Source organism: Salmo trutta, chromosome 12, assembly GCF_901001165.1.
Source record: "Salmo trutta chromosome 12, fSalTru1.1, whole genome shotgun sequence".
NCBI classification, from domain to species: Eukaryota; Metazoa; Chordata; class Actinopteri; order Salmoniformes; family Salmonidae; genus Salmo; species Salmo trutta.
The window spans coordinates 62,020,842-62,086,517 of NC_042968.1; the positions used below are offsets into that span (position 1 = coordinate 62,020,842).

At 42.1% G+C, this 65,676-nt stretch overlaps 5 protein-coding genes, 1 long non-coding RNA gene and 1 pseudogene across 8 annotated transcripts; 3 read left to right on the forward strand and 4 right to left on the reverse strand.

Annotated features, from left to right (window-relative positions):
• Positions 1-6,040: 6,040 nt before the first annotated feature.
• LOC115202588 (protein S100-A1-like) lies at positions 6,041-11,291 on the reverse strand (annotated as a pseudogene).
• A 1,166-nt stretch (positions 11,292-12,457) lies between these two features.
• On the forward strand, positions 12,458-15,074 carry LOC115203942 (cholesterol 25-hydroxylase-like protein 2). 2 transcript variants are annotated; one of them, XR_003880284.1, is made up of 2 exons: positions 12,458-13,811; positions 14,378-15,074. XR_003880284.1 is itself a non-coding variant. In XM_029769044.1 (2 exons), the coding sequence occupies exons 1-2, from the start codon at positions 12,557-12,559 to the stop codon at positions 14,471-14,473; spliced, it is 987 nt and encodes a 328-aa protein (XP_029624904.1). In that variant the 5' UTR covers positions 12,458-12,556; the 3' UTR covers positions 14,474-15,074. The 2 variants fall into 2 exon arrangements, 1 of the variants encoding a protein (XP_029624904.1); XM_029769044.1 differs by having other exon boundaries at positions 12,458-13,447.
• A 1,016-nt stretch (positions 15,075-16,090) lies between these two features.
• On the forward strand, positions 16,091-26,776 carry LOC115203944 (uncharacterized). Its single transcript, XR_003880285.1, has 4 exons — positions 16,091-16,392; positions 16,758-16,985; positions 25,619-25,705; positions 26,383-26,776. It is a non-coding gene; the product is annotated as an uncharacterized LOC115203944 (long non-coding RNA).
• LOC115203943 (proteinase-activated receptor 2) lies at positions 22,891-25,668 on the reverse strand. Its single transcript, XM_029769045.1, has 2 exons — positions 25,416-25,668; positions 22,891-24,955 (listed from the first exon to the last, which is right to left on the reverse strand). The coding sequence occupies exons 1-2, from the start codon at positions 25,483-25,485 to the stop codon at positions 23,865-23,867; spliced, it is 1,161 nt and encodes a 386-aa protein (XP_029624905.1). The 5' UTR covers positions 25,486-25,668; the 3' UTR covers positions 22,891-23,864.
• Positions 26,777-28,736: 1,960 nt separating the features above from the next.
• LOC115203945 (proteinase-activated receptor 2) lies at positions 28,737-32,093 on the reverse strand. The gene is made up of 2 exons (XM_029769047.1): positions 31,856-32,093; positions 28,737-30,462 (listed from the first exon to the last, which is right to left on the reverse strand). The coding sequence occupies exons 1-2, from the start codon at positions 31,929-31,931 to the stop codon at positions 29,384-29,386; spliced, it is 1,155 nt and encodes a 384-aa protein (XP_029624907.1). The 5' UTR covers positions 31,932-32,093; the 3' UTR covers positions 28,737-29,383.
• Positions 32,094-35,779: 3,686 nt separating this feature from the next.
• On the reverse strand, positions 35,780-38,579 carry LOC115203946 (proteinase-activated receptor 1). Of its 2 annotated transcripts, none has more exons than XM_029769049.1 (3): positions 38,330-38,579; positions 36,695-37,588; positions 35,780-36,363 (listed from the first exon to the last, which is right to left on the reverse strand). In XM_029769049.1, the coding sequence occupies exons 1-3, from the start codon at positions 38,418-38,420 to the stop codon at positions 36,137-36,139; spliced, it is 1,212 nt and encodes a 403-aa protein (XP_029624909.1). In that variant the 5' UTR covers positions 38,421-38,579; the 3' UTR covers positions 35,780-36,136. The 2 variants fall into 2 exon arrangements, with proteins under 2 accessions (XP_029624909.1, XP_029624908.1); XM_029769048.1 differs by having other exon boundaries at positions 35,780-36,473; positions 38,330-38,578.
• A 22,667-nt stretch (positions 38,580-61,246) lies between these two features.
• On the forward strand, positions 61,247-64,427 carry LOC115203947 (proteinase-activated receptor 3). Its single transcript, XM_029769050.1, has 2 exons — positions 61,247-61,650; positions 62,372-64,427. Exons 1-2 carry the CDS (start codon positions 61,584-61,586, stop codon positions 63,466-63,468), a joined length of 1,164 nt encoding a protein of 387 aa, XP_029624910.1. The 5' UTR covers positions 61,247-61,583; the 3' UTR covers positions 63,469-64,427.
• Positions 64,428-65,676: the final 1,249 nt, after the last annotated feature.

Here is a 65,676-nt window from a genome sequence, read left to right on the forward strand (position 1 = left end):
CATCAATGACAATATGATTACATTTGACATTTTCATTTAGTACAGACTTTTCAATATGACCCCGCCTGGGTTTTGAACTCATAACCAGCGCCATTTTAGTTATCAGTTAATCATTGATTCTATTCACTTATTTCAGCAGTTTGGAGGTTTTCTGAGACATCCTAATGACTCATGTAAAAATGTGAATGCACATGTGAAACTTTATGTGAAATATCATCACATGGGAAGTGTTCCAAAACCACATGATTTCACCTTGGAAAGGTTATGTGATCACTTGTAAAGGTCCATGTGAAATGTGTGAAGATTTCACATGTGAAATCATGGCAATTTTTTCTGTAAGGGTTAGGGGTTAAAAATCACATTTGTAAATAAAACATTTTATTCTTCTGCCCTTTCTAGCATGGGCGTACTTTGTGAATCGCAAGGAGAAACCGCCACTGATTGCTGCTGAAGGAGGGATGTCATGTGTCACTTTGATTGACAGGTGGTGGAGGGGCCAGCTGGTTAATGTGGATCGTCATCATCATGCATCATCGAATGCATCACCAGGCGCGTTATATAGAGACCTCCCAAAAGCACAGCGCAACCTCTCCTTGAGAAATGTTCTGAACCCTCCAAGAGGAGTGATGGGGAAGGACACACAGGACAGGCACACACAGACGCTGTAGAAAAAATATGTTGATTCAACGTACAATTGCAAGGTAACCAGCTGCAATTGGATTGTGAGTTGCTCAACATTTGGGCATATAGCTGAACCCAGTGGTGTAAAGTAATTACGTATAAATACTTGGAAGTACTACTTAAGTAGTTTTTTGGGGTACCTGTACTTTACTATTTATATTTTTTACAACTTTTACTTCAATACTTTCCTAAAGAAAATTCTGTTATTTTATACCATACATTTTCCCTGACACCCAAAAGTACTCGTTACATTTTGAATGCTTAGCAGGACAGGAAAATTGTCTAATCACACACTTATCAAGAGAACATCCCTGGTCATTTCTACTGCCTCTGATCCGGCAGACTCACTAAACACATGCTTTGTTTGTTAATGATGTCTGAGTGTTGGAGCATGCCCCTGGCTATCTGTAAACACAAAAAAAACAAGAAAATTATGCTGTCTGGTTTGCTTTATATAAGAAATGTGAAATGATTTATACTTTGATACAATAAGTATATTTAACACCAAATACTTTTACTCAAGTAGAATTTTACTGGGTGACTTTACTTTTACTCAAGTTTTTTTTTATATATATATATTATTTATTACAAAAAAACACAAGGAAGGGGTAACATTAAAGTATTAGAACATGAAGGACAAACAATACAGCATCAAGACACTATCAAACATGTATCAGTCTTTCCGCAACAGAGCCATCCTTATGTGTGAGGGTGCGTGTGCATGATAGTGATATAAAATATATCTCTTTCCTTTTTCATGATCACAATCTTGTGAAACCCGAACCCTCCAAGATCCCTCCACAGTTCCCCAATAGCTGTCCCTCAGCCATTCCAGACCCTTCCCGCAGCCCCCCCCCCCCCGGAAAAAAATAACAAATCCATTCCCCAACCCCAAAAACGCCCCAATGCACCAACAACCAAGAGAATGAACTAAAGAGAAAAAGGAAAAGACAGAAGAAAACAGCAAACAACAATGCAAAAAAATACAAAATACATTTTAAACAAAGGTCATCAAGGACAACTGAAATCATAACAGCAATGCCAACTGTATATGTTTGTGTGCATGTCTGGCACTATTACATGTATATGTGTGTTCTTGTATGTGTTTATTTGAATGAGAGTGTGTGTATATGCATGTGTACAAACCCCTGCACGGCATCAGCCTCAGGCAAACCGGCATTAGTTGTAAAAACACTGCCACTTAGTGTCATTGAAATGTACTTTTATTATGTTTTATTTAGACTTTTTTTCCCCTTTATCTTTTGACCATCATTCTCTCTCTCACACAGCAACTCCACTCCCACTTACTTTTACTAAGAGTATTAGTATATTAGTAATTGACTGACCGGGTCTCTCCAGATCTCCCAATAGTACTATTTCTACGGTCAATTTTAGATCAATGCTATGCATTTTCAGCCATTCCTGAACATGAGACCAGAAACAGGCTACCTGAGGGCAATACCAAAATAAATGGTCTATTGATTCTGTATCCTCACAACAAAATCTACAGAGCTTCGATGATTTTATGCCCCAAATATTCAACATTTTGTTGGTGGCAAGAATTTTATATAATAATTTAAGCTGAAAAGCACAAAGTCTTGAATCTTGTGTTGTTTTATATATCAACTCATACAACCTGTACCATGGAATCGGTACCTCAAAAATCTCTTCCCAACTATTTTGCAATCTGTATGGCACAGTTGTCAACATCCTGGTCCTCAAATAAAACTGGTATACTTTCCTATTTATGCTATTTTTATTCCTCTGCCAGTTTTGATCCTTTATATTGGGCAGACAGACTAGTCCCTACCTCCTCCCGCTGCCACCCGCCTCCTCCATTTTGGGGCAATGTCACGTCCTGACCATAGAGAGCTCTTATTTTTCTATGGTAGAGTAGGTCAGGGCGTGACTGGGGGGTTTTGTCTAGTTTATTTATTTCTATGTTTGGTTCTAGTTTGTTTTTTCTATGTTGGGTTTTTTGTCTAGTTTACATTTTCTATGTTGTGTTCTAGGTTCTTTTTTCTAGGTTGGGGTTTCCGTATGATTCCCAATTAGAGGCAGCTGGTCATCATTGTCTCTAATTGGGGATCATATTTAAGTTGTTGTTTTTCCCACTAGTGTTTGTGGGAGATTATTTTGAGTTTATGCATGTAGCACCTCTTCGTCACGGTTTGTTGTTTTTGTTTATTGTCTGTCTTGCATAGTTTCACATAGAAATAAAGATGTGGAACGATACGCACGCTGCGCCTTGGTCTCTTTCATACGACAGCCGTGACAGGCAATGCTGTAATCAATTGGTTGTACTCTTGGATTGAGCAGACCTTCCCGTACAATTCTGATACCTCCATGAAGGACATAACTCTACCTTTACAATATCATTTAAGAACAAAATACCCTTTTCTAACATCTTTCCCATAAGTACAGGTATTTTATCAACCAGCACATTTGAATTCAGCCATAATATTTGTTGTAATATTTGTTCTATCTTTTCAGGGGGATGAAATTGAAATTGTAGCCAGCTCTGCAATGCTTGTTTGAAAAAGACAGATACTTTGAAAAAAAGTGTCATTTTCAATTAAGTCGAAAATGAGACATGGCAATCTGCACAAAGGCAGAAAGGCCATTTTTAAACAATGGATGAGCTTTTCTTATTAATCTACTTAACCATGTAGGGTTCAAATAAAACTTTTGAATGAGTGAATCTTTTAGAGAGAGGTTTAGTGCTTTTATATTTAAGAATCTCAACCCACCCTATTCATTATATAGATAGGCTCGTTTTATTTTGTCTGGTTTAGCATCCCAGATAAAGCAAAATATTTTTTGCTCATATGATTTGAAAAGCGAATCATCAGGAGTAGGCAGCACCATAAGTAAGTGAGTAAACTGAGATATGACTAAGGAGTCAATCAGGGCAATTTTGCCATAAATAGACAGGTATTTATCTCTCCATGGTTGCAGGATCTTGTTTATTTTTACAAGTTTTCTATTGAAATTAATTGTGGAGAGCTTATTTATATCTTTTGTGATATGAATACCGAGTATGCGTACTTCACCATCAGCCCATTTTATAGGTAAGCTGCATGGTAATGTAAAAGTTGTACTTTTTAAGGATCCAATACGTAATATTGCACACTTATCATAATCAGGTTTTAGTCCAGAGAGTATAGAAAAGTTATCTAGATCTTTAATGAGACATTGCAGGGATCTAGCTTGCGGACTTAACATAAAACTTGAGTCATCGGCATACATGGACACCTTTGTTTTTAAGCCTTGGATTTCTAATCATCTAATGTTCTTATTGGATCTGATTTTAATAGCTAGCATTTCGATGGCCATAATGAATAGATATGGTGAAAGCGGACACCCTTGTTTAACTCTTCTTGACAATTCAAAACTCTCTGAGAAGTAGCCGTTATTTACTATTTTACACCTGGGGTTGCTATACATTATTTTTACCCATTTTATAAAATAATTACCAAAATGTAAAAAATCTATTTATAAATAAAATCCAGTCTTACTTTATCAAATGCCTTTTCAAAATCCGCTTACTCAAGTATTACAATTGGGTACCTTTTCCACCACTGACTGAACCAACATACAATTCAACCTTAGAACGTATGTTCACTCAACTTTTTGAGGTTGAGGAAACATACAATTCACTTTGAGAATGTATTCTACCTTATTTGCATATTTCCCAGTGTGCCTTTTGTGTTACCACCAATGGCTGTATTTGTTAGTGACAGAGACATGGTTGTTGTATTCAATGGCTTTCAGCCTTCACCAACTAAGTGTCTAAGTGAATATTCTATCTTCAATTAAACTCTTTAAACAATACATTACAAATACACACTAACACAGTGGTCTGAAACTCCTTGGTTACAGGTCACATCAGGCCTGCAAATCACATAATGCTGGCTTGCAAAGTGACATGTAATTCCTATTGGAATCAAGACAGAATGAGGAGATCCAACAATTGGAATGTTTATTGACCCACAACCTACATTGAGAATGACTGCTAGGATAGGGAAAAGTTTATATTGAGCCGACCTTAATCATATAAACTGGACCAGCCATCTCAATAATGGGTGCAATAAGTCTAACTACTAACATATTGGATTAGTTTAGAAAGATGTATATTATTTCTGTTAGTGTAGCATCAGATTAATCAACCAATCAATTTACATGCATAAACACAGGTATTGCAACAAACAATTCTGAAAAGCAACCTGCAATAATGAATGCTGGGAAATATGATAATGATGGGCGTGTTTTGAGTGATTTTTGAGCAAACATGAATCTGAAATTTTACTCAACAAGCTTATTCAAATTCGTCTCACTTTGAGCAGAGTATGTTGAGTAACAGAATGTAAAAGAGTAGCTGAAATGATTGTCCTTTTCAAGTCCATTCAACTCACAGAATAACACTGATTAAGCAATTGCTTAAATTGGCTATTTAAAAAAACTTTTTTTTTCCAGTGCGCACACGCACGCACATTAACATAAACTCTAAAACACAGACACTCAAGGTCTTGGGTAACAGCACTTTATTATGCTGTGTTACTGTCACAATACAATAACATTATTGTCAAGCTAATCACTTTGCTTGACAATATCATGCTGTCAAAATCAAAATGAATCATTTCATCACGGTTAAGAAACACGCTCATGCAACTGTGACATTTGATTTATATGTCTCATTGCGTGACACAAGTTAATTGTCAATGACAGGAACATTCTCAAGTACATTTCTGATGGACATTTCTGACAAACTCATAGTTACATTACAAAAATCTATGAACCAACCGGCGGATGAATGACAGAATCAATCAATCAACTGGCCAAGCGTCAGAGGAAAAGGATTGTTTGGGTGCCGGTCTGTTTTGGTCTAGCCAGATCTTTTATGGTTATCTTCTCTGGCAAGAAGTGTTGTTGAGAACAGAAACAGTCTGGCACTTAGGCTAGTGCGACAACATGTTAACATCTGTTTGAAGTAATCTGTTCTTGACGCGTCGGAGGCACAGAAGGATCCTATCTCTAGCAAGAGTATGTCAATGGATGCTTTCTACTTTAGTCTAGTGCACTTCTGCTGTTGACATTCTTGATGCAAAAAACAACAACATATTTAGTGTAAGGCTTTTAGTAGCACTGAAACCATAATGTAAATCAATGTTTAGCGTGATGGGTGTGGTTGGTTTCTAATTCTACTTTGATCCACAGGCCAATCTGAAATGGCTCCCTATTCCCTATGCAATGCACTACTTTTAGCCAGAACCATTCATAGACCGGTCATAGCACTATGAGGGTTTGGCCAATAATAGTGCATGTATAAGCAATAGGAAGCCATTTTGGACTCAACCCATTAGTTGACTTTCTTCTTCTGCTGCTCCTGGAAGAAGTCATTGCAGGCTACGGTCAGGGTCGCCACCAGAACCACAAACTCATTGAAGTCCACCTCGTTCTCTTTGTGGGAGTCCAGAGCATTCATGATCTTCTCCAGCAGCATGGGGTCTTTCTGAGACTGGAAATTAAAAGAATGAACAATTAATCAATCTATCAAAGATCTATCCACCAATCAATATTTTCAAACCCTGATTAAGTAAATTTGATCATTTAAGGGATGGGGCTGAGAGAATGTAACCACGCTCAAATTCATAGGCACAGCTATTATGCAAGGACTGAAAGTCAATAAGATCTACATCGTTTTGAGTCTATAAAACCTTTACAAATATATAGGCATATCTCATAAATGAAATAACCATTGAACAGCTGCAAATCTTCCAGACTTTAACTCTAGTGTTCTGTTCCCCTGGGCTTATTCCAGTTGACGTCAGGACACGCACAAGTCTCTGACTTACTCTACTACTCCACACAGCACTACCAGGAAATGGACCGTCCTGAATCCTGATAGGTCTTATGTCTGGATTCAGCTGCCTGGCCAATACATACGTTCCCTTCGGACAACAGACTGCAATTAGGCCCTGTGTCAATCTCCCAGCCTGAGATCTGAGATGGAGATCTGAGGAGAGATGCCTCAGGCTCTGAGTCATTGGATTCATGGTGCTGAAGCCCCATCCAGGATATTAGACCACCTAAGGCACTGACTGGGCACAGCACCGCACCTCACCACAGAGCCAATGTCCACTGGAAGCTAGTGTGACAGTGGCAATAATCAATGACACATGAGCTGAGACCGATCAGAGGTGTGTGTGTGTGTGTGTGTGTGTGTGTGTGTGTGTGTGTGTGTGTGTGTGTGTGTGTGTGTGTGAGATGGTGACCGTTGGATGGCTTCTTTCAGTCAAGCCAAGCCAGTCTGGGATACAGAGCCCTGTGGTGACTTCAGGCTGTGGTGATATGGAGCTAATGGAGGTATGTAACACACACACACACACACACACACACACACACACACACACACACACACACACACACACACACACACACACACACACACACACACACACACACACACACAGCTCAGGGGGCCATATCCTGATTTGATAGTTTGACTGGATATGTGCAAATCTTCATTGACATTTACGTGAAAAGTTACTATTTGGCCCAAGGTAACAACGTTGGATCTAATTCAACAGTAAGCAGTATCTATCGCCTCAGCATACAGTGTGATTGATCAATGACAGAATTACTCAGTGATCGATTATGAATTTTTAAATGTTTTAATCACTAATTAGCTCAATGTTGACCCTAGGATATGAAGCTACAGTATGAGTCTGCATCCCACATGGCCACATATTCACTACATAGTGCATTACTTGTGACAAGTAGTTTATAGGGAACAGGATTACTTTTGACAAGTAGTTTATAGGGACTAGAAATACTTTTGACAAGTAGTTTATAGGGAATAGGATTACTTTTGTGACGCGTCCTAAATGTGTGCAAGACTGGTACCAGGACACCGTCTCTATACTTGTCAGAGGTACGTCAGTGGGTGGAGACTAGTGACATCAGAAGGGAGTAGTCTAAATCTATTTTTGGAGGTGATGTGGGCCACTGCTGATGATGCGTAGACACCTGAGGCTTCCTTCCATCAGAGTGAGGGAGGAGAGGTAGTGAGAAAACACGAGGGAATAGAGGGGGAAAAGAAAAGGGAAGGAGGAGAGATTTGTCTCTTCAACCCCTCACTCACAGAGGGCAGTGGAGAGTAACAAAATAATGAAGTTATACTCAACTTAACCAGAACTCAAAACTTCACAGCAAGGAAACTAATCCAGCATAATGTAGAAGGAGAATATCAAATAATTACCCTTTGCATTAGTGTTTCTTTCTTGCTTTCCTTTTTGGACAAGTGGATAACTCTACCATTCTCTTAATCAACCGTGATCTAGTTGTATACTTTCTGTAGATGTAAGACTAGGATCTTAATACAAGGCAGTTTTCTACAGCAGGAAAATATTCCTGCAGCAAAAGAAAATGTGAATTATTATGTGGATTATAATTCATGGATACATTTTGTAGGGGTTGATACATTTTTTGTTAGGGCAACTCAAGTCTGACATTTTAAAGTGGAAATGACAAACTTTAGAAGCCTTTTTTAAACCTTGAATACACTACAAGTTTGCATTTCCTGCTATGCAGGAAAATTCTCGGCAACAAAAGAGCGATTAAATTGTAGCCACTGAGGTATATCCAAGAACAGAAAAACGAAATTGCCACTCTTCACATCTTTGAGAATCATGTAAATTGTGTGTTGCAGGCCTAGGTCTATAATTAGAACAAAATTAACATAACAGACGACATGAATTTGTACAGCAACGAGTTGAGCGAGTGTGTTTTTTTTAAACGCTGGACATTTGCAAATTCAATACGCACTTAGTTGTCTTGTTCATCTTTCAAGTCTCAATGGGTAATCAAGTAGGATTAAGAAGCTCCCGAACACATCCATGAGTACCGCATAATCCTCACTGTTGATCACCATGAAATCAACGGAAGGAAAGAAAACAAGTTGAAAAGGTCACGCTCCGCTAAACCAAAAACATTTCCAATAATGAGCACGTTGTTGACGTAACGACAGCTGGATGTGATGTGCTGTTAATATTTCATCTAAATACGTGGGTTCCACTACTCCAACTGTCACAAGGATGGCTCTAATTCACGACAACATATTACTTGAGGTTCAGCACACAGCTAATGTGCTACATCTATTCAAAAACATGTCACTGTTTGAGGAGGAGAGGGCAATAACTTGTGACACTTCTTACTACGTGGTGCCAAGTAAAAACAGCTTGACACGAATAGAACTTATACAGTCTTCTTTTTCCTGTTCACGTTTTACGGTTTCACAAAAACAACAGTGAAATAGTGCCATAAGAGGTCAAATGTTTCTTCCTAGGTTCATGCAAGGTCCTCAGAAATAGACCGATTTTCAGCCTTTCAACTGTTAAACCTGGTCAAGTGAAGAGAATACCAAAATAACGTAAAACTATATTGAACATGAGAAATGATGGATACTAGACATCTTCTTCACTGTGAGGAAGACAGTGAGTTCACTGTTCAAGAGTTGTTTCAGCTCTCCCTTGTTGAGCTTGTGTTTGTCTCCGTCGCTCCCGGAGTAGTTGTAGAAAACTGTTCTACTGTAAGCGCGTCCACAGCACCTTGAAGTCGGCTTGGCAGGATGGTGATAAGCAGTACTTAAAAGTATTTTTACTTAAGTTCTTTACACCACTGTATATACTGTATATATGATGGTGTATATAGACAGTATAGACAGTATATGAATAGAAAATATGTGTACAGCATTAGTTATATAGGATGAGCCTTGACTAGAATACAGTATTTACACTGAGTGTACAAAACATTAGGAACACCTTCATAATATTGTGTTGCAACCCCTTTTGCCTTCAGAACATCCTCAATTTGTCGGGGCATGGACTCTACAAGGTGTCCAACTCGTTCCACAGGGATACTGGCCCATGTTGACTCCAATGCTTCCCACAGTTGTGTCAAGTTGGCTGGATGTCCTTTGGGTGGCGGACCATTCTTGATACACGCTGGAAAACTGTTGAGCGTGAAAAACCCAGCAGTGGTGCAGTTCTTGACACAATCAAATCAGTGCACCTCGCACCTACTACCATACCAACCTTTTTTCAAAGGCACTTCAATATCTTGTCTGGCCCATTCACCCTCTGAATGGCACACATACTGTATATAATCCATGTCTGAATTGTCTCAAGGCTTAAACATCCTTCTTTAACCGGTCTTCTCCCATTCATCTACACTGATTGAAGTATATTCAACAAGTGACATCAATAAGGGATCATAGCTTTCACCTGGAGTCACCTGGCCAGTCTATGTCATGGAAAGAGTTTTGTACACTCAGTGTACATATGAAGTGGGTAAGACAGTACGTAAACATTATTAAAGTGACCAGTGTTCAATGACTATGTACATAGGGCAGCTGTCTCTAAGGTGCAGGGTAGAGTACCGGCTAGTAACAGTGACTAAGTTCAGGGCAGGGTACTGGGTGGAGGCTGGCTGGTGGTGACTATTTAACAGTCTCTCTGTCCCAGCTTGGATGCACCTGTACTGTCTCCACCTTCTAGAAGGCAGCGGGGTGAACAGGCCATGACTCGGGTGGCTGAGGTCCTTGATGGTCTTCTTGGCCTTCCTGTGACACCGGCTGCTGTAGATGTCCAGTGTGCTCCTCTTTTTTTCCCCGAGTACCCAGTTGTCTTGAACGCACTGAAGTCGGAAGTCTGAGATTTCCGAGTCCCGAGTTTCCAGTTGTTTTGAACACGGCATTTGTCTCAGCGGAGGGAGGGAGAGAGCAGCAGAGGGTCCGCCTCTCACGGTCCCTGCTCTCTCCTTCCTTTCCTGAGGCTAAGAGCGAGGGGACACCGTCTTCCAACTGATGATGAAACTCGAGTCCCACTGCATGTGCCTCATGCACAAATTCATGTTGTTCCTGTGACCAGAGTAAGTGAAATATTCCTCGATTGTCAAATAGATACGACGAGCTGCTAATAATAATAAAAACACAGGGCTATCGACACACTAGGCTACTCACTGATTGCAGCTGCAGCGCGAGTGGAAGTAGGGAGAAGCACGTTTTATGTTTTGTAATAGTGCTGAATAAAAACAGTGACAGTGCTGAATAAAAACTTAGACATGAACTCACTCATAAAAACAGTCGCTCTTTGCTGTATTCTTTGACAATCCCTGGTCAAGGTTTTAAAAGTTATGAAATCTCACGTAGGTTAATATCAAACTTTGCTGTGGTCAGGGTCATGGAAGCTGTAGGCACGGTTATTTGAGCTATCCGATTGGCCAGCGTAGTAGGCGCACTCGATTTAGCCGCAGATCTCCCGGTCCGCCGAAGAGGTTCAAAACGGGAACACTTTTCCTACCCCGAGTGCAGGGCTTCTGAATCAAGTGTACCAACCGCCAACAGCACCAAAAAGGGCTAAGCACACACCCTTGTGGGGCCCCTATGTTGAGGATTAGCGTAGCGGAGGTGTTATTGGATACCTTCACCACCTGGGGTCGGCCCGTCAGGAAGTCCAGGACCCAGTTGCACAGGGCGGGGATCAGACCCAGGGCTCCGAGCTAAGGATGAGCTTGGAGGTGAAGGCTGAGCTGAAGTCGATGAGTAGCATTCTTACATAGGTATTCCTCTTGTCCAGGTGGGATAGGGCAGTGTGCAGTGCGATGGCGATCGCGCTTTCAGTTTTGTGCAAATGCTTCCATCTATCCACAAATTTTGGTTTGGAGAAGTTTTAATCGTCACAGTGGGAACAACATCCTCTATGCACTTCCTGATGTACTTCCTGATACACCTAGACAGTGCATACATAGATACTCTATGTCATAATTAAAGGATATATGTAAACCTAACCGAAGGGAGTTTGTGTCCACAAAACGAAAAGTTTTAGAATTAACATTCCAATAAAGTACGTGTAAAACTTCAGAAACTACCATCTCTGTTCCAGAGCAGAACCGTCTTTCTTCCAATGATACTTGACTGCCCTCTAGCGGTCTCAGAGAGCCTGTGCAGTCGACATGTGTTTCATGATGCTATAATGTTCTATGATGATCGCAAAACATTGGATCAGAATTCATTACCTTATTTGGTTAATTTAGATAATATAATAATATAAAGCCTCCTTTGAGTTAGAAAGTGATTACTTGAGCTCCACCATAGAAACCATCTCTGTGGTCAGCTCCACTTGCCTCTTTTCACTCCTAACCATCAGACCTTATTCTAACCAGCATGATGCAAGACGAACCACACAAAAACACAAGTGTAATTCAACATGAATAATGTGGAGCCTTTGAACTCAAAGTCACTTTTGACAGCTTTCTATGATTTATTACTGTTGACCTCCAACAACAAGTCCATAAGAGAAAGAGAGGAGAGAGAGAGGAGAGGGAGAGAGGAAGAGAGAGAGAGGGGGGAAGAGAGGGAGAGGAAGAGAGGAGAGGGAGAGAGAATGAAAAAAGATAAATAGGAAAACATATATTTTTTTTAAGTTGTTTTTAATTAATAATCAACTGATTTAACCAAAATTATGAAATTTGACAGTTCACAAGTTTCTGCATTAATACATGAGTACCAACGTTTGGCTTTGAACACAGTGTATTGTTTCTCCTCAATGCCAGTAAAGAAAACACTTGACTTTGTCTTTGTCACTTCTGAACAGCGGGAGGCAGCTCTCTCAGATCTGGGTCAGAAATGTGGGAGGGGGAGGGGGGGAGGAGGAGGTGGCGCCTCGATCTACATAAGAGGCTAAGATCGACCGCCAACCTAATTTGGCACTACGGCACCAGATTATTTGCCTTTTGCAGAAAAACAAACATTACATTACAGCTGGAAGTATCTTTGCCATTCTTGTGGAGTCTGTTTCAACCAACCCAGATATAAATGAATCCTCTGAGACTATTAGACTTTAGTTGGGACACAATGAGTGCAGGCGGTTTGTTCAGCGGTGTGTCTCTCCCCTGGATGTCTCACCTGACCGTGGCTAACCTGACCCTGACCCTGGGTCTGGGGCTCCCGGAGCAGTCCGTCCTCCAGCCGGCGTGGGACTACCTTCTGCAGCACCACCAGGCTGAGCTGCGGAGCCCTCTGTTCCCTGTGGTCATCTCTGTCTCTACCTACCTTCTCCTGGTGACCCTCTACACTCTGCTAGACCTCCTGGCCCCCAGCTGGCCAGCCCTCAACAGCTACAAGCTCCACCCAGACAGACCTGTCACCTGGGACAACATCTGGACCACCCTGTATCTCACGGCCTACAACCACCTGGTCTATATCTTTCCTGCGGCTGTGGGCCAGTGGCTGTGGAGGCCTCCTATCCCGCTCCCCCGTGACGCACCCACTCTAATGAGCTTCCTCCTGGGCATCCTGGGGTGCATGGTGGTCTTTGACTTCCAGTTCTACCTTTGGCATCTTCTACACCACAGAGTCCCATGGCTGTACCGTACCTTCCACGCCATGCACCACCAGTACCTTCAGCCCTTCAGCCTGGTTACCCAGTACGTGTCCGCCTGGGAGCTGATTAGCTCGGGCTTCTGGACCACTGTGGACCCCCTCCTGCTGCAGTGCCACTGCCTGACCGCTTGGGGCTTCATGGTGTTCACCATCTGTGTGTCCACTGAGGACCACTGTGGCTACGACTTCCCCTGGTCGCTGCACCGCCTGGTGCCCTTCGGCCTGTGGGGCGGACCCCCCAAACACGACGCTCACCACCGGATGCCCGGGACAAACTTCGCCCCGTTCTTCTCCCACTGGGACTGGCTGGGGGGGACTAACATGGTGCCCACCCCCTCCAAAGATAAATATGTTGAGGAAGGTCTGAAAGGGAGGAAGGATAAAGGAGCTTGAGTGTTGCTTTTTTTCTCCTCCCTCTCTCCCTTGACTGCTTTTTGTGTGTATTTCATCCAATCTCTCTCCCCTCCTTATTCTATCTCTCCTGTCTTTCTCTCTGTCCACCTCTCTCTCTCTCTCTCTCTCTCTCTCTCGCTCTTCCCCTTTTCCATCTTTCTTTGTCTTCATGAAATGTAATGACTTTACACTAACTGCGCTCTGTAGCTCTCTGTCAGATCTCTGTTTTTGTATGATATTGATTTGTTTGGGATTACTCTGTGGTTTTTTTCATTGGTTTCCATGGCATTCTCAGGTCAGACTTCCCTGCATTTGAAATGTGTGTGTTTTACTAATACCGCTAAAAATCCATGCTGAATGGAGTTTTATATTTTTGCTAAGCTGTTTGCTATTGACATTTTCCTATGTTTCTCTGTTTTGAACTCTTTTTGAATGCTTTTTTGGGGGGTAAATCCAATGACACACTGTATGGATAACCTGATATAGCATAACTGTCTGTTTGTAGATGAGAGAGATGTAAACATAAGACCGCACAAATGTTTTATAGGTATTTTAATAACTCATGTAGTATTTTTGGAAAATGTGTGTTTTGTTGAAATAACACAGTTGAAGGATTGCAGCACAGCAATTCAAGCAGGGTAACACAAGGGAAATGCGCACACAAACACACACACACACACACACACACACACACACACACACACACACACACACACACACACACACACACACACACACACACACACACACACACACACACACACACAAACCAGAAAGCTGAATGGCAGTCTTTTAGCGGTGTCCAGTGTGCCGCCAGAGCGATGCGTGGGGCCAATACTAATTTATCATCCTCTCTTTCAGACGCTGTCAATAATCTCTTTGGCAGAGACCTCTACACTGCCCCTCCCACGACAAAACACCTTCTTTGTGATCCATGATCTTCAGCCTGGGGCCTAAACAAAAACCAAACACAACTATTTCTCTTTTCAAGCATGTCATTGGCAGAGCATCAAGAATACTTGGTATTCCTAGAGAATTCGCTCGTGTTCTAATAGATAATTAATATGGGAAACTGCAGAATATTTGTACTGTGGATGATGATTGGAGCAGAGGGCCGTTGAAGAGTTAGAGAGCAGAGTGAAATGTCAGCTGTGTTTTAATAAGATTGTCAAACTACTGTTGGGAAAGGGTCTACAATTTTGGAAATATTAAAGAAATATGAATGTTGATTGTCATTTAAAAGTCATCGTCCCGCTGTGAGATGGAATCCTTATAGTGCTGTAAATGTGCCTACGTTTCCAATTTTCATTCATTCTTTGTGCACTAACTATCGTTCACCCAAAAGGGCCCCCTCTTGGATTTTCATTCCATTAATTGACGACAGCACAGCCGATGTGTGCTCTGTCTACACATTAATAATCCTCGCTTGTGTCACAGTTTTGAAACCCTTTGAACTTAACTTTCATATCGTCGAGAAATTATTTTCGAAAAACAAAAGGTACAATTACTATAAACCTTTTTGACACGATTCCAACAAGGCCATATGTTACAGCTTGTTTACAGAAGACAGAGAAGCCAACCTGTTTTAATTAGCAATCTAGTGTCTCCGAACACCTGTGTGTAACAGAAAAATAATTCCAGTAAAGTGTTGTGACTGAAAAATACTGTTGGCTGCAACTGTGTAAAAACCAGGGGCGCAACTTTGGTTTTAGTGGGGGGGACATAACTCTTTTTATAAATGTTTTTATCTTTTTTTTATCCAGTCGGATCCAACACTCCAAACCATCTACCCGACCGCTCTGAGGCATCCGCATGGTCCTAAAGCACACCGTTGCCTCGTTTTGTATCACATTCCAATGATAAAAATGCAATTTCAGAATGTGTGTGGGGGGGGGGGGGGGTCATGTCCCCAGTGAAAGTTGCGCCCCTGGTAAAAACAGAGTACAGTAGGCTAAGTGTATCTTTGCATTTCCATCCATGATATCAAAATTATAGTTTTAACCATGTTTACATTAGTTACAAACAAGCTTATATTTGGGGTTCTGGTGGGGTAGGACAGTTGAACTAAGCTCATGATGAGGCATTTATACATTATATTCTTCAAGAATCAATGGGTACATATCATTAATTTTAGAGTCCAAAGATGGATGTAGCAACTGCTGATTGACCCTAAAAGAGTAGGCTAGCTAGCCTACACTCCTTCAGTACATCTTGGGCTAAGTGTCCACACGCAGTATCTCTCTTCACTAATACATGCAGTTTCACAAACAGTCCGCCAGAGGTCCTGCTAAGCATGAAGTACTATTTGAGACGTCGTACCCTGGTTAAGAAATGAGAAGTACAGTATGAATTAGACACAGACACACCTGGACTTCCATAAATAGGAAAAGGTCAGACCATAATTCATTTTATAACATGTATAGTTTATTCCTGTAACCTAAAGCAGACCACAGTTACTTCCCCTCATTGGAACATCTGCCATTTGGAGTTTCAGTCATGAAGTTCAATATTCAACAACTATTTATGTCATGTAATGTAATAGACACTGTTGAATAATTCAACACACACACCCACACACTTGACATTACATTCAATCACTATGAATGAACCTATAGGGCTACTATAGAATCTCTGTTGTTGTAGGCAAAGAGGTCATACTGTAATTGTGGTTAAAACCTATGGCATGTCACGACACACTGTGCCTTTGCTTGTTGTTATTCATAGAGTGACGGTACTTGCCGAACAAGTTTGGTGTGTCGAGGCATGGAGCGGAACTCAAGCGTTGCAACACAAAGTGCCTATTTTTGAATGCGGCCCTTGAGGGACTGGCTGAAACAGAGACTCAGTGTGCGATCGGGTTAAGCGAAACCGCATATGTGAGTCATAAATGTTACTGATAGAACTATGTGGTAGTTTCTCCCCTGGCCACCTTCAGGACAGGACGGCCCCTTTCTGCCCTCATCCACAACGTTTACGATATCAGCGCAATCTGGAAGACGCAAAAACCTGTCAGTCACCATTTTACTGCCCCCCCTCTCTCTCTCTCTCTCTCTTTCTTTCTTTCTTTCTTTCTTGTTCCCTAACCTCCCCCTCCCCTCTGTTAAACCATCTGTCATAATCGATCCCTATCTTCTTGTCCCAAACTGTTCCATAACCTGCCAATAAATGGAAATGAATCATTTTCTGATCATTGGGAGGATACTGTGTGACTTGTAAACAATCCTCCCTCTCTCCCCCTCAGGTTGATGCAAATCCAGTGGTCTACCCTGTAAACACGAAAGGTTTCAGCACACTGATCATTTGACTGATACACAGAATAACACCCAACAGTCTCCCTGGAGATCTACTGAAGAGGCAGGATTTTCCTGCAGCCCTACCATAACAAACCTGATTTAACAAATCAACGTCCTTAGAGTAATTATATCACAACAGTGGTCAAAATGCTGCTACAACAGAACTGGCTGTATGGGTATGGGTACTCTCTTTTCTCATGGTATTTTATGGATGTGTAGAATCTGCTGGTTGTACAAACTGTATACTAACCCAGTGGTGTAAAGTTCTTCAGTTAAAATACTTTAAAGTACTACATAAGTCGTTTTTGGGTGGTATCTGTACTTTACTTTACTTTTACTTCACTACATTCCTAAAGAAAATAAGGTACTTTTTACTCCATACATTTTCTCTGACACCCAAAAGTACTTGTTACATTTTGAATGCTTAGCAGGACAGCAAAATGGTACAATTCACACACTTATCAAGAGGACATTCCTGGTCATCTCTACTGACTCTGATCTGACTCACTAAACACAAATGCTGTTGGAGTCTGCCCCTGGCTAGCTGTAAATGTGCTGTCTGGGTTGCTTAATATAAGGAATTTGAAATGATTTATACTTTTACTTTTGATACTTAAGCATATTTTAGCAATTACATTTAATTGTGATACTTAAGTATCTTTAAAACCAAATACTTTGTTTCTCAAGCAGTATTTTACTGTGTGACTTTTTTTCTATTAAGGTATCTTTCCTTTTACTCAAGTATGACAATTGGATACTTTTTCTACCACTGCGCTAACATCCTCTCCCATTCCTGTCATACCTAGCATGTCTCATTGACATGCTACCTTTGTAGAGTTGTGTACACATAATGCTCACTGAGAGTTTTACCTGAGTTAGTCTTCTGCCATATTGAAATCATGCTCTACAATGGACAACCTGGGCTAATCAGTCATCGGCGGACACGGATCTACATAAAAGCTACCTTGTATTTTAAAGGAAAGGTCTCATTTAAAGTAATAGTGTGGGTACTGTACTCCTATGTTACCTCTGTACTAGCCATCCTCACTACTCTCTTCAATCAGGTTTCGTAGGGGCCCTCTGTGACTATACTATGTGCATATAATGACAGGCTTTTTAAAAGGGCCCTGCCTGTATGTGTGAAGGAAATGTAGTCAGGAAGTGGTCCTGTCTGTGGCAGCCTAGTTGCGTGAAGCAGATATTTTACTTACAGAGAATAGTGGCAATAGGCTGGGGGATGGTGACACCCCGCAGCAATATATAATCTCTGAAAGAACCTGGAGTAATCTATCCTCCCTGAAAACACAATGCTCTGCTCTGGCTTTGCTCTTATATCAAAGGTTGCTGTGTACAGCCTTTCTCTTAACCAAACAATGAATACATCAGAAATGAAATCAATGTTTATTGGTTGGTGCAGCGAAACGCTGATGTTACTAGCTCATAACAATGCAGTTTAATGTCAAACAGCACACAAATAATACCCCAAAAAATTAACAAATACATTTTAAAAAAAACGAATCAAGAAATGTCGGAACGAATCCGATTAACAACCGAAATAACACTGTTCCTGGTATATTGAATATGCACTGAACAAAAATATAAAGTCACCTTGTCAGAGAGATTTACATGGTTATCAAAACGTCATGCCTACACGAAACACAGCCCTTATTTTAAGTGTTTCTAAAATCCCCTGTGGGAAAAATGAATGGTGTAAAAAAAAAAAAAAAATTGAGCCATTTCCCTGTTTGACCGCTAGGTTTTATGACACCTCCACTGTGGGGCTCTATAGCACAATGGTAACACTTGGGTCATTGTGTTGGACTATAGGAGATGACTGGGTTCACCTTGTCTAATCATTATCTACAGATGAAAGACAGGATCCAGTCTCGCCACCAAACAATCCTCCTTATCTATCATTCTCCATTGTAACATTTTAACTTTAATTTGACAACTGAAATATCAGCAGGAAATAGCACTTTTCAATGGTCATAAATGTAAGATGCAGAATAGTATTATGCAAGACGGTTGATTGTTAAGGGAGGGCAGCATTCTAAGAAAAACAGAAAGGAAAATGCTGCACACTGCTGCTCATACTCCCAGGTGATATTTATTTATGACAATGTTTCGACCCTTAGGTCTGCATCAGGCATCCATATCCCAGGTGGGGGTGGAAGGTCATATATATATACACATATACACACATATATATATATATATATATACATATATATATACACATATACAAATATATATATATATATACACATATACATATATACACATATATACATATACACACATATATATATATATACATATATATATATATATACATATATATATACATACATATATATATACATACATATATATATACATACATACATATATATATATATATATATATACACACATACATACATACATACATACATACACACACACACACACAGACACACATATATATACATACAGTACTCAGTGACATCACTTCCTGAAACAGGAAGTAAAAAAGATATAACATAGGTTCACACTTAACATTCAATGTATCTAAATATGATCATACACAAGGAATGTGATCAATATCTACAGTAACATATACACGTACAATATTCAAATTAGTATAATAAAAAAACTATAATTTTGACATTTTGAAACTATAAAAACGGTTTCAAGTCAAACTCCTCGTTAAGGCCAAGAGGAGACAGTGTGTTGAGCCTGTGGATCCAGAAAGATTCCCTTTGAAGACGTTTCCTCTCAATGTCTCCTCCCCTGCGTGACATCTTGACCATTTCTATTCCAGTGTATGTCAGAGAACTAATAGGATGTCCAGCTTGTACAAAATGAGCAGCAACCAGATTTTTTGTCTCACCTGTCCGTATATTGTTGCGATGCTCACTGATCCGTGGCTTAAGGCTTCTACGGGTTTTCCCTATGTGAGACAGACCACAAGGACATTAACAAATAAATAACGTTGGTGGACGTGCAGGTAATCAGATCTTAAATCTTTATCCTGTGTGGGGGTGGGTAAATGAGTTACATTTGTATGTGAAGCTGCATTGAGCCACATTTGTAATTAACCTCCAGAACCTTGTCTATGAAAGTTTCCCTTTTCTCTGGTGGATAATCAGATTTAACCGCAATGTCTCTCATGTTTGGGGGTCTTTTAAAGACCATACGTGGGGGATATTTAAAGATGGGTTTCAACTGTGGGTCAGTATCAATACTGTACCAGTGCTTTCTGATCGTGTCCTTAAACGCCTTCCCCATCGGGGGGACATGTTCTGCTTTTTCTTTAACTTTCGACTGTGTTAGTCCTCCAAAAAGATCATTGGCATGTTTTACCCAATTGTCTTCATACCCCCTTTCCTTAAACCTTTGTGTGAGGTCCGTGGTCTGTTTCTGGTAAGAGGCAATCAGAGCTGCATATTCTTCTGATGTGACTGAATTGACTTATAGGGAGACTTTTAATAAGTGGACGTGGATGAAAGCTGTCACCTCTAAGGAGGGTATTCCTGTCCGTAGGTTTCCTGTAGAGATCTGTATAGTGGGAGGTGTTGTGCTTAATAACCATCATATCAAGAAAACAGATTTGTGATAGGTCATAGTTAATGGTGAAACGTGTTCGTTCGTAGAGTTAAGATAAGCATGGAATTCCAAAAGTTCTTCCTGGGTCCCTGTATAGATCACGAAAATGGCATCCAAATATCTCAGAATTAGGAGAATATTGGAGAGAAAAGGGTTAAGGTCTGGATTCAGCACCACCTGTTTTTCAAACATTCCTAGATATAGGTTAGCATAATTAGGAGCCATAATCCTCCCCATCGCTGTCCCTTTGGTCTGGAGGAAGTCTCCTCTGAAGAGAAAATAGTTGGAGGTCAGTACCAGTTCAGCCAAGTCCACAATACAATTGATGCAGGGAAGAGCATTAAGGGGAGTTTCAATGAGGTAGAACATGATGGCCTCTAGGCCGCCCTGATGGGCGATGTGTTTGTATATAGACCGGTAACATCAAAAGTACACAGAATAGAATTTTCAGCTATACGGTCCACAGATTTCAAAAGATGAATAAAATCAAGTCTCTCTAGTATACGTGGGGAGGGAGATGGCCCCAGGGTTTCACAAGGTGGTCTACAAAAGGGTAGAGATATTCTCTGTCAGAGATCCGTTACTACTGCCTAGTATAGCTGGTGTCATGCTGTTGTGAATTTTGGAGAGAGCGTATATGACAGGTGTGGTTTGGCAGTCAACTTTCATATACTCATTCTTTCTTTGTCATTTCCACTTCAAGACAACTTATCATGGATCAGAGACAAATTGATTAGTCAGGTGCTTAGAGAGTCTTTTGTGAAAATTCATCATCACTGAGTAGTCTCACAATTACCTTTTCATAGGCTGCTGCATTTTGTATCCCCACCGCACCGCCTTCGTCGGCAGGTTTGATAATGATACTGGAGTCATTTTTGAGTTCCACAAGAGATTCTTTCTCTGCTTTGGACATATTGTGGAATACCTTGTTCGTTTTGGTAAAAATCTGGTAAAAATCTGCTTTTCCTCTTAAAATGAGTCTTTTCCCTTGCCATGTCCTCAGGGCGAGAGTCAAGTTTTGTCATTCAGGTTATCAATGGGAAAAACATTAGCACTATATTCTGTCTGGTTACTATTATAGTGCAATGGATTAACATTGGCAGGTGCATAGGGAGAAACCCCATTACAAAAAAAAAAAACAACTTGTGTCAATCTCAAAAACTATGGAAAAACTTAAAAGTCTACAACTGTATCAAAGTCATTGGCCTGTGATGTTCGGACAAATGATAGTCCCTTACCTAGGGCAGATGAACATGTAGCAGTGGACAAGTTAATTACGGTTTCTTGCGCCGTGTATGTTGCGGGGACTTTGGGTGTTGCCGTCTTCCTACGTAGTCCTCTCCTGCATTTCTTCGGGGAAGCAGGGTGGGCGGTGGTCGTGATGACAACCCATTGAATGACGTCTTCCATCGGGATTCCACAAAGAAGAAAAAAACAAGACGCTCCGGCTCTGGATTGGTCACTGGAGTCAGATGTGATGGAGTTGGTTGATCGCCACACTAACGGCCCTTTAGGATTACGGCTGGGCTGGTGTTCACCCTTCCAGCACGCTCGTGGGGGAGTGCCAATTGGCTGTCTCCGGTCATCCCTGCAGAAACATACCTTCTGCTCCTTGTAGTCCGCAATATCACGCAGCAATCTAACACACAGATCCCTAAAGAATTTAAGCTATGAAGAGTTTATATTGTAGTGTCTAGTTCTACCAGGACAGATTAGGGTGTCTGTATAAACACAGAGCTAGGGAGTGAGCTGAACATGGTCATCTCTCTAGATCCTTATATTTTCCAGTAGACTACATTTAGTTTTACACAAACTCTACAGAACAAACCTGTTCCCACAGCGCAACGTTGCACGGCTTACACTATATTGAAATATCCTCCATCAAAATACTCCTCTCTCCAAAATACTCATAAAATATATATACCTATTAAGGGGCAGTGAGGGGTGTATCGCAGCCAACCAGTAATCAGAGTTTGTTCCTGCCTGCTCTCAAGAGGCTCCTCGAGACCAGTTATCTGTGTGAAAAATAAATCAATAAATAAAATAGCTGACACCATGGAAACATGTCCCATCTCGCTCTGAAACACTCCCCAGCCTAGACTACCTCTGAATGACTGAGACAGAAAATCGTTGTAATAGAAGAGAACCTGAAAAATCCCTGTCGTTTTTCCACAGTTGTGCTGATACATTGACCTTCATGGAGAAAAAAACAAACCAAGCTGTTAACTGATCCACAGAAACATCTGTCCTCAGATTGTCACACAAAGTCATCAGGACACGTTTCACAGAATCCAACCTGTGAATGAAGAAGACTATAATTACAGACAATGACTCTTGTTGTAACGTCATTTTCCACCATGTGAGCGGAGTGAGTCAGCCTACCCACCTCCATGAGCACCAGGGCATTGGAATGTGATAAGGATTACGCAACAGAGACAAAGTTACACATTAAAAGAACAATATTAACTATAGAAACTAGCTAACACCATTAGCTTATTGTATGTCATACGTTTATTTAAGAATCAAACAAACTTAAAAACAACAAATATTTGAATGGCTTAAAACAATAAACTTTTAATGGCTTAAAACAATGGCACAAAAGTAAAAATTCAGTGTTAATATGTCTGGCCTACAGCCTATATGATCTCACTGAGGCAAATATATAGTATAAAAGGCATAAAACAGTGAAGACATGTAGACTATAGACTTACAGCCAGTTTGGCCCCAACACTGCCGCTCTAAAATATGGGTAACTCATCACCATAATACTCAATACTTTACACCTAACTGCATGACATTTGACAGCACGTTCCTTTAACTTTAGCACAATGTAAAAGTCTAACAGGGGGATTTCATAAGACATGTTGTTTCCCCCATGTGCTAGGCAATAACACGTCCGATATGCATTGCTGTTTGACCTCTTAATCTTCACATTAAGACAATATCTAACTAGATATTTACATCTTTCACATTTGCCCTCTAACGTCATTCATATGAAAATCACAAAAGGAGTAACAAGTCCAGGCTATCTATCTATCTGTCTCTATATCTATATCTATATATACACACACACACAGCCATTTTCACTAGTCGTCTGTATAAGGTGACTCAGCGGTGGCTGAGTCCTAATTTAAAAAACTTACTAAAACTCCCACTGACACACTGTTAGACAGATAACTAATAAAGTTCCTCTTTTGGGTGGTTCGCTTACTGTGCCGAGACCCATTTTCTCCTCTTCCGGACTCGATGTCCTGGTCCTGTGAGAAGTCAGGTTGTGCGTCTGTCCCACACAATAACACACCATCATGATCCCTTTCTTGTCAATTATTCTATTTCACAACGGTTAATAGGAGAGACCCTTTTAGGTCTCTACATTTTCACAAGGCGCGCACAGCCAGTTCCAGCGCGTCACAGTCTTTTTTCCCCCGACGACCCTCTGCCAGCGTCTTTCCCCAAGTCATCCACTGCTAGCAGGTACTGCTCTGTGTGTTCCCAGACTCAGACACGTAGGCCTTGCTCTTCCTGGAGTACTTCATGGAGCTGAAGGAGACCCTCATCCTCTCCACCGTCCTGCTGCTCCTACACAGCAGTGTGTTCTTCACATGGTCCCTGAAGTCCTCAGACACAAAGTAGTAGATAAAGGGATCCAGACAGCTGTTGAGGCTGGCCAGACACAGAGTGGTGATGTAGAAGCCGTAGCCGTTGTTGACCACCCCGTCTTTGAGGAGGGAGTAGTGGACGACCAGCATGATGTTACTGGGGATGAAACACACCAGGAAGGTGACCAGCACAGTCACGATCAGCACCACGGCTTTCCGACGGTTCTTCCCGGCGCTCCCGTCCTGCATGGCATTCCCAAGAGCTTTGAGGAGGAGGATGTAGGCCAGGATGATGACCAGCGAGGGGACCAGGAACACGATGCCGGCCATGAGGACGAAGTAGAAGTAGGGGAGCGCTACGTCAGGGAACGGGTCCTCCAGGTCATGGATGATGTTGACGTCATGGCAGGTGGTGATGTTAGGGTCCTTGAGCTTGGCCGTGTGGTTGTACAGGTACAGAGGGGTGGTGGTGAGCCAGATGAAGGCCCAGATAGAGACGGAGACAGCAACCGCCACTTTGTTGTTCTTCCTCTGCTGAGATAGAGGATGGGCCACACCCCAGTAGCGTTGCACACTCAGACAGGTGATGAAGAGGATGGAGCAGTACATGTTCCCGTAGAAGAAGCCCACCAGGACTTTACACAACCCCTCACCATAGATCCAGTCGTTGCCGTTGAGGTGGTAGGCGATCTTCAGGGGAGTCCAGATGACAAAGAGCAGGTCGGACAGAGCCAGGTTGGCCATGTAGATGGCGGAAGGGTGCTTCTTCTTGGTCCTGAACAGGAAGACCCAGATGGCCATGGCGTTGGTGGGGAGCCCCACAGCAAACACCACTATGTAGACGATGGGGAGGAACACCGTGGTCAGACTGCTCCGCAGCGTGTCCGCGGTCGCCTTGGACACTGTAACACGGTCAGCATCCTGAGGGTCAACCACCCCGATGAACCCTCGTCCTTTACCTTTTGATAAACACAGGAGAGAAACGTCACTGACAAAGACCTATACTGTTTTGGTGAGCACCAACATACAATACGTTACTGTAAGAAAAAACAACATGGCTAAACAACATACACAAATCATTCAATTAAGCAATGATTTGAATGACAGATTCTACATTGTTAAAAAATGTACTTAAAAAAAAAGGTCAAACATGATAAGGTATTAACTCGATTTTCACAGTCTTCTTAATATCTGAAATATATAGTGTCGTTCCATCTCTAGGCGATCCATACTAAATGGGTAAAAACAAACAATACATATCCCTGGCACACTAAAAAGCATTTTCAAAAAAGAACTGATGATACTCTGAAAAAGTAGGTTAACCACAGGTTGGAACCGACGAGTACGCTAAGCACAACACAAGGTCTTTACAGGTCTACTGAAAAAGACATGAGATACTTTACCAAAGGTAAATCTTACCTTGAGACGGATTTGCTGCACACGCACAACCGAGCAACAATAAGCAGGAAAGTATCCGAGATGAGGCCATTGTCCGTGAACTTTGGACAGAATGAATGAATGAATGGTCTGTGTATCTAGTCCTACCGAGTTCGAAATGGTTGTTAGCTTCACTCCGATGTCCAATATACCTTTCTCTCTCTCTCTCTCTCTGCCCTAAACAGGACACACCCTAACAACTACCAGAGACTGACGGAATCAAACACCGTGCGCCCTCTCTCTGCACGCACGTTACATGGTTTCGAGTGTCTGTGAGTTTCCACCTGCCTCTAGCATAGTGCTTTGGTTAACAGGAATCACTAAACCAATAGGAGAGATGACAATGTATGAAACACCATATTTGTATGCTGCTTACAAATCTATAGTCCTTCACTAAGCATACAAGTAGTTTCCTTTGGCTTTTACAACATCTCGAGTCTAAACAGGGAAGGTTATCGCGTAGCTGAGAAGAGCGATACTGCTCTTACCTGTTTGGTCATATCTAAGGATCGCAGACAAATCGCAGTTAATTCAATGTAAATCTTATAGGGATGTGTAGGGGAGACCGGGGATGGTTGCAACGCTTGCAATTACTCCAATCGGGAGCGAGGTAGAATCATATCATTCACTGTGCACATTCTCAGTTTAATATTGAACTCTCATGTGAAAAAGCAAGTCTCTGTGATGAACTGCAGATTCCATTGACAGAAATCTGATTTCTAGGTCAATTTGTTTTTGTGATGGCATATAAACGGCTTTGTAGTTCTGTTCACCAAACCTATATCAGGTTAATAACCAGTCTGTGTAGAGATATGTGATTCAAATTAGCAATGCTAAAGTTAACATTTAGCTCACATTTAAGCTAGCTAATGGCTGCAAGGGTCAGGGTTAGTTGTAACAACTTGTGAGAAAACTGCATTTTTTGGTACATGTTTTATTTTACTTTCAGCATTCCTGGATTATGGAAAAGAAAGACCGACCTCTCCACACTTTGAACAAAGTATCAAAAGCAGAGCAGGGGAAGTCAATCGGGTCAGTTGCAAAATTGTAGAGCATATGTTATGTGACGCTGTACAGATTCTGCAAAGATTACTTTTCTGATTTCAACCCAGTTGATCTACGCCTTCTCAAAAGCAGGGCCCAGGAAAATTGCAACAAGGGGTCAGAAGAGGAGAAAAACTGATTTTGATGGATACACCCATCAAGCAGGCACCGGAAGAAGAGCATAAAAAGTCAAGCACTCAGAAGGCAAAAATGTTCATTGCCCTGCCTAAAAAAACTGCTGGAAAGAAGCAAGCCAAGACAAACCACACTGAACAACATCAAAAAACGGTCCTACCTAAGAAAAAAGCCAAAACAAAGGAGATTGAACCAGAAGATTCAGATTCCGTGAGGAAAACTTCTGCAATGTGTGCATGAGTCCAAGGAGGTCTGGGTGTTGCTGGGAAAGCAAATTATGGGCCCACCAAGCCTGTACCCCAGGACAGCCATACCACTGTCACAACTGTGACTCTGATTAAGTGAACATGCCAACATTGTCGCACACAGCCACGCACGCAAACACACGTTCAGGTGTTTAGTTTAGCCTAGTTGTTTGGTTGAGAACCATTTCGGAGGGTAAAATAAGTGTATTATTTCTGCCAAACAAAAGGTAAACTTGGCAATGTTGCTCTCATGGTCTCATAAGCATTCAATAATTAGTTGCATGTCATGATTTATGCACTTTTTCATTCTGTTACAATACACCCCAAGCACTGTTACAACTAAACCAGAACATGGGCTAAATTGTAACACTTCACTCCTGACTTCTATAGAAATGGGTAAGGGAGACCAGGGATAGTTGTAACACTTCACCTTTTCATCAGTTTCTCAGAGATTGTTTATGGTAGTGTATTCAAAACTTGATACAAACAACCTACATCTGTCCTTTACAAATTGGTGTGGTTATATCGTCGGATGGGGCCACAGTGTCTCCTGACCCCTCCTGTCTCAGCCTCCAGTATTTATGCTGCAGTAGTTTGTGTCGGGGGGCTAGGGCCAGTCTGCTATATCTGGAGTATTCCTCCTGTCTTATCCGGTGTCCTGGGTGAATTTAAGTATGCTCTCTCTAATTCTCTCTTTCTTTCTTTCTCTCGGAGGACCTGAGCCCTAGGACCATGCCTCAGGACTACCTGACATGATGACTCCTTGCTGTCTCCAGTCCACCTGGCCGTGCTGCTGCTCCAGTTTCAACTGTTCTGCCTGCGGCTATGGAACCCTGACCTGTTCACCGGACGTGCTACCTGTCCCAGACCTGCTGTTTTCAACTCTCTAGAGACAGCAGGAGCGGTAGAGATACTCTCAATGATCGGCTATGAAAAGCCAACTGACATTTACTCTTGAGGTGCTGACTTGTTGCACCCTCGACAACTGTGATTATTATTATTTGACCATGCTGGTCATATATGAACATTTGAACATCTTGGCCATGTTCTGTCATAATCTCCACCCGGCACAGCCAGAAGAGGACTGGCCACCCCTCATAGCCTGGTTCCTCTCTAGGTTTCTTCCTAGGTTTTGGCCTTTCTAGGGAGTTTTTCCTAGCCACCGTGCTTCTACACCTGCATTGCTTGCTGTTTGGGGTTTTCGGCTGGGTTTCTGAACAGCACTTTGAGGTATCAGCTGATGTAAGAAGGGCTATATAAATACATTTGATTTGATTATATGTAAATCAAACTGCAAATGCATGGTGTTGTCTTAAATACAAGAACTATGCCAATCTGGTATTGGTTCTCTTGGGCATTGCTGCAATAAACAAAGTATTTACCATTTCATGTATGCCTGGACTATGGTCACTTGAGGCAATGCTTTTTAGATATGTGCTTTTTCCACATTGAAATATATTTTAGATATGTGCTTTTTCTGATTAAATATATTTGTCAACCAAGTTGAAGAGTGCCATTTCAGCAACATCTCTCAGGGTGTAGGCTAAAGTCACTGACAAAACTATACTGTGCATCATAGCCGCAGGAAGTAGGGGTATGAGGGTTCTGCAGCAACCCATGAAAAAAAAAAAGCACTAGATTTTGAAGTCCTTTATTCACAGATCAATAGAGCTGTCGGCAGCGCAGACAATATCGTTCCCAACCCCAAACTACTCCCTTCGAAGACAATTTAAAATCGCAGCACCCCCACCCCCACAGCTATGCTGTGCATTCAAGATAATGATCAGAATTTCCCCTTTCTATTTGTTCATGCAAATAATTTCACAACAGAAGGAACCAATGCTGAATGCCACTCAACTGACTGAAAACCAAGGCCAAAGATTTTTTGATTTTTTTATTCAAAATAAAATAAAGACATGACATACTTCCATGCAGAAAAAGAAAATGTATACACAATTTTTAAAAAAAACATTAAATAAACATTTTATACATGTCACCTGAGTCAATCAGATGTGCATTTACAAGGATGCATAGGTGCTACAAAGATCAGCGATTCATGATTTAGGTCAAGTATGGCTCATTTGATAAAGAACAGTGCGCATTACCAAAAGTGAAGGGTCAGTGCTATAGGGCACTGAGAACTAAGTTTACAGTTTCAGAGAGCTGCAGTGCTGGAACAAACTTAATGGACGTCGGACTGTCTAAATGTGGGGAGTGGATCAGAAACACAGAATAAAAACAATGCCTATTCACGCTTATCAATATTGTCCTCTACATAAAACCAACAAAATCTGCACAAAAACAAAAAATGTATGAGAGAGAAGGCAAAGTAATAAGCACATAATATGAAGTAGTCTGGGGTTGCATCTCCATTTAAAATGGCTTAGTCTCCATTGTTACTGATGAAAACAGATGTCAGGTGAAAGAAACATGGTAAATCGACACCAACCCGGTATACCCTTTCACTCATCCAGTTCTTTGAAAAACATCAGTACAGCCAACTATTTCCACATGACAACCCCACCCTTAACAGGAGCTGCTCTGTGTTTTCCCAGAGTCGGAAGTGTAGGTGCTACTCTTTTTGGAGTACTTCAGAGCGTTGAACGAGACCCTCATTCTCTCCACCGTCCTCTCACTGCGGCATCTCAGTGTGTTCTTCACATGCTGCCTGAACTCCTCTGAGATGAAGTAGTAAATGAATGGATCCACGCAGCTGTTGAGGGCGGCCAGACACAGGGTGGAGATGTAGAAGCCGTAGCCGTTGTTCACTCCTCCGGCCAGCAGGAGGGAGTAGTGCACCAGCAGCATGATGTTACTGGGGGTGAAACAGACCAGGAACATGACCAACACGGTAATGATTAGCACCACCGCCTTGCGCCGATTCTTGGTGATGCTGGCATCTGTCATGGAGTTCTTCAGGGACTTGAGCATCAGAATGTAGGCCACCACGCACACCACAGTGGGAACTACAAATCCCAGGATTCCCATGGTCAGGAAGTAACCTGCGGCCAAGCTATTCTGGCTGGGTCGGGTGACGTCGTGGCATGTGATGATGTTGAGGTTGGTCACTGTGACCGTCTGGTCATAGAGGTAGAGAGGGGTGGTCATCAGCCAGACCCCCACCCAGACTGCGACAGAGACGCCGATGGCTACCTCGTTGTTTCTCCTATTCTGGGAGAGTGGTTTGACGATGGCACAGTAGCGCTGCACACTAATACAGGTGATGAAGAGGATGGAGCAGTACATGTTTCCGTAGAAGAAGCCCACCAGGACTTTACACAACCCCTCACCATAGATCCAGTCGTTGCCGTTGAAGTGGTAGGCGATCTTCAGGGGAGTCCAGATGACAAAGAGCAGGTCGGACAGAGCCAGGTTGGCCATGTAGATGGCGGCAGGGTGCTTCTTCTTGGTCCTGAACAGGAAGACCCAGATGGCCATGGCGTTGGTGGGGAGCCCCACAGCAAACACCACTATGTAGACGATGGGGAGGAACACCGTGGTCAGACGGCTGTCCAGGACCATGTGGGCCGTCTGGGAGACCCACACTCCTTCCGGTGACTCGGTCCCCGTGAAGCCTCGGTTTTCAACATCAGCATTGCTCTGCTCTGAGAAAGAGAAGAGGAACAAGGCAAGTAGGAACAGGGCTATTAAGGAATTCTGACAATGGGGTTAAAAAGTATGCCATTTGAATACAATAGACATGTGATTTAATTCTCTGTCAAGTTCACTCTTCAACTATTACTTAAAATTAGAGCCAACATAAAGACAAATTATATAAAGTCAACTAATAAGACTCCAGGTGGTCATTTTCTCTTAAATCTTGACTTTGGAAAGTCTGTCATTAGTATGTGGGATGACATTTTGGCCGCGTTCCTCTGCCCAGGTGTTGCTCACCCTTGCCAGATCTTACAAAGCCTGGATAAGTATTTTACGTATCAGCTAACCACATACAGATTGCTATAATGTCAGTCGATGATGTGGCACGCAACCATTGGTTGACGCATGCAACGTCTGAGCAGGGGAACACCGCCGCCTTCAAAATAACTGGGAAATGAGTGGAAACGCTAATCAGATGTGTTACATTTATACATCCAGTGAAATATGTCTCATTGTTCTGTGATAGAACATCTCTTCTCCATTCAATAAAATGTTAGAAAATTCTAATTCGTTTTCATTGGGAAAGCAGATAAAGCGTTCACTTTTGCATAGGGAAACAATCTTACAAATTAGTTTACTACACCTCCTTAATTAGGCCCTAACTAGTTGAGACTTCTGCTTTGCACTCCGTTGTCAGCCAAGCCTACATTTCACTGATCTTAGTAGCATGAAGCATTTTTCGGTTTGGCTGTTGGTTTCAAGTGTATGTGGCTGTTCTAGTTTGTATGGCACACGGGGCGAACCCCCCCCGCCCCCCGCAAGATGCCGCCCGTACTTAAATCCGCTACTGATTTTGTATTAGTCTATAAATACATCTCATTGCCAAAATTCGTCTTCTCTCCCATGTCTTATTCAACTAGTATTTTTGAAAGTGTAAGGATAATAATTCAGCCATAGTTGTTCTGAAATGTTTATTGCTTTCCAACATTTTACTCCCTCCTCCATGTTTAATATAACACACCTACATGTATTATTCATTTCGGTTGCCTGACCTGAGGTTTGTTCTATAGAAAGTATTTGACTCTAGCCACAAAATTAAGGAAATTAATAGGGGGGGGGGGGGGGATTCTGGCAGGCAGGGAGATTTTGGTTCCACCGGTTCCGTGGAACACCGGTTCCACGGGCGCCGGGCTACATTAATCGAACCTTTCGATGTCTTAAGGTTTGTAAGAACAACGACATCACATGACAAGCAGGAGTATTTCACAAACGTGGTATTCATTTAGGAATCAGAGGGGATCCGACTCAATACTTTTACCATAAATACATTTAAGAATATCACAACGAACAAAAACACACACCAATAATAAGAACTAGACGAGGGGAAAGACTAGCTCTTACCAGTTTCCTGAGACAGACAGTGCTCGGCACAGGCCAATAAAAACATAAGTTTCAAACAATGTGTCTTAAAACTCATGTTAACTTCCACAAAAGGATCCAACAACAATCTGTCTGCGACGTATGAGTGTTGAGTGCCGACGGCGCGTTTGTTTGCGGATTCCTTCTGTCTGCACGACGTGAAAGTGACCTAAAGAGGAAGTACAACATCCCGCCCTCACGTAACAGGTGAGAAGGAAATAAACCTGTGTGATGTCATGTGACCGTACGCATCTGTGTCCTCAGGCTGACTGGCTCTAGTAGGATCTCGCCCGCAGACACTGATCTAAGGTCAGTTTTGTGTTTTTACACTAAAGGCTTCAAGTTAGAATTTAGGGAAGGTATAAGACAGGGATCATCAACTAGATTCAGCAGCGCTCGGGACGATTTTTTTCTTGAGCGGAGGGTCGGGGGCTGGAAAATAATTACAACTAATTTGTAGACTGCAAATTGACCACGGGAAACCCTAACAGATTTGACTAAAACATCATTTCAAACCTTGCTGACGTTTGTATAAGACCACATGTCTCTCAATTATGCGTGGAAATAGTTGGTAACAGATTTCCCAAATTAAAATAACTTGTAGCTGATTTTCTGGTGTTTGTATAAAAACAATATGTCAGACAATGAATATTTATTTATTTTTTGCTCAGAAAACATGGGGGCCAAATAAAACCACCTGTGTGGCCAAATTTGTCCAGTTGGAGAACCCTGGTATAAGCTGATCCTAGAGCTGTGCCAAGGTTGCAACTTCAACACCACCTGCATAGGTCTAAAGAAAATTACAGCTCAGCACTGCACGGCAGTAGATTAGTAGGTAGGCTAGTAAATAGTGGGTTAACCTTTTAGTGGAAAAGAAGCATCGAGAATATTTCCTCACGTTTAAAGAATAACAAATAGATTATCCTCTGCCATTTTCTTCTCCTTCTTTATGTTCCCAGTTGCAACACATAACAAAGGTTTATGAGATGAATGAGAGAGGGGTGTGTGTTGCATAAGGTTCAGTGTCCTCAGGGCAGGCTCAGTGGACGTTCCAAAGGTTTGGTCTTTTTGTTTGACTTAGTCACTAGCATCTCTGTTTGGCCAATAAAATGTGTCCTTTAATGCAGAAGGCTAGTTGCTTGAGGACTCTCAGGTGCTTTTCTCATGCTCTGTTTGTCTTTCTTCAGGTGGAAAGGAGGAATGGAATGGATAGGATTGGTGGTGATGGGGGATGGTATGGGAGGACAGAGAGGAGAGAACGGGAAGTAACAATGTTATCTGACCTTTTGTCTTAAGATCATAATAGGAAAAAAAGGTATTGTTTATTGTACAACTCATTTGGTCAACTACCTGAAATTATCAACATGAATGAGTGTGTGTATATGTGTGTGTGTGCGTTAAAATGTATTACTCAATATTTCAGCAAATCGCAATGCCTCGTCCATTATTTGAAATCCTTCCTTCTAATAAACATTTTTTTAAATGAAATGATACTAAAAATGAAAGAATGCTTTATTATAAACACTTACCATTGCTTTTTTGTAATTTACATTTTAGTCATTTAGCAGACACTCTTATCCAGAGCGACTTACAGTAGTGAATGCATACATTTCTTAACATGCATTTGTTTTTTTTTGTACTGGCCCTCCGTGGGAATCAAACCCACAACCCTGGCGTTGCACACACCATTCTGGTGTTGCAAACACCATGCTCTACCAACTGAGCCACAGGGAAGACTTGTAATGGCTTTATGGCACCTAAGACCATTAAAATTCAGCATATGTTTAATTTATTCAAACCAAATATGTTCTATTAGCAAGCTGAGTACTTGTTTGAACTATATACCGAACACAAATATGCAACATGCAACAATTTCAAAAATGTTACTGAGTTGAGGTTCATATAAGGAAATCAGTCAATTGAAATAAATTCATTAGGTCCTAATCTATGGATTTCACATGAACGGGCAGGGATGCAGCCGTGGGTGGGCCTGGGAGGGCATAGGCCCACCCACTGGGGAGCCAGGCCCAGCCAATCAGAATGAGTTTTCCCCGAAAAAAGGGCTTTATTACAGACATAAATACTCCTCAGTTTCATCAGCTGTCCGGGTGGCTGGTCTCAGACAATCTCTCAGGTGATGAAGCCGGATGTGGAGATCCTGGGCTGGTGTGATTACACGTGGTCTGTGGTTGTGAGACGACATTGAAGGCGGCATATGGTAGAGAAATGAACATTCAATTCTCTGGCAATAGCTCTGGTGGACATTCCTGCAGTCAGCACGCCAATTGCATGCTCCCACAAAACTTCTGACATCTGTGACAAAACGGCACATTTTAGAGTGGCCTTTTATTGTCTCCAGCAGAAGGTGCACCTGTGTAATGATCATGCTGTTTAATCAGCTTCTTGATATGCCACACCTGGCAGATGGATGGATTATCTTGGTGAAGGAGAAATGCTCACTAACAGGGATTTGTGCACAACATTTTAGGGAAATAACCTTTTTGTGCGTATGGACAATTTCTGGGATCTTATTTCAGCTCATGAAACTTGGGACCAAAACTTGACATGTTGCATTTATATTTTTGTTCAGTATAAGTAGCTACAAAGCACCACCCGCTGGATGTAATGTGAAATAAAATTGACTTGAAGTAAGTATGATTTAGACCAATAGGGGGCATCACAGCACTACTTACGCTACCTTAGCACCCCTAGGCTGAGTATTGGAGTTGTCTAAAAGCTTTTCCATTTCTGCAAACACATTATCTATTCACACAATTGGAAATTTACTGCAATAATGAGTCTGAGCTAAAGTCATTTAGGCGATATAATATATATAGTGCATGGTATTTCTATGCAACATCGACAACATAGGCTATACATTTCACATTGCCGAGTAAATATTTGTACATAGAAAAAAAATTGTAAATGTTAACAAAATGAACAGAAACAGATCCTACACTACAGGCATGGACGTGAGCTCACTAAAACCGGCGTATAAAAGCATTTCCTTGTATTGTCCACAGTGTTCTTTTAAGAAATGGAAATACATGATTGAACAAAGACCCCTTTGTTATTCCCTTATAACAAACCATCAAACTTCATAGACACTGCTTTTGGGACCATAAACCTACTTCAAGAATAGCAACTTCAACTTCCATGGGAAATATATTTAAGATACAAATTTAAGATGTTATACATTATCATGCATTACACTTTTATAAATGGAAATGTTACTTTTCTCACACCCTAATGTACCTTCTTGGTGGTTGGGTTCAGGTCAGAAACAGCTTTGATCCATTTCAATCAGACCAGCAGCTTCTTGCACTGGTTTGGCCGGGGTAGGCCGTTCTTGTAAATAAGAATTTGTTCTTAACTGACTTGCCTAGTTAAATAAGAGGTAAAATTATTGTTTTTATTAAAAATATATATTTTTTTAAATGGATCTTCTTCATATAGTTGGGCATAGCCAAACCAGGCCCAGGAGTCACAGGCTACAGATGAATGTCTGACTGAATTCAATGTATGAGCCAAATCCATTCCGTCTCCTCAGAAAAAACCTAGCTTTGGTCCATGGCTATCTTTAAGACCATATATACACTTTCTGCACTGTCTGAAAAGGGGGAAATACACTGAGTATACAAAACATTAAGAACCCCTGCTCTTTCCATGACATTGACTGACCAGGTGAAAGCTATGATCCCTTATTAATGTCACTTGTTAAATCAACTTCAATCAGTGTAGTTGAAGGGGAGGAGACAGGTAAAGCCTTGAGACAATTAAAACATGGATTGTGTATGTGTGCCTTTCAGAGGAATGGGCAAGACAAAAGATGGAAGTGCCTTTGAACAGGGTATGGTAGTAGGTGCCAGGTGCACTGGTTTGTGTTAGGAACTACAATGCTGCTGGATTTTTCATACTCAACAGTTTCCTGTGTGTATCAAGAATGGTCCACCACCCAAAAGACATCCAGCTAACTTGACACAACTGTAGGAAGCATTGGAGTCGACACCTTGTAGAGTCCATGCCCAGAAGAATTAAGGCTGTTCTAAATGCAAAAGGGTGGGGTGCAACTCAATATTAGGAAGGTGTTCCAAATGTTTGGTATACTCAGTGTACATACTAAATATATATTCCTCACTTCAGTCAATTAAATATATATTCTTCACTTTAGTAAATGAATCAGAAACAGCTCTCTGTATCTCCATCCATCAGACCAGGAGTTTATTGTACTGGCTGCTGAGGCTGGCCTGGAAGGCATCCACCTTACTTATCCTGGTGCTGGTCCTGGAAGAACCAGAAGATGAGGCCAGATTCTTCCCTCCCTCTGCAGCCACCCGGCACCCCAAAGCCCCCGCAAGCTGCCTCTGGCACCGGGACGAGCCAAAGTAGTAGACTAGGGGGTCCAGGCAGCAGCTTATGCTCCCCACACACAGAGACACCAGGTAGGCCACGTGAGTGGCGTCCGGCTCCCCTGCCACCCGCCCACCAATCTGTAGGTAGTGAGCCAGGAGGATGGCGTTGGTGGGCGTGAAACAGAACACAAACACCACCAGCACGATTACCACCATCACCACTGCTCGTGCCTTCTGCCTTGAACGGCCTAGATCAAATGCCAATAAATAAAAAAAAACATTGTTATCCTCTTATGGGGAAGGTTGTTGTGCAGAAGACATGGAAAAGAGAATCAATACAAAGAGCCAACTTTTTAGACCAAAAACTTGGTCTGAGAAACCGCTCCTATTAGTAAAATTGCATGATGACAGTGGGTGGTCACTGTGCTGCATATCATTTGTGAAGTGCATGAGTCTGGTTTCTATTTACCTATGACGCCATGTGGAGCCCTGTTGAGCACCTGCACCACCCGGGAGTAACAGGTCACCATGACGAACAGCGGCAGGAAGTAGAGGGTGCAGGAGAGAATGGGGAAGAAGAAGAGGTAGCGCCCCTCTAACAGCTTCAGGTCCTGGATGTCATGGCAGGTGGTTATGCCCAGTGGGTCGTAGTAGACCGTCTGCTGAGAGAGGACCAGGGGCAGCGAGCCGCCCACAGCCAGGACCCACATGGAGCTGCAGGCCAGGGCTGCGTTACATGGACTCCTCCAGGCCAGGGAGTTGATGGGGTAGGCCACGGCCAGCAGGCGGTCCACGCTGATACAGGTCATAAGGAGAACGGAGGAGTACATGTTGCAGTAGAAGGCGGCGGTGACCAGGCGGCACATCCCCTCGCCGAAGCCCCAATCGTTACCACTGTAGTGGTAGACGATCTTGAAGGGGAGCAGTAGGGTGAACAGGAGGTCAGCGGCCGCCAGGTTCAGCATGTAGATCACCGCCGGCTTCATGGGCCGGATCCGTCGAGCAAAGGACAAGATGGCAACAGTGTTGAGGGGCACGCTGATGAGGAAGACGACAATGTAAAGCGTCGGGATGAAGATGGTGGACAGAGGGCCTGTGAGGAAGTTGTTGGCCGTAACAGAGATAGCGTAAGACCAGACTCCTGTAACATTCCTGACCGAGCCCAGTTCTACCTGTCCCAGTCTGGACCCGTTAATAAACCCATCTCTCTGTCCTGGTGCGGATCCGTTGTTGAGTCTGCCTCGGGGCCCATTTCTGTCTTCGTTTGGGTAGTAGTCCAGCAGGTCCAGATCTATATGCTCGTCTGTGACCAGGGGCCGTTCCGTGACTAATCTCCTGGCAAAGGTCCTAACGATGGAGCTGCCTGAGCAGAAAAACAACATAGAGACGTGAGTCAGCCACACATGAGGATAGGTGTGGAGCACTGCAGTCTACATTGTAATACAGTCATAGAGCTCAGTGGTGTGGAGAGCCTCAAACAGACTGTTTGGTTTTCTTTATAGGATTTCCTTGAAATGGGATGAAGCATGTCCTGATATGAGAGGATACAATGTAAATAAAATGCTTATCCTGTCAATAAAATGGCCAACTACTTAAATGTGTTCAAAAATAACACTTCTGGGGTCATGACCATGGCAATTCATTTCAATGTGTTTTGATCCATCACAGCCTATGAATGAAAGGTATATCAGTAAACTACACAATGTGTGAGAGAATGCATATAACCCATTATTTCTGGTTACAATAGTCTATAGGCCTATTGAAAATATACCATGACTTGGTCATTTATATTCAGGAATATGTATGCCTGACTGTCTATAAATGTTTGGCGACAATTTACAACAAAAAAAACGTGCATGATTTTGTTGGCTACATTTAGGCCTATGTTGTGATAATTCAGTGCTTAAAAATGAAGTCACCTTCCACACCGACCTGTTATAGCCTAGAAGAATGAGTTAACATTTGGAAAATAATTTGTGTGGCTATGTATCAAGAGGGTCTACTAAGTGTCGCCTACACGTTGTTTGTATGTAATACTTTAAGTAAAAGTGACACAGTTTATGAGGAAACAAACATTTAATCACACATGGGGAATTCTACTCACCGTTATAAACCGCGGACAACGCCGCATGCACGGCTGCCAGGAGAAGAAAAGTTCTATACAACATCCTCCCAGAACCGCAATGAAGTCCCATAAAGATGAACAGGTTTACTAATAAAGCCTACAGCGCCCCTGCTAGATCTGGAAACGTTTTTTAACCTGTAGGTTTGGTCTGTCTCCTCACTGTTGCTGTACTAAACTGTCGCTTTCAGACAGTTCACAGTCGCCTGTCCCACCATGACGCATTTTATAGCATTTTTTTCAGCAGGGCGCGCATTCATTTCTTCTGATGTCATCAGATGGGATCAAGGATCGGAACGGAAGAACAATATTTAATGTTGAATGACATTTTTGACTGAATGGAGATCGATGTTGTTTTCTTGTTAAGATAATTGTTATTAAATAGACCTAGCCTACGGATTTTTGGAAAACAAAAGTTACTTTTCTGACACTGATAGTCCCAGTTATTTCTTCCTAGACCCACAACTTAAAGTTTGACAAGAGCAGACAATAATATTTTTCAACAATTTCATTTATTTCAAACACTGAGGTCATATGTGAAGATTGCTATTTTGCCAGTTTGATGTGTTTTAGTTCAGTGTGTATGTTCTTGTTTTTGATAATAAAAAGCTGCAGGGGCTCAACTTTGGATTTAGAAGTCGGGGACATATATAGTACCAGTCAAAAGTTTGGACACACTTACTCATTCAAGGGTTTTTCTTTATTTTTACTATTTTCTACATTGTAGAATAATAATGAAGACATCAAAACTATGAAATAACACATGTGGAATCATGTAGTAACCAAAAAAGTGTTAAACAAATCAAAATATATTTTATATTCTTAAAAGTAGCCACCCTTTGCCTTGATGACAGCTTTGCATTCTCTCAACCAGCTTCATGAGGTAGTCACCTGGAATGCTTTTCCAACCGTCTTGAATGATTTCCCACATATGCTGAGCACTTGTTGACTGCTTTTCCTTCACTCTGCAGTCCAACTTATCCCAAACCATCTCAATTGGCTTGAGGTTGGGTGATTGTGGAGTCCAGATCATCTGATGCAGCACTCCGTCACACTTCTTCTTGGTCAAATAGCCCTTACACAGCCTGGAGGTGTGTTTTGAAAAACAAATGATAGTCCCACTAAGCACAAAACAGATGGGATGGCGTATTGCTGCAGAATTCTGTGGTAGCCATGCTGGTTAAGTGTGCCTTGAATTCTAAATAAATCACTGACAGTGTCACCAGCAAAGCACCCACACACCGTCACACCTCCTCCTCCATGCTTCAAGGTGGGAACCACACATGCGGAGATCATCTGTTCACCTACTCTGCGTCTCACAAAGACATGCTGGTTGGAACTAAAAATCTCAAATTTGGACTCATCAGACCAAAGGACAGATTTCCACCGGTCTAATGTCCATTGCTCTTGTTTCTTGGCCCAAGCAAGTCTCTTCTTAATATTGGTGTCCTTTAGTAGTGGTTTCTTTACAGCAATTTAACCATGAATGCCTGATTCACTCAGTCTCCTCTGAACAGTTGATGTTGAGATGTGTTTGTTACTTGAACTCTGCGAAGCACAATCTGAGGTGCAGTTAATTTCTGAGGCTGGTAACACTAATGAACTTATCCTCTGCAGCAGAGGTAACTCTGGGTCTTCCTTTCCTGTGGCGGTCCTCATGAGAGCCAGTTTCATCATAGCGCTTAATGAGTTTTGGGACTGCACTTGAAGAAACTTTAAAAGTTCTTGAAATTTTCCAGATTGACTGACCTTCATGTCTTAAAGTAATGATCGACTGTTGATTCTCTTTGCTTATTTGAGCTGTTCTTGCCATAATATGGACTTGGTCTTTTACCAAATAGGGCTATCTTCTGTATACATTGTCACAACACAAATGATTGGCTCAAAAGCATTAAGAATGAAAGACATTCAACAAATTAACTATTAACAAGGCACACCTGTGAACAGCTTTGCACACTCTTGGCATTCTTTCAACCATCTTCCCGAGGTAGTCACCTGGAATGCATTACAAATGGCAAATGGTGGCTAATTTGAAGTTTCTCAAATATAAAGTATATTTTGATTTGCTTAACACATTTTTGGTTACTATAGGATTCCATATGTGTTATTTAATATTTTTGATGTCTTCACTATTATTCTACAATGCAGAAAACAGTAAAATAAAAACTCTTGAATGAGGAGGTGTGTCCAACATTTTTACTGGTACTGTATATATATATATATATTTATTTATTTTTGTCAGATAAACACTCCAAACAGTCTACCTGGCCGCTTGGAGGCATCGGCATGGTCTTGAAGCACACCATTTCCTTGTTTGTATCACATTCCAATGATAAAACTGGGGGGGGACAAAATGCAATTTCCCCCAGTGAAAGTTGTGCCCCTGTAAGATGCATTTCCTCTATTTTGTGCAGATCTGCTTTTGATAATGGTCAGCATCAGAATTTCCAGGAATTGCCACTTTTTTTCAAGAGGGAGAGAGTGAGCAAGAGGATGTGTAAGAATGGCAAGGAATTTCTTTCTGTAAGAGCAGAGGCAACATTTGCAGCTGAGTCTCTGTGGTACAGCAGAGCACATTTATAATTAAGTGATAATGCCAGAGAAGCCGGTGTTTGGAGGATATATTGGCATGGGTGTTGTTGGGCCCCAAACACCGGCTTCGAGGGCATTACCACTTTTATACAATGGGTTACCAACATACTCAAATAATGATTGACATTTCAATTAAAAATATTATTTTGATTCATTTATTCATACTATCACAAGATATAGTCCCAACACAAATCTAGGGTTGCTACCCAAGCCGGTTGGTCGTTCATTCTATCGGTTCGGTTGCCAAAGCCGTAACCCAGTTGTTCAGTCTTTTTGTTCTCTGTCTATCTATGGACGCGACCGAGTCGTTCGTTCTACATGTTCCATTGCCATACCGGCTGGCATCGTACTTATTCCTTGCTTGCTAGCTAGCCAACTACGGCTAACTTACAGTCACGTCAAAAAGTGCAGCCAGAAAAACAGCAAAGTAGCTGCATTTCCGTTCATTTAAGCTGTTTTCTAGTGACATTTAGATCCATAACAATGAGCTAATGATGCACGATTTCACCTGGCATAGAAAATGTGCTCTTGTAATGAACACGATGGGAGACAGAGAGCTGGTTTGAAGCTCAGGGCATATCAGGTGTTTATTGTAAAGGACCACAGGAGGAGGCAGGTAGCTGGGTCCAGGGGTAAATTACGGGAAACCCAGCACTCTGAATAGAAGTGTATCACAAAACAAACAATATCTCACAATGATGGGGTGCAAAGAACTGAACTAAATAGTGTGTGATAATGACATACAGGTGTGTGAACAGGTAATCAGAATTCAGGTGATTAGGATCTGGAGCGTGAGCTGCGTTCAGGGGATCTACGTGTTTGAGAGTGTGAGCTGGAGCGTGAGCTGCGTTCAGGGGATCTACGTGTTTGAGAGTGTGAGCTGGAGCGTGAGCTGCGTTCAGGGGATCTACGTGTTTGAGAGTGTGAGCTGGAGCGTGAGCTGCGTTCAGGGGATCTACGTGTTTGAGAGTGTGAGCTGGAACGTGAGCTGCGTTCAGGGGATCTATGTGTTTGAGAGTGTGAGTTGGAAGCAGACGCTACAGCTCTCTCGTCAGGACACTGTTATTCAGAGGAGCTAGCCAACAACACAACTAACATAATCGCTTCCAACTGAAGCTAGAAAGACAGCAAACTAGCTGTACTTCGTTTCATTTTACCTGTTTTCTATTGATAGTTCTTTGTATATATATCCCAAAAATTATCCTGACTCATGATTTCGACTGGCTGAGAAAAGTTGACTGCCTGTCTGTCTCATTCCGACTCCCGACATGTTCATTACGATGGGACAGCTGGAGATCGAATTTGAATATTGAAACAATGATGCAAATGTCAGAGATACAGACAGCAAGGTTTAGACAAATCTCAACTGTTGAAAACTACATGTAAGTCTAAAAGAAATGTTACATAATGTCTAGATGCTTTTTATAGTGGAGATCAAGTTTATAAATTGCCTGGCTGGGCTGATGAGACAGTGGATTGCACAGTCAGATGGAACAGAATAAATAGGCCTTTTAACGTCAAAGATTTAGCCAATGGTAACTTGTGGAATAAACCCGGACTGGAATGTGGTTTTAACCAATCAGCATTCACCCACCCGTTGTATAACACTGAATAAATCACTGTGGGACAACACATTATTATATAATGTACTTCAAAATGGAATTTATAATTGGCTATACTTTTTACCAATCAAAATGTCTCGGCTGTCACACCCTGATCTGTTTCACCTGTCTTGTGTTTCTCTCCACCCCCCTCCAGGTGTTGCCCATTTTCCCCATTATCCCCTGTGCATTTATACCTGTGTTTTATGTTTGTCTGTTGCCAGTTTGTCTTGTCAAGCTTACCAGCATTTTTCTCTGTACTCCTGTTTCTTTGCTCTAGTCTTGCAGGTTTTGACCATTCTGCCTGGCCTGACCGCTGTTCTGTACCTTTCGGACTCTGTTCTGGGTTACTGACCTCTGCCTGTCCTTGACCTGTCATCTGCCTGCCCCGTTTTTTGTAATACACTTTTCTTACTTTGAACTGTCTGCATCTGGGTCTTATTCTGAGGTCTGATACCGGCTTGGTGTGAATCCTGTAAGAGGAATGTGTTTGTACTGATGTTGACCTCACTCAAGCATTTAAAAACTTATGTTTTCCTGTCTATTCCCAGAGGCTGCTTTTCCCTGGGAAAGTAAACTGACCTTGCTGTTTAGGAACAGTCCCCCGAATGTTGTCTACATGTTCAGATTCAATCAATCATTAACACTATTTCTAGATGATTGAACTAGTGAAAAACATGGTGTAAAATTGAACAAAACAAAATTGGGATTTTCTGCACTTTTGATCTGTGATTTAATGTGTAAAACTCCTCCTCCTTAGCTACAATGACCAAAACAGATGGCGAGGGTAAGCAATAACACCTCTGCCACCCTGATCCTCAACACAGGGGCCACCCAGGGGTGTGTGCTCAGCTTCCTCCAACAGGATCCGAGACAGCTAATACCGCCCATGTGATCAGTCTGCTGAACAGCTAACCCTAGCTGTCTCCCTGCACAGACCTGCACCTTAGAGGGTCTTCACACTTACTACACTTCAGAGAAGGCCCAAACATGTATTTTTTTTATTTGTTTTAATTTCTATTTAATCTTTAGTCATTTTCTGATTTCCTCTCTTCAGTTTGTTGAGAAGGGTTAATACTGAAGAAAAAAATCCAATCAGGGTTTTTGTTGGTCTCTGGGTAGAGAAATCTAGCTCCGCCAGCCATTGGCTAGGACTTAAGAAGCTGGAAAGAAGGCCTCTGCCATTCAACGGCATTAGAGCAGAATTTGAGTGACAGTGGAATGAACCAATCACATTTTGACTTGCAATGGGTGGGACCATTCCGATTACGTATCAGACCTCAGGACAAGACCCAGATGCAGACAGTTCGAAATAAATGTTTATTTTTCGAAACGGGGCAGGCAAACGACAGGTCAAGGGCAGAGGTCAGTAATCCAGGGCAGTGTCAAGAGGTACAGAACGGCAGGCAGGGTCAGGGCAGGCAGAGGTCAGTAATCCAGGGCAGTGTCAAGAGGTACAGAACGGCAGGCTCAGGTCAGGCAGAATGGTAAAAAAAAAAAAATAGGTGAACTATCCCTGGTATAAATGCACCGGGGATAATGGGGAAGATGGGTGACACCTGGAAGGGGGTGGAGACAAACACAAAGACAGGTGAAACAGATCAGGGTGTGACATCACGTCTTGCCTCTCTATTATGCGTGGGAATACTTGGGAACAGATTTCTTGAATAAAAAAATCACTTGATCTGATTTCCTGGTGTTTTTTACAGTCTTTAATGTCCAACAATGAAAATTCCACACACACAAAAAAAATTGGGGAACCATGGCCTGGACCTAGACAAATCACTACTGAGAGGTCAAGCGAAAATAATTAGTGGCAGAAGCACCGACAGAATCGTTGCATTTTGGTACACCAGAAGTACATTCATTTCCAATGGAACGCTGTGTTTGCCTTGCAGCATCGCGTTGCAGAGGCAGTTGCAGTGCGTTCTGTGAGGTGCATACGTTGATTTATTGAATTCATGCATCAAACTGTATGCGTAGACGGCTTGACAGAAATGGTAGCAGAAGGTGAATGTTGAACTTTTGTTGCACTAATATCTAGATGATGCTGAGTACCATTTTGCGCAATGATGCTGTTGGTGTCATTTTGCGCAGAAACGCTGTTGGTGTGATTGAGGCATGGTGTGATCGAGACACAAAATGGTGTGCAGCATCATCTGGACATATGTGCAACAAAAGTTAAACATTCACCTTCTGCTACCATTTCTGTCAAGCCGTCTACGCATACAGTTTGATGCATACGTTCAATAAATCAACGAATGCACCTCACAGAACGCACTGCAACTGCCTCTGCAACGCGATGCTGCAAGGCAAACACAGCGTTCCATTGGAAATGAATGTACTTCTGGTGTACCAAAATACAACAACGCTGTCGGTGTGATTGAGGCGTATGTGTTATATGTTTGACCAAAATGGGCACTCCTTCAGTGCCATGGAGTGCACAGGTATTACGGTCACTGTCATTTCAGCACCATGAGCCTGCCACCTTTGATGTGACACTGTTGTTGTCGCTGTTGTCGCTATTGGCTACCATAGGTTGTGGAAACATTATTTTATGCTGTGTGTCATGTTGTGTCCATGGCGGTTCTGTCTCTGTGTTTACAGCAGCCGAAGCGCGGCCAGGCCTGTTTGATTCATTCATAATGTCATCAAAAAGCATTGCTCCTTCTTCACTAGAACATATTTTTTTTTAACTAACCCTAGCTATTTAAGCCAAGTACGTTTTTAATGATTTTTTTTTGTGAGTTGTGAATGGGCTAGCTAGCTCTATCTACGGGGGACAAGCTAGCTAGCTACCACCAAGTTAGCTAGCTACCTTCAAGATGAGGACGAGGACCATTTGTGCCCTACTGAATGAGCATGACGTTGTTCATTAGGAAAACGCCCACTACTTAGTGCACTCGTCTTAAACAAAGTCATCTCTATAAACAGTTAGGTATGTCAAGTGTACCAAACTTAGTGCACTCCGTTTGTTACAGATTCTAGTTTTGGGAACAGAAAACTGTATGGAGAGCAAATGTTTAATCGATGAGAAAATTAGCAGAATGTCATCCAAAATCTATCTCGCTCAATCTTCTCCCACTGTCGGCCACTGGGCTTCCTCTCATCACCATATTTGGTAGTGAGTGGAACCGCCAACCGGATGCTTCACATTTATACGTCCGGGTTAAATATGTGTTATTGTTCTATCTATGCTAGAACTAGAATGGTCCCACTACAGAATATATAATGTTGGGAGCATTAAGTGAAGCTATGTTTTCTCTAACATTTATAGATTTTTTTAGTTTGATACAACATATTGGAATATATTTGGTTCCTCTGAAGGCCTAGGTCCTAAAGTCACGGTTTACCACTGGAGAGGACACTGCCTCTGGAGGACACTCGCCTGACAGTTACCCCCCTCTAAGCAGGGCAGTGTAAACAAAACTGTCTCATTGAGCCAACACCCTTGCACTACAGTAAAACATGCAATAACAGAGCAATGTTTTTGGAACAGCTGAAATGTACATACATTTTCCTTATTTTTTATACTTTATTTTATTTTGTTTTTACCTGAAATTGTAGTAACAGCCTATTACATATAGGCCTAATGACTTCCATGATATTGACAAAATAAAGCCAGGTTTGTTCTAAGCTAGTGTAAGCCTAAGCGCTCTAATCTAGCTATGGTTCAGCTAAACGTCAGCATTCAGCTAATAGCCAGTATGTTGATGTGAGAAAGATGCAGACATTATTTTGTTTTATTTAGCTAGCTAGCTAGCTAGCTAGCATTACTTAGCTGTGTAGCCTTGCTAACATTACTTAGTTGTGTAGCCTTGCTATATTATAATATGAATGGAAATGTATGATAACGTTATTGTACTTTTATATTCGAATGGGAGGGGTCAATGTTCATTATTGATATGCTAACATTACTTGATCATGAAGCATGTTGTCTGTTAGCTAGCTAGCTAAGGAGTTAGCTGTGTATAGTCAGCTAATTTAATTTTAATTGATGAGAAAAAGTTGCATTATTGTAATATGTTTTAAAAGAAAAGTTTATTGGATTGTTAGTATAGTTTGTGCTTACTGGCTAGTAGGGTCTACTGTAAAAGTTATCATCAATTTGAGCTGCAGGCCAAGAATGTTGCTTTGCCAGCCATAACGAAAGTTAAGGCAAGGATTTAATGTGAATTGAAAAGTAGAAATCTCTTTTGGCACTCTGCTCCTCAGACTCTCCTTCATCTATCATAGTGGGAATAGGGCCTCATAGACTATCTGCACCTAAAGACCATGAAACACTGGCAACTATACTGAACAAAAATTTTAATGCAACATGCAACAATTTCAATGATTTATTGAGTTACAGTTCATATAAAGAAATCAGTCAATTGAAATAAATTCATTAGGCCATAATCTATTCATTTCACATGACTGGGCAGAAGCACAGCCATGGGTGGGCCTGGGAGACCAAAGGCCCCCCCACTGGTGAGTTAGGCCCAGTCAATCAGAATGAGTTATCTCTACAAAAAGGCTTTATTACAGTGTACAAAACTGCACATTTTAGAGTGGCCTTTTATTGCCCCCAGCACAAGGTGCACCTGTGTAATGAAAATGCGGTTTAATCAGCTTCTTGATATGCCACTCCTGTCAGGTGGATGGATTATTTTGGCAAAGGAAACATTTTCACTAACAGGGATGTAAACAAATTTGTGCACATATTTTGAGAGAAATAAGCATTTTGTGTGTATAGAACAATTCTGGGATCTTTAATTATCAGCGCTACATGTTGCGTTTATTGAAAATGAGCAACTTTGTATTATCTGGGGAATCTTGATCGGCAGCTCCACTTAGTGGGCAATTTGTAGGAATCCTCCAATCAGAGCACAGATATTGGTCTTGTGAACAGGCTGCTGTTCCAAAATATTTGGAAATGTTCCAATCGATTAGCATGTTAACAGCAACCCATGCATGTTACGTCAATGGGACAAACAGGCTACATTTCGTTTCTCGTTTTATATTGCTTTTTGTATGATTTACTAGTGGGCTAGCTTGATGAATACCATTTACACTTCCTAAAATCTAGTTTTCCTTATGTCTGCATTGTCATTGACTTGACTGGAAGTAGGTTGAGTGGATCCCCAGGATAGGGGCAACATCTGTTTGTTGCTTGTTTGTTAGCTGATAAATTCCATACAGATGTGACAGTCAACAGGCAACAAAAAGCTATAGGATATTCTTAAATAAATGTGGAAATTGAGTTTCCAGTTGATATACACTGAGTATACCAAACATTAGGAACACTTTCCTAATATTTAGTTGCACCCCCGCTTTTGCCCTTAAAACAGCCTCAATTTGTTGGGGCATAGACTTTACAAGGTGTCGAAAGCGTTCCACAGGGATGTTGGCCCATGCTGTCCTTTGGGTGGTGGACCATTCTTGATACACATGGGAAACTGTTGAGTGTGAAAAACCCAGCAGTGTGGCAGTTCTTGACACAAACCGGTGTGCCTGGCACCTACTACTGAACCCTGTTCAAAGGCAATTAAATATTTTTTCTTGCCCATTCACCCTCTGAATGGCACACATACACAATCCATGTCTCAATTGTCTCAATGCTTAAAAGTCCTTATTTAACCTGTCTCCTCCCCTTCATCTACACTGATTGAAGTGGATTCAACAAGTGCCATCAATAAGGGATCATATCTTTCACATGGATTCGCCTGGTCAGTCTATATCATAAAGAAGGTGGTCTTAATGTTTCGTATACTCACTGTATAAAGAATGCCGCCGAAGGAAATGGCTGCCGTTTTACGATCTCGTAACCAATTGTGCTATTGTGTATGTTTTTTCGCTTTATTTGTAACTTATTTTGTACATAATGTTTCTGCCATCGTGTCTTATGACCGAAAAGAGCTTCTAAATATCAGGACAGCGATTACTCACCCCGTACAACAATTACTCACCCCGTACTGGAGGAATACTTTTTCTTCAATGAGTCGGACGGGAAGGATTTACTTCAGACACCCGACAAGGCCCTCATCCCCGTCATTCGCAGGAGAAAGAGACGGAGGTATCGTGGACGACGGTCCGGGTGTCTTGTAAGGATCCATCGCTGAGAGGGTAATCTACCTTTACCATCGGTCCTATTAGCCAACGTACAATCAATTGATAATAAAATAGACGAACTACGATCACGTATATCCTACCAACGAGACATTAACGGTAATATCTTATGTTTCACAAGTCGTGGCTGAACGACGACATGAATTACATAAAGCTGGCAGCTTTTAAGCTTTTCGGCAGGATAGAACAGCGGCCTCTGGCAAGACAAGGGGTGACGGTTTATGTATATTTGTAAACAACAGCTGGTGCATGAAATCTAAGGAAGTCTCAGCGTTTTGCTCACCTGAGGTAGAGTATCTCATCATAAGCTGTAGATAAAACTATTTACTAAGAGAGTTTATCTGTATTTTTCGTAGCTGTCTATTTACCACCACAAACCGATGCTGGCACTAAGACCACAGTCAATGAGCTGTATACGGCCATAAGCAAACAGGAAAACGCTCATCCAGAGGCCGTGCTCCTAGTGGCCGGGGACTTTAATGCAGGGAAGCTCAAATCCTTTTTACCTCATTTCTACCAACATGATAAATGTGCAACTAGAGAGGGGAAAAAACGCTAGACCAACTTTACTCCACGCACAGAAACGGGTACAAATCTCTCCTTCGCCCTCCATTTGGTAAATCTGATCATAATTCTATCCTACTGATTCCTGCTTACAAGCAAAAACTAAAGTAGGTCAGTAAGAACGTGGTCAGATGAAGCACATACTAAGCTACAGGACTGTTTTGCTAGCACAGATCGGAATATGTTCCGGGATTCTTCCGAAAGCATTGAGGAGTACACCACATCAGTCACTGGCTTCATCAGTAAGTGCACCGATGACATCATCCCCACAGTGACCGTATGTACATATCTCAACCAGAAGCCATGGATTACAGGCAACATCCACACTGAGCTAAAGGGTAGAGCTGCCGCTTTCAAGGAGAAATCCTGCTATGCCCTCCGACAAACCATCAAACAAGCAAAGCATCAATACAGGACTAAGATTGATGCAGGACTAAGATTCGCAGGTCTTGCAAACTATTACATACTACAATGGGAGCACAGCCACAAGCTGCCCAGTGACACGAGCCTACCAGATGAGCTAAATTACGTCTATACTCACTTTGAGGCAAGTAACACTGAAGCATGCATGAGAGCATCAGCTGTTCCGGAAGACTGTGTGATCACGCTCTCCATAGCCGATCTGAGTAAGACCTTTAAACAGGTCAAGATTCACAAGGCCGCAGGGCCAGAAGGATTACCAGGATATGTACTCCGAGCATGCGCTGACCAACTGGCAAGTGTCTTCACTGACATTTTCAACCTGTCCCTGACTGAGTCTGTAATACCAACATGTTTTAAGCAGACCACCATAGTCGCTGTGCCCAAGAACACTAAGGTAACCTGCCTAAATGACTACTGACTGGTAGCACTCACGTCTGTAGCCATGAAGTGCTTTGAAAGGCTGGTCATGGCTCACATCAACACCATTATCCCAGAAACGCTAGACCCACTCTAATTTGCATACCGCCCCAACAGATCCACAGATGATGCAATCTCTATTGCACTCAACACTGCCCTTTCCTACCTGGACAAAGGAACACCTATGTGAGAATGCTATTCATTGACTACAGCTCAGCGTTCAACACCATAGTGCCCTCAAAGCTCATCACTAAGCTAAGGACCCTGGGACTAAACTCTGCAACTGGATCCTGGACTTCCTGACGGGCCGCCCCCAGGTGGTAAGAGTTCTGTAGGTAACAACACATCCGCCACGCTGATCCTCAACAAGGGGGCCTCTCAGGGGTGCATGCTCAGTCCCCTCCTGTACTCCCTGTTCACTCATGACTGCATGGCCAGGCACGACTCCAACACCATCATCAAGTTTGCTGACGACACAACAGTGGTAGGCCTGATCACCAACAACGATGATCGAGTCAAAGGAGATGATTGTGGACTACAGGAAAAGGAGAACCGAGCATGCCCCCATTCTCATCGACGGGGCTGCAGTGGAGCAGGTTGAGAGCTTCAAGTTCCTTGGTGTCCACATCACCAACAAACTATCATGGTCCAAACACCCTAAGACAGTCATGAAGAGGGCAGGACAAAGCCTATTCCCCCTCAGGAGACTGAAAAGATTTGGCATGGGTCCTCAGATACTCAAAAGGTTCTACAGCTGCACCATCGAGAGCATCCTGACTGGTTGCATCACTGCCTGGTATGGCAACTGCTCGGCCTCCGACCACAAGGCACTACAGAGGGTAGTGCGTACGGCCCAGTACATCACTGGGGCCCAGCTTTCTGCCATCCAGGACCTCCATACCAGGCGGTGTCAGAGGAAGGCCCTAAACATTTTCAAAGACTCCTGCCACCCTAGTCAAAGACTGTTCTCTCTGCTACTGCACGGCAAGCGGTACCGGAGCACCAAGTCTAGGTCCAAAAGGCTTCTTAACAGATTCTCCCAAGCCGTAAGACTCCTGAACAGCTAATCAAATAGCTACCCAGACCCCTCTTTTACGCTGCTGCTACTCTCTGTTTATTATCTATGCATAGTCATTTTAACTCTACCTACATGTACAATTACCTCAATTACCTCGACTAACCGGTGCCATCGCACATTGACTCTGTACCGGTACCCCCTGTATATAGCCTCGCTACTGTTATTTTACTGCTGCTGTTTAATTATTTGTTACTTTTATTTTCTATTTTTTACTTAACACTTTTTTTTCTTAAAAACATTTAAAGCATTGTTGGTTAAGGGCTTTTAAGTAAGCAACTCTCTCATGGTAAGGTCTACATCTGTTGTATTTTGATTTGATTCATATGAAATCTATTATTCATGTCCATGTTGCTCATCACTGCTCATCACTGCTCATCACTGCTCATCACTGCTCATCATTGCTCATCACTGCTCATCACTGCTCATCACTGCTCATCATTGCTCCAGTGTCTCATGCCCCACTCTGTTGCCAGCAACATTGCTTGGCAATATTGCCCTACAAAATTGCCAATGTATTATGTTCTGACTACCCACACAACCAACACTTACACACAACCACTCATAAACACACACACACACACACACACACTCAGAACTCACACACACATACTGTACACACAGACAGTCAATGCTGCTGTTCTATTATATACTATTTATTCAACTGCGTGACCAAGGTCACTGCTCACTTTATATTGTAAATACAGTGTTGCCTAATACAGGCTATTATTATGCGTACTACCGCTCTTATTACTTCTATTACTTGCTATGTTTTACTCTTTTTATTAATGTTATTGTTTTTATTGTTGCTGCCTTGTTGAGGGAGCTAGCGCATTTCCTCTCATACCTGCTGTAAACTGTGTATGTGACGGATACATTTTTATTTGAGATGCTGTATCTGACTGCGCTGCAGCACACCCTGCACTGGATATGACTAAATTCTCCTTGTAGGGTAACATAAGCCCCCACTCTATCCGTAGGTCAGAGTCCACTCTCTATCCAGTCCATCTAATCCACATCCACAGATGACTTCATTGATTATATCAGAGTTAATAAGTGACTAAGTCACTTGCGTAACTTTTACTTAGACTCTGGTTAGTGGTTACCCTGATGTTGTTTATAGAAGTCTATTCGGCTTTGGAGGCGTGGCAAGGCTGTTTTCCAATATCCATAGTAGACCTAGTGGCTCTTAAAATGGAGCAATGTACTGGGGATGCCTTAAAGTGGTATGCTAGTACAGTACATTGGAACGTAGCCTTTGATTACGAAGTACCACAACTCTCTCTTTCGCCTTCCTTCTAATATTTTTTTGGGGGGAAAGTTACGTAACAGTCTGACCGTGAAGGCTTGAGTCCACTACTGAAGTACCTGTGGAAGAATAAGCCTTAACCTTGGCCTTTCTGTACGTAATATACAAAGCTGTCTCATATGGCTCCCGTGTGGCTTAGTTGGTAGAGCATGGCACTAGCAACTCCAGCGTTGTAGGTTCGATTCCCATGGGGGACCAGTATAAAAGTGTATGCACTCTGGGTAAGAATTTCTGATGTTGTCTCAGTGTGACAAAGTCGTGCTCATCTTATTTTTTTGCTGTGGAGTTACTGAAAGTCTCGTTGCCAACTTCAGTCTGAAGGATGAACAGAATGTAAGCAAATGATTATTTCTCAGCGTAGTAAGGAAATAACAAAAATGCTGTATGAGGGCAACTGGCCAGAAACGCACAACAACGTTGAAATATTTGACGTCTTATGGTCGTTATCTGTGGCATACACAAAATAGTTGTCCTATTTTTTTTAATTTATCAAACCATTCCCAGCCACACAAGGCAAGGAAATAATCAAGCAGTGTTTGCAGGGGCGAAAATCTGATATCAACTTTGGAGGGGACAATTACATGAAAGTTTCTCAAGAGCAATTCCTGAGGGGGACACCAAAAGTAATGCTGTAACACATAGCCTACGTTGTAATATGGTAAATGTATATTGAGGAACCAAAGAAATAAGGTGTTTGCCGTACTCCTAACTACCGGTACCCAAAACTACACAACTAATCACAACAGCAATACCATTGCCTTTAACAAATCTTAGTTCAGTCACCAGTTTAAGTTGAGAGTGGGGGTATCCATGGCATTTTCCAATTATGTTCCTATTTTACAAGTCAAAAAAATTGAGAACCTTTCATAATGTTGCCAAACAAAGACTCAACAAACTTACCTGAGACTCCCTGTCTCTGCCAGTCTGTCCCTGCATATCTGTCCCCAGCTCTGCTGTCTGTGTGCCATCTGTTGCCTGCTCTGCCTAATGACATCATTGTGAAACATTTCCATTAGTATTTCACTTCTTTCTTATGAACATTTTAGCAACTAGTCTTTGAGATATTAGGCTACTAGGGTTCTTACTTTGCGTTTTGGTATACTGAAAAATACTCTGATGTCTGTCTTTTTTCTACCTGGCTGGCTACACACACACACGCACGCACGCACGCACGCACACACACACGTAACAGTGTAGGTTCCGTCCCTCTCTTCGCCCCAACCTGGGCTCGAACCAGGGACCCTTGCACACATCAACAACTGACACCCCACGAAGCATCGTTAGCCATCACGCCACAAAAGCCGCGGCCCTTGCAACGCAAGGGGAAACCCTACTTGAAGTCTCAGAGCGAGTGACGTCACTGATTTGAAATGCTATTAGCGCGCACCACCGCTAACTAACTAGCCATTTCACATCGGTTACACACACGCACGCACGCACACACACACACACACACACACACACACAGTGTGCAGGTTATTTACAGTAGGAGATGGGCTTCTACCATCTTATCTTCTATCATTCTATATGGGCTTCGATCTAAAAGGTAGCTAGCAAATGTGAAACGGATTGCAGTGACAAGAGTTGACAGCTGTATGAGTTCACCATTTACACAACATATGCTGCAACCTTTTATAATTTTAATCGTTTGTTTCATATTGGCTAGCTTCCAACAATAGCTGAATTTGCAAAGCTAGCGAGCACCAATTCCGTTTCAGTGGTGTTTGCTATAATCTTTGCTACCCGGGTTAAATAAAAGTGAAATAAAATAAATAAATAAAAGTTCCCTTGCGACAATTTAGCTTTTGCAATGAGACCATTAAATATATTTAAGACAATGGTAGAACAGAGTGTAGTTCTGTTCAGTTTGGACTTCAGTTTATCACTAACCTTATCACAGGGACTTTGAAGCACTAATTTACAGTAGATACGAACCCTCTGTTACCTTGCCAACTAAGGAACTGGCAGTGGATCAAACCATTGTGAGGCAAAGGGTGGGGGGGCGCAATCTTTTGAAACTTAAAAACGAGCTATTAAGTGTCTATAATCAGCACAATTGCTTTCATTGCATATTAGTAATATTATTTAAATTACATAGTTATGTTTACAGTGATATATTGGGGGGGACAAATCATATTTTTCCCAGGATGGGGGGGTCGTGTCCCCCCCGTCCCCCCTGGGATTTCTGCCCCTGAGTGTTTGCAATAAAGTCACTGTACCAGAACGTAACTGTGACCCTAGACACACAACCGGGAATCTGGTTCGCAATTAACTCATAGTGATGGCTTATAATTGAGTAACAGTAGGTGGGTTCTGCCTTCCAGTTTGGTTAAGGATTCTCAGATCTGACATTTTCATGATAACTGCCACTACTGCTGGGAAAAAGTTACAAAGTAAACATGTAAGAAAAACATGGTTCTTTACGGAAGAGGCTGGATAGTCAAACTTTGACCTACAGCAGCACCAGGGTCCATCTGGTGTTATCTGTTAATGTCCTTCCTGTCTAGAGAGGCAGATTAAATATGATGTTAGTGTGTCCAGACAGAGCTTTCTTCACAGACAGACTGTCTTCTTTCTCTTTTCTCTCTCTCTCTGTGTGTGTGTGTGTGTGTGTGTGTGTGTGTGTGTGTGTGTGTGTGTGTGTGTGTGTGTGTGTGTGTGTGTGTGTGTGTGTGTGTGTGTGTGTGTGTGTGTGTGTGTGTGTGCGCGTGTATGTGTTTAGGGTGGTGTCTTTGTTTCATGGGTTTGGGTTTCCACTTTTTCCCGGAGATCACATGACATTTTTCAGCCAGAGACAGGAAATTAGGTTTAAAGGCCAGTTCAACCAATCCTAAAATGTTGCTGAAGTTACAGTACTGAACAACTACTGTCTGTCTGCACTGCATCGGGCCTGAGTGGTTTACAGCAATCTGACCTGAACACTCCTCTAATGATAGGGGAAGGCAGATATTCACAAAGATGGCTATCCAGAATTAGAGAGAGAGAAAGTGTCACAACCTGATCTGTTTCACCTGTCCTTGTTATTGTCTCCACCCCCTCCAGGTGTCGCTTATTTTCCCCAGTGTATTTATCCCTGTGTTTCCTGTCTCTCTGTGCCAGTTCGTCTTGTATGTTTATCAAGTCAACCAGCGTGTTTTTTTTCCTGTACTCCTTTTTTTATTCTCTTTTGCTAGTCCTCCCGGTTTTGACCCTTGCCTGTTTTCTGGACTCCATTCCCGCCTGCCTGACTATTCTGCCTGCCTTGACCTCGAGCCTGCCCGCCCTTCTGTACTTACTGGACTCAAAACTGGTTTTGACTTTTTGCCAGTACACGACCATTCTCCTGCCTACCCCTTTTTAAATGAGTAAACATCTAAGACTCCAACCATCTGCCTCCTGTGTCTGCATCTGGGTCTCGCCTTGTGCCCTTATAGAAAGACATATGTTCAAGAAATCCTTGTTCAATTGTACAATTTACAATTAAATTATTGAAATATTAACACTTTACAAACTCCTGAAAAACTGAAATAACAGAGACATTTTTAAGCAGTTTCCTGCACCTGTACTTTAATGTTGTAAATCATCAGTGAATCCTCATCTATCAGATCATGTTGAGCTAGGCCTGACTGTATGGGGGACTATTCATGGGTGCTGTGTGAGGGCTGAGGGAAAGGTTATATGTGTTTGTGTGGGGCGATGGAATAGGAGTGTGTGTGGGAGGGAGAGGGGAAGCATGGATAATTTACCCTGGGACAGTGAGAAGGCAGTGAAAACTCAGAACCACACACCCTGGGTTCAAACAAGAACACACACACTCACTCACATTACTACTACAGTAGCAATGCACACTCTCTCACTTTCAACTGCCTCATGCTTGACTTATTAGGGAAACATTAGGATTTTCATTGAGGTGGAACTGTCCCAAAATGTGTTGCATTTATCACAGTAATGTTATATATTCAGTTATGGGTTTTAGTTTGTGTGTGGTGCTTGCATGTGTGTGTTACGTCATATTCTGTTCTTTCCACTGAAGGTGCAGCTAGACTTTAAAACAGTACCCTGTGTTTGGGTCACATTGCTCAGAAGACCACTAACTGGTTCAACACTAACACCAGCTCATTCTTGCTAAGGGAGAAGGCAGGAAACTGACCATGACAACACAGAGCATAGGGGTTAACTCTATGGCATGAGGCCAGTGCTGCGTTCCTTTCCAGAAAGCTGTTCCCTATAGATAGTTCTGTCCTTGTTCACTGCCCTCTACAGAGCTCAGACACTTGGACACCTGTGATAGAACCAGTTTCTGCACTAATGCTGTCACCTATGCCAGAGGGTTTAGCTCCCTGGCATACTTTAGTTGGCTAGGGATCCTTCCAGGGGATAACTCTCCTGGCTTGAGATGCAGCCCAGATCTAAATACATTTATATAACAGGCACATAATGACCAGCTAGACTACCAGGAATGGGGTAGCACTGGGAAAACATACAAATTGACCAATTATGTCTGCCACTGAAAGAGACACAGTGCTGACCAACATGGATGGTGCATCATTGAAAAAGCTTCCAGTTTGTAGTCAGCCCTAATAAAAAGCCAATTGGGCAACACTGCCCTCTGTTGGAGATACTTAGCTATTTCCTTAAAATCAAGCCATGCCAAACCCAGTCATATCTCTACGAAAACCCAGTCCAATTAATATACAGATTAATGCAATAGACATTTATAAACCTCAGTGAACCAATCAATGCATTGATGATGTGAATAGCAATGCTACATAATCCATGCCATGTTGTGTAATAACATAATAAAACCTAAATCAACATCAGATAACTGACTAAATGGTAAATAGCAAAACTCCCCAGTCAATAGTAATATACAGACTAACAGAATGTCATCAGGACCAGAGAGGCTGTAATACAATCTGATCTGACGGGCCTTAGTGGTCAAATGAGGAAGGCAGAGAAAAGAGAACCTGTGGATTCTTCTGCTTAATCTTTGTTGATTACTTACTTCGGGGTCGAATTACAGAATGTACCAGGCCAGGAGTGCCCAGCACTGCTGTAACATAACATAATACGTTATATTGTATTATGAGAGCACTAAAAGTATTCATGTTTTTAACGCATGGCTCCATCATGGGTGTTAAAAACGTGCGTTGTTAATGACTAGCCCTTGTTGGGGTAGGTTCCTTGTTCCTTGTCAATCATTGGTTTATTGGTGAAATCAGCAATCAGACAATATCGGCAGCAAAACATATGAACCTTAAGGTCCCCTTAGTCAATAATGGGGAGGGTCTTTGGGACTCACCCCCTACACCCTATATTGTCAGGGAAACACCAAGAGTCACTGTAGTCCTCCAATTATACAGTATATCAATTACACCACCATGTCCTACAGTATTCACCCAATCCAGTCATATATCAATTACACCACCATGTCCTACAGTATTCACCCTATCCAGTCATATATCAATTACACCACCATGTCCTACAGTATTCACCCAATCCAGTCATATATCAATTACACCACCATGTCCTACAGTATTCACCCTATCCAGTCATATATCAATTACACCACCATGTCCTACAGTATTCACCCAATCCAGTCATATATCAATTACACCACCATGTCCTACAGTATTCACCCAATCCAGTCATATATCAATTACACCACCATGTCCTACAGTATTCACCCAATCCAGTCATATATCAATTACACCACCATGTCCTACAGTATTCACCCAATCCAGTCATATATCAATTACACCACCATGTCCTACAGTATTCACCCAATCCAGTCATATATCAATTACACCACCATGTCCTACAGTATTCACCCAATCCAGTCATATATCAATTACACCACCATGTCCTACAGTATTCACCCAATCCAGTCATATATCAATTATACCACCATGTCCTACAGTATTCACCCAATCCAGTCATATATCAATTACACCATGTCCTACAGTATTCACCCAATCCAGTCATATATCAATTACACCACCATGTCCTACAGTATTCACCCAATCCAGTCATATATCAATTACACCACCATGTCCTACAGTATTCACCCAATCCAGTCATATATCAATTACACCACCATGTCCTACAGTATTCACCCTATCCAGTCATATATCAATTCAACCATGTCCTACAGTATTCACCCAATCCAGTCATATATCAATTACACCACCATGTCCTACAGTATTCACCCAATCCAGTCATATATCAATTACACCATGTCCTACAGTATTCACCCAATCCAGTCATATATCAATTACACCATGTCCTACAGTATTCACCCAAAATATTGCATTTATTCCCTGTCTGTAACATGTGAGAATCATTCGTCTCAGAAATGTCTACAGGACCGCGTGGTTTGGGTCTCTCTGGTAGAGTCATTCAGACATGATTAGAATACACTCATCTCTTTCCTGTCAGCTAGCATCCTGTGCGTCAGAGGCACAGACACAACAAGACGTGCCACAGGGTCACACCTTGGAGCTGCTGGAGCCTGATGGAAACTCACAGTGAAATAACAAAAATGCAAAAGAAAAAAAGAAATACAACACTTTAGATCAGCGGGGTTATTCTAGACTTCTATTTTGGTGATCTGTAAAAACATGATCGGTTTTGTCTAATTGCCTCCTATAGTTAGAGCAGGGGGCTTTTTGTTAGCGAAACGCTTTGTTCTGTAGGCAACAGTTCCCTCAGAAGATATGTGAAGATGACGTGTAAAGATATGTAAAATATGAGTAGAAAGGCTCTTGTTCAGACTAGCTTATCAGCTCTAGACAGGCATTTCCTTCCTCGTTCTGCAGTCCCCTGTACTGGCTGAAAAGGTCACTGAAGGGCCTCACTGACAAATAGGAAACATAGACAGAAATGTGTGTCATTTTACCACGTTATATATTTCACTGTTTATGAATCAGTATTAGGAGTATTGTTACTAAGATAAGATCATGCATCAAATGGAAGTTTACTGGAGTGTTACTTTCTGTTTGACTAAATAGCTCAAGTGACTTGATCAGTACACCAATAGAGTAGTTCTCTTAACCACCCTTTTTGTTTATCTGATCTATTCAAAAATGTGTCATAGTCCTGCTCCTTTAGCAGGTGTAAACGTCACTCCCATCAATAAAGCTTCACTGAGAGGATGGCACAACTCCAGGCAAAATAATGTTTTCTAAACGACACATGACAGGGATTGACTGGTTACCACTAATGGGTGGTGTTTGCTTATTGTGGATGTTGCGAGACTAGTTCTTCAGCAGCAGAATATTAGGCTGGCAGCATTAACTTGATAGCCCAAAGATGTTTGAAGTACTCTACTGCAATGAAAGTACAGTGCCAGTCAAAAGTTTGGACACACCTACTCATTCAAGGGGTTTTCTTTATTTTTGACAATTTTCTACATTGTAGAATAATAGTGAAGACATCAAAACTATGAAATAACACATATGGAATCATGTAGTAACCCAAAAAAGTGTTAAACAAATCAAAATCAATTTTATATTTGAGATTCTTCAACGTCGCCACCATTTGCCTTGATGACAGCTTTGCACACTCCAAGCCTTCTCTCTTCTCAACCAGCTTCATGAGGTAGTCACCTGGAATGCAATTCCATTAACAGGTGTGCCTTGTTAAATGTTCATTAGTGGATTTTCTTTCCTTCTTAAAGTGTTTGAGCCAATCAGTTGTGTTGTGACAAGGTAGGGGTGGTATACAGAAGATAGCCAGCCCTATTTGGTAAAATACCAAGTCCATATTATGGAAAGAACAGCTCAAATAAGCAAAGAGAAACGACAATCCATCATAACTTTAAGACATGAACGTCAGACAATCCAGAACTTTGAAAGTTTCTTCAAGTGCAGTCGCAAAAACCATCAAGCGCTATGATGAAACTGGCTCTCATGAGGACCGCCACAGGAAAGGAAGACCCAAAGTTACCTCTGCTGCAGAGGATAAGTTCATTAGAGCTACCAGCCTCAGAAATTGCAGCCCAAATAAATGCTTCACAGAGTTCAAGTAACAGACACATCTCAACATCAACTGTTCAGAGGAGACTATGTGAATCAGGCCTTCATGGTCGAATTGCTGCAAAGAAACCACTACTAAAGGACACCAATAAGAATAAGAAACTTTCTTGGTCCAAGAAACAAGAGCAATGGACATTAGACCGGTGGAAATCTGTCCTTTGGTGTGATGAGTCCAAATTTGAGATTTTTGCTTCCAACCGCAGTGTCTTTGTGAGACGCAGAGTAGGTGAACGGATGATTTCCGCATGTGTGGTTCACACTTTAAAGCATGGAGAAGGAAGTGCGATGGTGTGGGGGTGCTTTGCTGGTGACACTGTCTGTGATTTATTTACAATTCAAGGCACACTTAGCCAGCATGGCTACCACAGTATTCTGCAGCGATACACCATCCCATCTGGTTTGCGCTTATTAAGACTATCATTTGTTTTTCAACAGGACAATGACCCAAAACACCTCCAGGCTGTGTAAGGGCTATTTGACCAAGAAGAAGAGTGATGGAGTGCTGCATCAGATGACCTGGCCTCCACAATCATCCGACCTCAACCCACTTGAGATGGTTTGGGATGAGTTGGACCGCAGAGTGAAGGAAAAGCAGCGAACAAGTTCTCAGTATATGTGGAAATTCCTTTAAGACTGTTGGAAAAGCATTCCAGGTGAAGCTGGTTGAGAGAATGCCAACAGTGTGCAAAGCTGTCATCAAGGCAAAGGGTGGCTACTTTGAAGAATCTAAATATAAATTATATTTTGACTTGTTTAACACTTTTTCAGTTACTACATTATTCCATATGTGTTATTTCATAGTTATGATTTCTTCACTATTCTTCACTAGGTGTATCCAAACTTTTGACTGGTACTGTTAGAAATGCAATGTCTTCAAAAGAGCTCTTTAGGCTCAAACAGGTAGTGGCAGGTTTTTTGTGTGCTGCCAGGATGACATAGCTTAGCCAAATACTTTTCTACAGCCTATTGCTCCGCCTTCCTCTCTCTGGTTTAACTCACTGAGAAAATCTTGACAGAAGTACAGAGAGACTTCCTGACAGATGTGACCTACTCGGACATCAAGAGAGATCTCCCTATATTGTTGATAGCTAAAGTTAATTATTTCAAAGGACTATTCAGACAAACTCTGGCAATGGGGAAACTTTTGCTATTTTTATTGGTTTCTTTTCTTTTGCTGGATGTGACATTTCAATCCAAAGGTAAAGACAACAACATATTATTGATAACATTTGATCAAAAAGTAATAATTCTTGAAAGACTTCGAAACTAAAATGCTCATCTAATAATTTAAGAAATGTTTAGTACAGATGTTTGTTCACTTTTTTTGCCAACTGTGGGATTTATCAAGTTTGATTTATAAGAAGTTGTTTTGTAGAATTGAATGAATGATGAAATCACTATGAAATCCTTTTTTTGTTGCAATAACTTGCATATCTTTACACAGTAGTTATGTGAATCACTGAAGCATTGTGTAAGATTTGATTAATCTACCTTGTACAGATAGAGGTTTCTCTATCTCTCCTGACTCACATTCTGGTCATGTGTTCCAGCATGTTTCAGTGAAAACCACACCTTTGACTAACCGCTGAGGGCATTCCATTTTAGCAGCTCTTCTCATTTCCATAGTTGTTAAACTAAGTCATTACATATCAAAATACCTTAACTTTACTAAATTGACTGTATGCTTTAGGATATTAGAAAACCAAAAGCATAGTGTTTTGTTTCCTGCATATTTCTCTCTTTCAATTATTTACTGTCACTTGTTATGTATCCCTATGGAAATGAACACCGTTAACCAAATAAATGAATGCATACGTGAAAAACAAACAACAAAAGCTGTTTTGAATAGCCTGTAGTTTTAGTGTGAGTTGTTATGGTTACCAAATCCTAATGTGTCCCCCCCTTCATGTACTTCCCCAGGGAAAAGGGCCAGGAAATCCAAGCGGAACATCACTCAAATTCCCAGAACATTTAAAGGAACAATCATACAGTTAAAGTCTGTCTCTCTCCCTAATGCCAGCCAACAGACACAGACACAACAAGCACCCCATTATTCTGGCCTCCCCACTGCCTCTGCTCCTACCCCTCCGGCGCTGTGGTTGCTAAGCAACGGCACAGTGGCGTACCTCGCCGGCCCCCTGAGCAGGTGGGTCATCCCCGGTTTTTACATGCTGGCCATTGTCGTGGGGATCCCGGCCAACGTCGCCATCTTGTTCGCCGTGGTCACCGAAGTCAGGAGGGTGTCGTCGGCCATCCTCTACTGCAGCCTGGCCGTCTCCGACCTCTTCCTCCTCCTCTCCCTCGTTTTCAAGGCCCACTACCATCTCCACGGCAACCACTGGGTGTTCAGCGAGACTGCCTGCCGCATCGTCACAGCCTGTTTCTACGGCAACCTGTACTGCTCGGCACACACGCTAGCCTGTATTAGCGTCAAACGCTACCTGGCCGTGGTGCGCCCGTTTCTCTACAAGAGCCTCCCTAAGAGGGCCTATACCGCCTGGGCCAGCGTGGTTGTTTGGGGGGTGTTTGGGGCTGCTGTCATACCCGAGCTCCTGGTCCGGCAGAGCTACCACCTCCCTCAGCTTGGCCTCACCACTTGCCATGATGTTCTTCCACTGGACTACAGCTCCCATGCTCCTCTGCTCTACTACAAGCTTGGCCTGACCTTTCTGGGTCTACTAGTCCCGCTGGTGGTCACGGCTGTGTGTTATGCACGGATAGTCCGAGAACTCAACCACTCACACCACGACTGGGCGCTCTATGTCAAGGCTAGCTCGCTGGTGTTTGTGATTTTCGTGGCATGTTTCGGCCCCGCCGGGACCCTCCACTTCCTGCATTATGTGCGTCTGTTGGCGGACAAAGAGGACAGCTTCTACGGCTACTTCAACGTGGCAGTGTGTCTGTGCTGTCTGCATGCCTGCCTGGACCCGTTCCTCTTCCTCCTTATGTCCAAATCAGCCGGATCCAAACTCCACTTCATGACCCTCAAGGGGAAGACTCTGAGCATCTCCACCTGATTCTTAATCCGGATCAGATGAACAAAATAATCCACATTTATTCCACGAGCTTCAAGGGGAAGACCATGAGCATCCCCACCTGAATTTGACGTAACCTGGATTAGAAGTTGGACCGCAACATCAGGCCTAAATTTGGGTCAGCCACTTCAATCTAGAACTCAACTGTGAATATGTGACTGACTATCGGAAGATAAGGCCAGAAACTGGATCAGGGTTTGAGACAGTTATGGATCTCAGTGAGATTTCTCATCTCTTCTCAGATCCAGTTTCATATGTGAAATCGGTTTAGATCTGTGTATGACTCTTTTTTTCTTTTTTTAACCCTGATTTTACCAGGTAAATTGACTGAGAACACATACTCATTTACAGCAATGACCTGGGGAGTAGTTACAGGGGAGAGGAAAGGGGATGAATGAGTCAATTGGCAATTTGTTGTTGGCAAGTCATAAACGGGACCCTTCCAACCACAAACAGAGAGAGGAACGCCAACTACTGTATCAATACTGGGACTCTGTGTTCTGAGTAGACTGGACTGGAATTCTGTATGCGTGTTTGTGTGTGTGTGTGTGTGTGTGTGTGTGTGTGTGTGTGTGTGTGTGTGTGTGTGTGTGTGTGTGCACAGACCTATATATGTCTATTGTATGTGTTGTTTCCTTACAAAACCTATTAGATTTATTTTAAGGATACATGTGAAATATTTACATTTGGCCAAATAATGTATACATGACAACATATATTACAGAATGTATTTCAAATGTAAATACAGTGGCTTCAGAAAGTATTCACACCTCTTTACTTTTTCCACATTTTGTTGTGTTACAAAGGGGGATTAAAATTTCTTTAATTGTGCATTTTTGTCAAAGATCTACACAAAATACGCTGTAATGTCAATATGGAAGAAAAATTCTAATATTTGTAATACATTCATGAAAATAACACACTAGTATATCTTGATTTAATAAGTATTCAACCCCCTAGGTCAATAAATGTTAGATTCACCTTGGCAGCGATTATAGCTGTGAGTCTTTCTGGGTAAGTCTCTGAGAGCGTTCCACACCTGGATTGTGCAACATTTGCCCATTATCCTTTTCCGAATTCTTCAAGATCTGTCAAATTGGTTGTTGATCATTGCTAGACAACCATTTTCAGGTCTTGCCATTTGATTTTCAAGCAGATTTAAATCAAAACTGTACCTCGGCCGCTCAGGGAAATTCACTGTCTTCTTAGTAAACAACTCCAGTGTAGTTTTGGCCTAGGTTTTTGTTCTGCTGAAAGGTGAATTCATCTCCCAGTGTCTGGTGGAAAGAAGACTGAACCAGGAAATTCTCTAGGATTTTGCTTGTGCTTAGCTCCATTCCATAGATGGAGCTTAACGATTACACGCATACCCATAACATGATGCAGCCACCACTATGTGTCACAACCGTCGTCAAAAATGGACCAAGGCGCAGCGGGAATGTGGATACTCATAGTTTAATTCAAAAAAGAGTAAAGCATCCACGGTGGAAAAACAATAAACAAGACAGCAACAGTTTTACAGGCTATACAAACGCAGTGCAAAAACAACTACCCACAACCCCAAAGAAAAACACACACTACTATATAGGACTCCCAATCAAAGGCAACTCAACACACCTGCCTTCAATTGGGAGTCCAATCACCCACACAACATTTAACAAACACAAACCCCCTGCCACATCCTGACCAAAACTAACACAATTACGCCCTCTGCTGGTCAGGACATGACACTATGCTTGAAAATATAGAGTGTGCTACTCGGTAATGGGTTGTATTGGATTTGCCCCAAACATAACCCTTTGCAGTGGCTTCGGAAAGTATTCAGGTTACAGCCTTATTCTAAAATTGATTAAATTGTTTTTGTTCCTCATTAATCTACACACGATACCCCAAAATGACAAAGCATAAACAGGTTTTAAGAAATGTTTGCAAATGTATAAAAATAAAACACTGAAATATCACATTTACATAAGTATTCAGACCCTTTACTCAGTACTGTGTTGAAGCAGCTTTGGCAGCAATTACAGCCTCGAGTCTTCTTGGGTATGACGCTATAAGCTTGGCACACCTGTATTTGGGGAGTTTCTCCCATTCTTCTCTGCAGATCCTCTCAAGCTCTGTCAGATTGAATGGGGAGCGTTGCTGCACAGCTATTTTCAGGTCTCTCCACTGATGTTCGAATGGGTTCAA

Bases quoted from the DNA above. Each gene is read 5' to 3' on its own strand.
- LOC115203942 (XM_029769044.1), top strand. From the start codon at position 12,557: ATGAATCCTCTGAGACTATTAGACTTTAGTTGGGACACAATGAGTGCA. The intron at 13,448-14,377 runs GTGCCCACCCCC...CCTCTCTTTCAG, and splicing joins GGCTGGGGGGGACTAACATG to ACGCTGTCAATAATCTCTTT.
- LOC115203943 (XM_029769045.1), bottom strand. From the start codon at position 25,485: ATGGCCTCATCTCGGATACTTTCCTGCTTATTGTTGCTCGGTTGTGCG. The intron at 24,956-25,415 runs GTAAGATTTACC...GTTTATCAAAAG, and splicing joins TGCAGCAAATCCGTCTCAAG to GTAAAGGACGAGGGTTCATC.
- LOC115203945 (XM_029769047.1), bottom strand. From the start codon at position 31,931: ATGAGTTTTAAGACACATTGTTTGAAACTTATGTTTTTATTGGCCTGT. The intron at 30,463-31,855 runs GTAAGAGCTAGT...TCTCTTTCTCAG, and splicing joins CTGTCTGTCTCAGGAAACTG to AGCAGAGCAATGCTGATGTT.
- LOC115203946 (XM_029769048.1), bottom strand. From the start codon at position 38,420: ATGGGACTTCATTGCGGTTCTGGGAGGATGTTGTATAGAACTTTTCTT. The intron at 37,589-38,329 runs GTGAGTAGAATT...TTTTCTGCTCAG, and splicing joins GTTGTCCGCGGTTTATAACG to GCAGCTCCATCGTTAGGACC. The intron at 36,474-36,694 runs GTAAATAGAAAC...CATTTGATCTAG, and splicing joins GGCTCCACATGGCGTCATAG to GCCGTTCAAGGCAGAAGGCA.
- LOC115203947 (XM_029769050.1), top strand. From the start codon at position 61,584: ATGGGGAAACTTTTGCTATTTTTATTGGTTTCTTTTCTTTTGCTGGAT. The intron at 61,651-62,371 runs GTAAAGACAACA...GTACTTCCCCAG, and splicing joins TGTGACATTTCAATCCAAAG to GGAAAAGGGCCAGGAAATCC.